This window comes from Bactrocera tryoni, chromosome 1, assembly GCF_016617805.1.
Source record: "Bactrocera tryoni isolate S06 chromosome 1, CSIRO_BtryS06_freeze2, whole genome shotgun sequence".
NCBI classification, from domain to species: Eukaryota; Metazoa; Arthropoda; class Insecta; order Diptera; family Tephritidae; genus Bactrocera; species Bactrocera tryoni.
The window spans coordinates 70,744,611-70,816,699 of NC_052499.1; the positions used below are offsets into that span (position 1 = coordinate 70,744,611).

The following is a 72,089-nucleotide window of genomic DNA, read 5'->3' on the forward strand; positions in this document are numbered from 1 at the left end:
ATTGTGAGAGGGGTCTTCTTTTTAATGGGCATACCTAGTGTGAAAAAAAGTATACATATGTATATATAATTTTTTAATTTCGATATGTTATACTATTTTTAAAAAACCTACTAAAATGTTAGCTCGATATCTCAAATAGCTTGTAAGTTATAGGCTTCTAAAGTGTGACCATTCATCAGTTAACCTTTAAACGATTTTTTCTCGAAACTTCATTTTTCGAATATGCTGAGTTTCAGACTAATGTTCGCATCACTATTAAACAGTTTCTGAATGTATAGTTCTCCTTACAATGGCCTGACACTCTTTTAATATGATCAATAATTGAATTTTGTCCGGCCAGAAACGACCCCAACTTTGGTTGAATTTGAACTTATTTCTTAAAAAGGCCGCCATTATGTCAGTTTTTGGTTTTTTTACCGTGGGTCACTTTACGGATAATATCTTCTTGTGGTGGATTTTTTTTTAGCTTTTATCTACGTAGAAGACCGGAATTACTGCACCAGTAGAGGATCGTTTTTTGCGCCATTGGTGATCGCATTTAACTCGAATAATAATATTTTTTTCCTCAAAAATTTGTCTATATATTCTTAAATTATATAATTACCATATACTTTATAGGATTCATACTGTATTTTTTTAAATTCCAAAATAGCCGTTTTGTGGGCTGTCATACTAGGTATGACCCATTTCCGCTATATCTTAAGAAAGAAAATAATTATTTGCACAAGATGAACCTAAACCTAAAGCAAATTACTCCGAGCACCGACATTATTAAACAAAGCTCTCGACGTTAGTACTCAATTTAGGTAGTTGAGTGGAAAAGCGCCACATTCGTTTTTCTTGGTTTTTTAAGTTTTCTTCCATATCGGCGAAATACGCGTATGTACTAGCTTGTCAAGTTCAATATATTTCGAATTTCCTAATTTTTAGTTCAAAATCTTGCTCTTGTGGTAGTAAGGGGCTATAAAATGTGCTTTTGACTACATTATCTTCATGTCAGTTATTTCTGTGGTCTTAGTCTAACTCTGACCTGTGGCTCCACTACATACGAAACCGCCAAAAACAACTAAACTTTTTATATTAATTTCAGATCAGTTTTAGAAATGGCTAACAAAGTTGCTAAAGCGCTTGGAACTACTCCATTTGTATGAGAATACTAAATTTTATAGGAGCACTTATGTATGTATGTACATACGTACTTCTAATACAAGTAATACGAAAGACCATAAATATGCATGACCGTTAGCCGCTTTAATAATAGCCCGCTTATTAAATCACATATAGTATGTACTTATGTATGTACATTATTACATACATAGTTAGGTCTATACACTAACTTTAATGCATAATTCAGCGTGTCTTTGAAGTGAATTCTCATTCTGAGTGACTCCGCGCACAGCTTAAATATTCAAGACCACTAAAGTTCCAAAGTCAAGCTGGTCAAGCAACCACCGCTATTAAGTACCGATGTGTATTCCAAGTACATTTCATATGGAAGTATGTATGTGTGTGTGTTTGTAAGTTCTTTTAGACGATAATTTGCATGTTGCATACTAAATATTTATTTCAGCTAATTTTTTATGCTGATGATGTTTCCGTAGTTTGATACACAAAATTTAAAATACTCTTTGCTTGCACGTATGCATATATGTTTGTATGTATGGACTTGCGTAGATATTTTTGCATATGAATACACGGTTTTTGGAACTTTTGTTACTGTTATTTATTGCCTCTGTAATTTTTATAGCTTATTTAATGTATCGCAGTGTTATGAATGTTTCAACAAATTCTAAATATAATGTTTTTTCCCAAAGGTGTTGTAAATATATTTGCATACATCACATATGCATATGTACATATATGCAAATATACATACATCACATCATACACTTTTTTCCTCAAAATGCATATACATTATTATAACATATTCACATACTACAAGGTGCGTTCCAAAGTAAACAGGACTTTTTGAATCGAGTGCCCCCTGGTAGCGCCATCTATGTATATGTCGACTGGTGCGTTAGAACCTGCTATCTTTATCGATTGTCCAGTGAGAATTTCATGACATTTTGATTGGAAGTGAAGTTATTGCGTTTTAAGTGTCAGTATGTTTGTGTTATCGGTGCAAAAATGAGCTTCGAACAAAGAGCCAACATTAAATTTTGTTTTAAAATTGCTAAAACTTTTACCGAAACGTTTCAATTGATAAAATCAGTTTATAGCGATGATTGCCTCCTCTGCTACGGGAGTGCACGTGTGGTTTCAACGTTTTCAAAGTGGCCGTAAGGACATAAATGACGATCAATATCTGGGCCAATCAAAATCCGTGATCACCGGAAATTCCATCGAAACTATGAATGGATGAATATGAATTCATCAAAAATCTGCCGACATCATCATTGAAATTCATGGAAATGGAATTGAACACCTCCAAAACATCGATTTATCGCATTTTCACCGAACATTTGGGCTTACGAAAGGTGTGTGCACGGTTTGTTCCGTACAAATTGACTGACGACCACAAATTGCTCAGAATCCAACATTCGATTCGACGCTTGTGACCGATTATTTGACCAAAAATCACATTTTAACCATTAACCACTCCCCGTATTCACCTGATATGGCACCGTGCGACTCTTCCTTTTCGGAAAAATGCAATTTGCCCATGAAAGCTAAGCGTTATGAAGACGTAGAGGCTATTCAAAAGGTTTGCACCGGCATACTGGCGGCCATACCGGTCAACGAGCTAAAACACTCGTTCGATATGCTTTTGGACCGTTTAAAAAGCTGTTTTGAAGCAGAAGGAGACTATTTTGACCATTTTGTTTTTGTTTTTAAAAGTCCTGTTTTTTTTTTTGGAACGCACCTTGTATATATCCCTTCGTACAAATAAAAACTTAACAGCTTTAACAACTGGAGGATTATTCAACAAATTTTAAGATTTTTGGGCGAGCGGTATATGAATATTCTTTGGTACAGGTATGGTATATCTGTTAGAACTTTACTTTTATCGACCAATCTATTAATTTTTGATTGTTTTTTATTATCAGTTACTTAAGTTAAGTTATGAACATATTCTTATATAACATTAGAAAATTATTAAAATTATAAAATAATAAAAATACAAGCAAACAAATAGTGAACTTAGCTAAAAAACAGAATTTAGGGTGAGAATGAAGAAGCTCTAGCGTGAAAAAATCAAGTAGAATTTTCTCAGTAAAATGGGGTAATAGATCTGAGGCAACCCTGAGGAATATTGAAATTAAGTTTTCCTAACCTATAACGACAGTCAATACCTTCATTAAAATCATCGAAATTAAATGAAAGGCAGAGAACGGTACGTCGATTTTCAAGTAATTTATGGTGTAATATTTAGCAGTAAACGTGATTCATAAGACGGTATGGGGCCAACAAACTTTAAGGAGCGGAGGGCAAATTTAAGAAAAATCGTTTGAATGCGTCTTCAGATGAGCACAGCATACTACAAAATAGAATGAACAAACGATGTAATCTTAACGTATAGGAATGGGAAAATTTGGAAGCATTTCGACAGACAAAGCCAAGGACAGAAAACGATTTCGAAGTGATATAATTGATGCGTTTAGTCTATTGTCAAAGATTAACCTAAGACCTTTGATTTCGGTTAAACATTTTATGACACCCTATTGACAATAACACATCTATTGTGCAAATACGACTTGATCCACCGCAAGAAGACAGAGTGAAAGCCTAAAGAGAATATCTTTAGTCTTACTAAAAGTATTTATTTGGAGAGGAACAGCTGATCTCCTGGAGCTCTTCTAAAAAAAAACGTTTTGCGGTGACCACTATATTTCTGAACTGAATCCTCTCAAATAAAATTAAAAAAACAAACGATTTCGCTAGAGTAATATTAAAGTAAACTACATTTTTATGACAAAATGGCGGTTTCTAAAAAATTCCATTTTTGACCTAAATTTCTGACTGAAATTGTTTAAAAAAAAATTATTGATTAAAATCTTGTTTTTATATTAATTACTAAAAAATATATTTAAAAAGCTCGTGTTAAGATTTGAGACGCCACTTTTGAAAACGCCATTTTGAGAAAAATGCGTTTAAAGTTTGGAATGCACTTCCACGCCTTTTAAAATTTGCGTGTAACCTCGGAAATATTCATCAAAATTAAAAAAGAAAATCGATTTTTTGAACGTTCTAACTTGTATATAACCCGTTAACAAAATGTGTATAACGGTAAGTAAGCCTTTTTTGCTTTAAATTATTTCAAACCCAAAATAAAACAAAAATATTTATTATAACAAAAGATGAATACAATTAATGATCGAAGATATAGTCAAAGTTTTGATTTTTGACAAAATGAAGGTTTCCCAAAAAAGTGGGTTTTTGTGAAAAAATTTATACTTTAGGAGTGGAAATTATATTGCCTGATTGTGAAAGTTGCAGGTCGATCGGTCCAGCCGTTTCAGAGAAATTTTCCTCAAGGACTCTGTAAAAAGCATTCGCAGAAAAACTGGTTTAACATTTTATTGGGATTTGGCAACCCTAGTGTTGTAATCTGGCTACGCACAACTTTATCGAAAATTTTAATTTTTTTTATTTTATACATACTCAGAACATTTTGTCGTAGGAACGCTATTTGTGTTGTTAACAGTAGCTTAAAATATTCATCTCGTTCAAAAAATGGAATTAAATCGCGAAGATTTTCACGATGAAATCAATCGAGGGCCTAGAACACTCCAGGACCAAATTCGTGAAAGTCTTCTAAAATTAGTTCTTGTTGCATTGACGCTGTGCGTAAACTTTTATTGCAAGATCGACATGTGACCTATAGATTGCGACAACTATAGGGATTAGTGCGACCAGCATACATTCAATATTGCATGAACATTTGACTAAAAAAATTTTTTGCTTACTAATTCCAAAGTATCAAAGGCAACCCTAGTATTGCTTAATATGTTTGTTTTGATATTTTCTGAAATTATGAACTATTTTCTTTCTGAGTTGTTAGATCAGACCTTACCAGCTGCACGGTTTTTATCTCTAATGCAATTATCTTTATTTTTATATCAAATTGTGCAAGTGTAGTACTATAATGGCGTAATATTTGTGTATACATTTTTAAAATTCCATCTTATCGTACAAATCCGAGCTAATATTACCACATAGATAAACAATTTGTATATAATGAAGCTTTATTTGGCTATACATACGCACACAGATAAGAGAAACTACAATTAAATTAAGCTCACTTAATACTTTTATCACATAATAAATATACATTTATACATATGTACATATGTATGTGGATAGTTATTACATGAGTAATGAACAATTGCAGCATTGTGGGCGCCAAAGCGTGTTGACAAAACCCCATTTAGCTGTGCTGACCCTTTTGGAGTGCAATGCCTTCAATATTTACATTGTGCGTTGATACAAAAATCAACACCACACTTTAATATTGTGCTGAAGTCTACCTATTGTTTTAATTATAAACGCAACACCACGTTTGCGCCCAACATGTGCGACGATTTTAAAAATACCCCACTAGTCGTAGTAGTCGTACAAACAAAGCATTAAATAACAACAAGAAAGCTGTGCGTGTGCGAGCCAACGATGAGACACAGAGCGGCCTGCGTATTTGAATGAAAAAACAACAGAAAAAACCTTATCATTTAGTGTCGACTAATGTTGTTGTTTACCTTTTGCTGCACTTTGCATGCAGCGGGCCCTTTCATTGCATTAATACGAGCCGAAGCAACACGATCACAATTGTAGTCGCACCAGCATATGCATGCATTCGTGTACGTGTTGGCTTTGGCCAACCAATCAGCCAGCCACCACACGCCAACTAGTCAACGAACCGGCCAAATATCAGGCAGACATTCCTTCGACGCCTGCCACTTTATACCTTTCGACAATTATAAATTCAAATGCCGGCTCATACCCGCACTAGCACCAACTACCACCCCCACAGTTTTCCTCTCAGTGTGTCGACGATCGGCAGTTGGTGAGTAAAATGCATCGTTTTTTACTCAGCAGTCCGCTCGATACTGTTGCAGTTGCATTGTTGTAGCTAAATATGCGTTTATATGAGAGATGTGTCTGCAACATTTGCAGTGGCGTAGTTGAAGGGGAGTGAAAAGATCTTACAAGAGCGCGAGGCTGTTTTATACTTTTCATTGGGGTTGTTGTATTTTACGTGGCGGGTCCCAAACCCAGGTCACAACCCTGGGGAGGGAGGTTTCACCTTCTCACTTTAGCTCGTCATCAAACGAATGTTTTTTCGGCTACGACAGGAAGTCGTGGGCTGCTTATGTCATATGTAAAAGAATGTTTCTGACCACTCCCAAGTGAATGCCGCTCAGAATACTTTCCTCATTTGCGTGAACTTCTACACATGACTCCATCCTTCTAGATTTTATGGATAGAACTATACTTCATCCAACAGAAAACGTATTTCTAGTTCTAGTTCTAGTCATATTTTTTGATATAAACATGTTTATGAAAATTTACTTGACTTTGATCGGTCAATTTGTACAGCAGAACAAAATGTTTGAACAAAAATCTATGCCAAATTTGGTTAGAATACCTAGAATACTATTTCGATCGATTGATATGAGAACTACATCTAGCCTATTGTGGACCAATATCAACGGTTTCGACAATCGATATCTCAAAAACTTTGGGATTAATTCGCATATATACAAGTACAGATAAAGGGCATGACTAAATCGATTCCCCTCGTCACGCTGATGAAGCATGAATATTATATAAGGTCTCCGACTTAGCCATCAACTATTGAATGATATATTTTAAGTACTATATTTTGTCACTAAGTTTTTGTTATAATATCTCTTGTAATCTGGAAATCTTCTCAAACTAAACTCGATCTAACAATGCAATCAATGATTATGCCTTAGTGCATATGTACCGACCGACCACTCGCATGTTTAAGAGCACCTGTTGGCAACATGTTTCCAGACTCAGTACTGCTTTGGCTCAGTTAAAGCACATGGCTTTTTGCCCGAGGCCATTGGGTTTTTGTGTTGCTGTGCTGCGCTCAGTAATGCAGTGAAGCTCGTGTCGATCGGTTGTGTTTGGTTATTGTCGCGCGTCTGCTACATATTAGCAAATACACATTCATAACAAAGTGCAGAGTAAAGTGAGTGGCTCAGCAGTGAAGAAGTATGAATGTAATAATATGGAGTGATTGTTTTTTCTCGCCTTTTTGAATAACTTTACGGCAAATTACCGCTTGAAATGTGTGTTCTAATAGTAATTTACGACTTGTGAAGTGTGAATTACTCGTTAGTATTCACTGAACGCAATCATTCTGAAATTTTGGATTAATTATCAGCAACGGTGTTGAAACTCAATAATTTGGTGCTAATAAATTGTTGTTTATTTTCATTTTTGCACATAGTAAGATGGTACATATGTAAATGAAAATGTTTGTGTGAAAACGTGACTAAAACAGAAGTCTAACTTGAAAGATGGGTTACTAGTTGGTAGTGGAAGTTTTCTGTTAAGCCGGTGGGGTTCATCATGCCACTCTAGCAAGCGATCAACGAATTGTCACTACAACTAACTGCGAGCTGGTGTGACAACTTGTAAACCACAAACAATTTGGTTTCGGTGAAGTCAGCGGCGCTAGATGCCGAATCAACTGGTTGGCGCCGCCAGCGAGAATTATGACATACAAGTATTGTAGCAGTTAATTGTTCTAAATATAAAGTTGGCGAGCTCACATGATGAGTTATCTAGGTTTATGACAATATTATGTATATTTTTTTAATAAATAATATAAATACATATGCTTAAGCACATATGTGTCTGTAAACGGAAGTTGGACACATGAGGAGTGCTACAAGTGATACACATCACTGTTTTAAATGTGCGGCCGAGCGTATAATTACAATGACCGTAAACGCGAAATTAAAATATTGAATTTCGAGCACCAACAGCAAAGTTCATATCAACAAATTAGATCTGCAGCGCTCAGCGTTATAGCATTTTTATACCCTGAACAGTGTTTTTTGAGTTTACCACGAGTTACACCCAGAACGAAACCTCGGAGACTCTGTGAAGTATATGCGAGTATGTGATGAGTGTCTTTCTGTCATATGTACGCAAACTAGACCCTTAGTTTTTGAGATATTTGCTTTTCTCCCTAAAAAGCTGCTCATTTTTTTTGGAGTCGCCGATATTTGAACACTATCAAATAGCTGACATACAAACTGATCGGTCAAAACCAAGCGCTTTTGTGGACAGCTTTTTTTTAAATTTTTTCAAGATATTGCCACGAAATTCGGCATGAAGTATTTTCCAAAGCAATGCTACAATCTGCAAACATATTGTTCAGATCGGACTACTGTAGCATATAGCTGTCATACTAACTGACCTATCAAAAGCAAGATAAAGATCTCCTAACACTTTTTTGCTATAAGAAATGCAGCTGTGAAGGGTATTATAACTTCTGTGTGCAGCCGGAGCCAACATGTTTTCTTGTTTAGGGAAACACTTGTGCATGTCAATACGAGTATACATATGCTTGTAGGTAAATGTCGTATGTATGTATGTGTAAAATATATATTTCATTTTAATTTGTTGGAAGCACTTGAGGATCGGTGCCCATATATGTATGTACATAGGTATTTGAGCGAACATGACCTTTTGACTTTTATGTTATTATGTATGTTTTGATGCTAAAAAAACATTATTCTCTTTGTTCTTGTCATTGTTATTGGTTAGCGCTGATGTAGCAAAGTATAAACTGTGCGCCTTTCAGTTTAATTGTGCTTGCTTCGCTGCCTCCACGACATTCACACAAGCAACAATATGAACAGCATGCAGTGGCTATGTACAAGTATGTTGATTGGTTTTGTTGCCGATATTGATGTTGTTGTTCGAACAAAAAAATAAATCGTGATAAGGCAAACCAGTTGGTGTGTTGGGATCTCTATGGCACGCTGTAAATGTGCCCTGTAGGAATGTCATTCGTCAACAGTTAGTTGTTCTCAAATACAAGCTTGATTCTCTGACTGACTAATTTTGTATAGCCCTAATCATTGTTTGTAAATTTGCGGTTTCTCAACTTCTCTTTGAGCATACAAAAAGTGCAAAATGTAAATATGAAGTGGTATTTGTGAACTAGTTCATTTAAAACATGAAAATAACGTGGTAAAAGTACATTACAAAACATAAGCCGATAATCGTGTTTAATAGATAATAAATGATTATTTTGTTGGCGTTTCAAAATTGTATAAAAAAATTAAATTTACTATAAATTTAATTTGAAGTAAGTTTTCTGTTTCCAATTGGAGTCTGTGTGAATGGACAATCATCTTTTGTGGAATTGTTGGATTATTAAGAAGATGCCTTCATGTGCATCACTTATCGTAATTCAAGTTACGTAATTATTGCTATAACATTTCTGTCATGTCATTGACAGACCGGTGTTTACCCTCGCTTGCCTATGCCTAGATTTATTTGACACCAATCATCAATGGTTAATGCAATTATGATGAATCATTCTTCAGTAATCTAAAAATAAATGATCTCAGAATTACTGAACCGCAATTGTGGTCATATTAAATTATACATACATATTTACAATCATATATACATACATACAACTAGACATACATACATAGGTAGGCATAATCTAAGAGCCGTTTTTATGCCATTTAGACAGTAGCTATATAGTACATACATATGTATGTATGTATGATTGACAATACACTATATAGTAAAACTAGAAAAAAGCGCTAACTTTGACTGCACCGAAGTATAATACCCTTTACAGGTGCATTTCTTATAGCAACTATATGTTTGTATAACTAAATTTCGTTAGATATCTATGTAGTATATCATACAAGAAAAAAGCTTTCTATACAAGAACTTGAATTTGATCGATCGGTTTGATCCTACGGCCGTCCGATATCGCCAGTCCCAAAAATGAGCAGCTTCTTGATGAGAAAAAAACATGCAAAATTTCAGATGCATAGCTCAAAAACTGACAGACAGACGGTCATGGATAAATCGTAATTTGTACTTAAAAAGTCTCCACGTTTCTTTCTGCATGATTCAGATTTCTTGGGGTATAAATATATTCTGGGTATAAATATATAGTTTACTTGAAATGACTATATGTATGTACATATATATAACAGTATACTTATGTACATACATTATACAAGGTATTCGATTTCCAATGGGGCATCAGTTGATGCGTTTAATATTACAGTCTAAGAAATGTAGTAGCTAAAGTAGCGAACTTTGTTCATTGATAATGTTTTTAACATGAGCTCTGTATGAACATAAAAATAAATGAATGTTCATCAAAATATATTTATAATTCAGTAGCGCTTTATAAAAATAGCATTTAAAGAATTTAGAAAATAAATGTTATGACACCATTCTCAATTTTATGTTTATGTTTTTTGATAACACTTGCTGCGTAACCCTCAATTAAGATGAGTTAAAATGATTTTTTCTATGATTTTACTGTAATAGATTTGTTATTGATGTATTTATGTACCTAAAATAGTACGCATTGTTATAAAAATGGTATAAAAAATTAGCGTCAAGGAAAATTTAGTTTTGAATTTCTAGCTTGAAGGAGAATTGATGAGAACCACTAGTATCCTTCAAGCTAGAAATTAGAATAATTTGTTACCATATAGTAAGAGGCTTAAACACTGCTATATATTTACATAAGTTATTATAGGGTGGAAAATGGAGAATAACCTTGTCCTGCACACTAACGTAGGGCAAATATAGAATTGGACGAATTTTTGTAAAACTTGTAGTGTTGAAAACATAGCAAATCCATAGATTCTAAAAACCTTTTACAGCGATCAAGCTTGAATATAAAATAATGATGTGAAATGTGAAGATCACTCTCATTCATTCTAATCATACTTGGAGCATTGCGCAGTGTAATGACATCTCAAAGAAGCCTAATAATATTTTATTACAATAATATATGTACATATTTTTTTCGAATATTCAAAAATGAAAATAACAAGAAGGAAAATTATGAACAACAGTTTTTCATGAGCAAAAATACCCAGCTTTTTTCAGTTGCCAACACAACTGTTCTGATGAAACTTACGATGAACCACGTGCCGTTGCTGCAATTAACGCGATTCTTATTGATTCAATATTGTACATACATACATACTTCGGTTTATAAGTTCGATATTAGATGTTGTAGTTACTGAACATAAAGAAAAGTTCTGAGTTGTAAAATTTTTTGGAACTATAGCCATACCCGTCAACACATAAATACATAAATATATATAGAATGATTTTAAATGGCCCACCTAGTGGAAAAATAATATATTTTTTTTCATATTTCGATAGCCTATACCTCTAAAAATAACATAATAAAATTTTAAATCGACATATCGACGAAATTTATTTTTAAGTCGTATGTCTCTAAAATGTAATCGCTTGATTCAATCAGCTCTGTCAGTTTATCATGAAACTCGTTTTTCTCGAAGAAGCATTTTTCGAATTTACTGCGAGGATTACTCGTAGACATTGATCTGGTACCTATTTAATGTTTTCTGCTTTACATTTCTCCGAACAATGACGTCACAGTTTTTTCATCCGATCAAACATTTAATTATGCCGGTCAAAACAACCAAACTTTTAGGTAAAATTTAAGTTATTTTTAAAAACGCCGCCATTTTGTTATTCTTTGATTTTATTTTCGACCATTGGTCATTGTACGACAATGTCTTGAAGTAGATATTTATTTTAGATTTCATCTACGAAAATATTTAATTTTTTCTTTTAAATTTACTGTGTACGTAGGTTGCCTATTATACTTCGGTATTTGGCAACCCTAAAGTAAAGATCAGTCGACTGCTTTGGTGTTCCAAGATGAGTCTGATCCAACAAAAGTTGTTCCTACGCAAATGGTTGCCTGTTCTTTTGAAGCAACTGGATATATCTCAACCAATCCGCTCTAACAACGCAGAACAGTAAATTCTGAGGGATATAGAACCAGTTGTCTTTCAAGAAAGCAAGGAAACCAACAGCCCAAGACAACTCAAGACTCTTCATCATGCTAACGTGAACTCTCACACATCGACTGAATCCACTGCATTTTTAAGTACTCAAAGCATCGATTTTATGAGACATTAACTAAATAGTTCTGGCTTGGCACCTAATGATTTCTTTTAATACCTGTTCCAAAAAAAAAATTAACTGAGAGTTTATTAGTTTAGTGTCTTTCGACACTTTAAGAGGCAGTCGATGCGTTCAAAAGACATGTATGGGAGATACCTCAATGAGAGTGTCAAAAGTGCTTCGACAATTGGAAGAATTCTTAAAAAAATGCATCGATTTTCTGAGGCCAAAATTTGTTTTTGTTCGCCAATCCCAAAATATAAAAGGACACCTAAGTATACTTAAAATATATATAAATACACCCCTGAATTTTTAAAACAATCGTTGGTTTTTTTTCTGTCGTACTACACACTAGTGACTCTTAATAAGCTCACTGCGCTTACATTTTACGAAATTTTGCTGAGAATGCCAATATTCACATTAGAATGCAAATTTTTGCAAAAAGTCAAAAGTCTAACAAAAAATTCATATCAGCAAAAGGCACTTTTGGTTTCAATTGATTTCGCTTACGAATGACTGTTCTTCGGCTGCCTCATTATATTAGCTTTGCATGCGCATATTTCGATTAGACTTCTTTGAAGTTAGAAATACAGCTCGTTTACAAGTCAAAGCTTGCGCAACATTGCTTTACATCTACCTAAGTATATTTAACATATACATATGTAAGTACATATTTGTTATCGATACATATACCATTTATATGTATGTATGTACGTCCAAGTCGCATTGTTGCCTCTCTGCGGCGGCGAATATTGGTCGATCTTTTCAATCGTGGCGTAAAATTTTTATTTGGATTCACATTTGCACAAGGTTACTCACTCATTCGTGCGCGTCTTCTCTTCGCCAAATGCTTATGCGGTAGCGTCTTCTTCGCTGTTTGCGTTCATTTATTATGCATGAGAGCTCGGAAGGGCGCAAGCCTAAACGCGATGACGACGCTGGTGCATGCGCAAAGAAGATTGTCGCAATGACGGCAAATTGCTAATCAACGCCCGAACAGTGCGAAACGTCGCTGGTGTTACTCAAAGCGTCAGTTAGTTGTACACAACATATTACGAGTCTATATGAATGTATGTATGTAGCTACTGGTTTGTTTTTATGCTTGAGTCGCTGAAAGACGACGCCAACTGTTTTTGTGTCCACGTGAGTTGCGTTCGGTATGGTCACAGTGTTTGCTCAAGGCTTTGAATTGCAAGCCGAAAAGCTCGGATGCAAATGCGCAAACTCATTGCGCCCCAACAGCAAAGGTTTTCTTTTCGTTTTTTGGAAGTGATGACAATAACGCTGTCCATTCAGAAGCATTGGTGCGCTTATAACAAGCAATCGTTTTCCGTAATCACCAATGTTGATTAGTACATTATATAAATGCATTTGCGTACATTTGTATTTATTTGCCCGTAATAGAGCATCTACTCGGCAAGTGAGCGGAAAAATAGTTTTTGCTGCGCCTGCATTAGTTCATGGCCAATGTGGGCACGGCTCGGCGAAAATAGTTATAATAAAAGTCACATAATTATTTCACTAAAATTCATCTTTGAAAATAAAAAAAAGGTAAAAGAGACTAGTGCAGAAGCCTTTGAAAATTATAAAAAGGAAAGAACTTCATAGTCGGTTGTAACCAACCGGAAACGAAATAAAAAATAGAAAACAGTACGGAAAAAATAATTTGCGGGCAATCTAAGGCCGGGAAAATGAAGGGGTGGGGTGGACTGAATTTTTAAGGGGTAAAAACGGTTTTCCTCGATTTCCGACAAAACTACGAGTTCTATAGATATGTATGTAGGCAATGAAAGGATTTATAACTTTTGCATACAGACATTTTTCATTTTACTACAAATTTAAGATAAAAATTCCATGACCCAATTTTTCGGTTTTTTATTTTTATCTTGTACAAATTTTTTTATTATAATTATATAAATGATCAGGATGACGTTAAGATATAAAACTCCAATTTGGCACATGGGATCCCATTATAATGGACTTTTGAAAAAGTGGGCGTATCCCGTTCTCTAAAAAGATTAATGTACATATCTCCCAAAAACTAAATTCGCGCAGCGCAAATATTAAAAGAACTTTACTTTCGAGATGGTATGAGAGGGCTATCTGAGAGCCGTTGTAAAAATTGATCGATGAGCGATTTACACAGCGAAAATGGGCGAAATTCGATTACAACCACGCCTACTGTCCATATAACTCAATTCTAATCCCATTTTATTTTTTTACTTTCCAGTACATAAATCTAGAAGTAATTAATATAACGGTGTAAAATTCTGCACTAATAGTTCCTTTAAAGTATGCCACCTTATGACGAAAAATGGCCAAATCCAACCGAAACTGTTCAAGCCCGTAGGTACCGAATATGTAGACTTAGAAGACTGTACAATTGAAATTCAGAGGCAATCCTGTCCTGACAATAGTACCTCTGTGTATCAAAAATGGTTTGAATACTTCTCTGAGCCCCCATATACCTAGTATAAATATTTTTAAACTTCCTGATGACTTTATGTTACATATGTCAGCCAATGTTTGAGTTATCTTTGTGCATAAAATAGATAAAATTGGTCGAAAACTTAACCTACCACATATAATTTCAGGATTTTCGAACAACCGGATGGCTTTACTCTTAACCTACGCTTCAATGAAACATATTGTTAAAATTTGGCATGTTAATAGTTTGTGTTACTCGCAAAAATTTATAAAATTGGGTCAATACTACCTCCAACTCCCATATTTTCCTGAAGAAATTTATATTGGTAGTCGAAAAAGTCTTTTCGTATTTAACTTCAATTTATTTATTTTTTATATTTATAGCGAATTTCTTCGTTATTTTAACTCTTTTTTGAACAGCTGTAACTTTTTTTTAACTTCCCCGAATTTAATTGGTTAAATGAAGCTTAAAATCTCACCTTCCCAACACTATATGGTATGACACAATGTGATTGATAGCACTGGAGATATACGACAGCAACGACATCTATTGACCAAATACGAAAATACTTTTTCGACTACCCAATATATACAATTATAATTCAGAGAAATCCTCTCCTGATAATCGTATCTTTCTATATCAAAAATGGGTTGTATCGGGTCAATACTTCCTTAGCCACCATTTACCTATTATAAAGATTTTCCAACTTCTGGGTGACTTTATATTCGATATGGCGGCCAATTATTGAATTATCTCAATGAAAATTACAGAAACGGTTTTACTCATAAGAGAATATCTGTCCTAACTCTCATATTTTCCTGAAGGAATTTCGCGGACTTCGTTTTTTGCAAGTTGCAGACGAATAAAATGTTCGGTTACATCCGAACTTAGCCTTTCTTACTTGTTTTGTATCAGTCTATAGTCACTGAGTATTGATTCAATTGATTCAAATTCAATATTCAAGTAAGAGTGAATCTAAACCTAATTAGGTTTGGGTCATAAAAAATAATAGCTCTTCAATATTTTTTAATAGTTTAATGACAGGCTAAAAGTTGTACATCCAATTCATTATATAAAAGTCTTTTTGAATTGTCGCTCTTCAATATCCTGTATGCAATGACGCACAACTTTTTGATTTGTCACTTAAAAAAACTGCGTCAACTGCCTTTTGTAGATTTAAATCCCTTACAAGCAAATAATGGGCATAATATCGATTGCTGTGCGTACTTTGTCTTTTGTGTGCAATAAGCACACGACCTCAATTCGAAAACGAATCATTTACCTGCAAAGAAAAGCTTGTTAAATAACATTACAAATAATTATATTATTTTACATTTAACAAATATTTGCTACAAATAATTCACCGGCATAGCAATCTGGCAACGTGTTATTGTAAATATTCAGCCATATACTTTCATAAGTGTTCATTGCTTTAAAACACAAAACAATAACAGAAACATCGGCTGTAACTGTAACTAGTAATTATGATGTCGAATTGTGTGCGGCGCCAAGATCTAAGCTGCCGCGCAAGCTTTCCGTCCTCCTTGGGTGTTTGTACATACTTATTACAAGCCACTGCCTGCTAATAATATTTACTGCGTATTTGTTATCGCAATTGTGTTCATACGACCACTTACTTATGTATTTCTAATTATTTGCATTTATGTATGTGAAGAAATCGAATTCCAAACCTAAATATGTATGTATGTGTTTGCGTATGAATTCCTGCTTTGTTATGTGTACAATTTGATAACGATTATACATGTACTTACATATAGTACATACATGAGCATTTTATTGAAATCTTGGGTGATGAAATTCAATACATAATTTATACTAAAATTCCTCAGAATTGTTCATTATTCACCATGCATTCCTCATCGCACACTTAATAAATAGTAAATGTTTATAAAAAAGCTCCTTTTCTAACGAATGTTGTTAGTAATTTTCGTTAAATGACCGACTTAATTATTTAATTACTGTAGATGTGAAAACTCATTCAAACTTAAAGCTATAATACCCTTCACAAATACAAAAAATTCTTTACAAGAACTTTGATCGGTCAGTTTGTATGACAGCTAACGAGTTATCCAAGTAAATGTACTTTTTCCAATAGCCTTTTTTTTGTCAGATCACGCATGAGTAGTGTCAAGTTGTCATGTTATTTTTGTTCTACATATATTGTTTGACATTCCATTATCGGAAGACTTACGCCTGAACAACGTTTACAAATCGTTCAATTTTCTTTTAAAAATTCATGTTCTGTAAAGAATATGTTTCTCGCGCTTCGCTCAACTTACGGTCAACATAATCAGCCTATTCGCAACACCATCACTCATCTTGAGACCCTGCATTCATTATTAGATAGTATTCGATCGAAAAGACCACGTTCAGCAAGCAACGAAGCAGTCATAGCTGAGACTGTACCAGAAGACCGTGCAGCAGCTCGGACTGACGTATGAAACGACTTGACGCATTTTACGTCGAGATCGAGATTTTAAATTGAAAGTGTACAAAATAGAGCTTGTGCAAGAATTGAAGTCGCTCGACCTTTCCAAGCGACATCGCTTTGCTCTATGAGCTCTTAAAAAGTTCCAAATAGCTCCGACGTTTTCGTGCCAAAATTTTTTTCAGCAATGAGGCTTTTCTTACAAGCAGTTGATGCTGTTTGTCGCTTTTCATTGGGATGGGCTTTTTACGTGGCGGGTCCCAAACCCAGCGCACAACTATAATCGCGTAAGCGGTGTCTACGCCAATTAAGAAGAAGAAGAAGAAGAAGTTGATGCTATATGCTATAGTATCCAATATCGATTATAATGAGGAACAGAGAGACGCTCAACTACGATCTTAAAGTGATGGAAGAAAGGGATCAATGTTGATGGGGTCGTCATGTGATGGAGAATTACTGATAAAAAAATTTTGACGACACAAAAATTAGGAAAGAAAAGCTCATAAAAGACGCGAGATTTTTCTAACTGTTTACTTCAATGCTCCCCTATTAAAAAAAAAAAAACTGGCATTATAAATATGGACATATATCTCATTTTTTGCTTCTTGTTTTCTGACTTCTCCAATGTAAAATAAAAATAAATATTTAAAAATGAACGTGAGAAATCCTTAGAAAACCATTCTGTGTGCTAAAATAAATCCAAAATCCACCTCATATCTAGGACAATAAAAGCACTGTAGACCACTGTTATTAAGAAAAATTGATTTTTCGAGATTGAAAATGTCTAATTGTGGAGCTTAGTATGTTGCAATTCTTACTATTTTTTCTGTATATTATTGGTTTACCACTTTATTTATGAAATACGATTTGATTGCTGGAATGAACCGTTTCCAAGAACTTGGTTATAGTTAATAGCTCAATCAGAGCGTCACGCTCAATATTCACAAATACGGCTTACATATGTAAATACAAAATATGGAGTTAATGTGATGTAAGCCCTCTTGTTTAATCCCAAAGGCACTTAAGTCAACCTTCGGGCACGTATTTGTAGTTCATCGCATCATTAGAATGTTCATCGCTTAACATATGCTTTTTCCAGGAACATTTTCAAAAATAAGTATATCGATCAACCCTTGCCATGGCATATGCAATATGCAACATTTACTGTTAATTTCTTTTATGGAAATGCAATACTGAACTTTTGTAAAGATTTCTGACAAAAAGAGGAATGATATAATAACACTATACATCGAATCGTGCTTCGTGCTGGTACATTTGTCTTTGCAATACCATTATGCCAAAGATTGAATAATTTTATTTTAAAGAGTATTCACTTGAAAGCTACCAACAACAACATGCAGCGCCGGCTACAAGTACACACACTTTGCATTACTCTTTGTTTAAGCTCATATTGGATGACCAACAACTTAAGCAGCAGCACATTGTTGTTATGTATATTCTCATTCGCACACACACACACACATACTTACCGCTGTAATTTTTTGCATGTGCCTGTAAAATATACCGATATTGAAATCGGAAACCAGAAAACTTCTGAAATTTTTGCGATTCCACACACACACACACACCGTTGTCACATCGACATTTTTTCTGCACTTTATTTGCTTGTCGCAAGCTTCGCGCCTGCGTTTCCTGGCTGTGCTTTGTTATGCTGAGGAGTAAATTACACACACACACCCATGTTTATTTACAATAATATATCTGTATGTTTGCATGCATGTATCAGGTATCGTAAGTGATACGAGCAGGAATCCGCCTGGCGTTGCAACCGGTTTGTGCAAGTAAGTGCAGTTTATTTGCGCTCGAATTTGCAGTTTTTCCCCGAGCGCTTTGTTTTATTTTGGGTTTTTAGTTTTAGTTTTGCTTTTACATCAAATTTACATTACAATTCATGTGACTGCTTTTTATGATTATGACTTGGCAAGTGTTAAGTGATTTTGTTGTTTTTCTCTCAACTCATTAGGAAGCAATTTAGATGCTAATAGCGCTCGTACTCCTTTGTTTTCGTCTGCCCTGCATTCCGCGAACTTACAACTAATCGATTGCTAAACTTTCTGTACTTTTGCGTCACATAATTTGCTAAATGCATCGTGTAAAAACATAAAAAGTAAATAAAAAGCAAATATATCCTTTTTTTGCAAACATTCACAGCAATATTCCCTAAGGAACTAATTATGTCATATCTACTAAAATTTGGTCAAAGGAGACTGAATTAATTGTACAATTTAAACAACCATAGCGATCGCGAGCAAAATTTAAATTTATAGATTTTTTTGGTCATTCTCCTTCTAGACTCCCTTCATAAAGTGTACTATATAAGCCGTTTGGAAAAGGCTTATTGTGTAAGCTATTACTGCTGCTTTCAATGCACATTCCTGATCAAGGACTGAAGTGACTGTTTGCTGATACACCACACGGCTGACAACTCAGCAGAGCAAGCTCACAACACCCTTTCCTTCTAACCAGCGGAGGCATCGCTATCGAGACTTCCTGGTACTCCTAGTGCGCCGCGGTGTGTACCGGTCAGGTTGTTAATCAGCCGCATCTAACATGGTGGACAGACGCAGACTAGGAAGCCGTCCATTATTGGTACGTCGCGCCTGGGTTTTTTATTTTTGTTCATCATGCATCATGAAATGGGACACTTATTTCTTTGAGGCGGTGTCGATTCGCCACAGTCACAGAAGCGGATCTGCCAGCTTTTATACCGCATCTTCCACACCTGCCACTCATCGTCAGGGTATTGCTTATTCGTTTTAACTTATTTCGTAACTGACCGTTCTGCTATCCGTGACCCGCCGTCCGTGAGTCTGAACTTATCAGAGGATATGACTCCTCAGCAGCAAGCAGTCGATTAAAGCGAAGTCGCGGGGGCACAACCCACAACTCTAACCAAATGATTGGAATAGGTTACTTAAATGCTCGACAGATGGAGCAATGTCCCCGAAACGCTCCTGAGTCACCGATATAGCGCTGCACGAATCGATCCATGGATTATAAGTTCGCTGCTATGACAGTTGGTCTGCACAGGAATCGCAGTTCCCAACACTACAATAGATACCATACCTTTTGGGCACTCCTATCAAGGGGGCACTCTCATCATGTGACCTACCCTTCAAAATTTGTAGGACTCTCGGTTTATTGCACTACGTCTATAAAACGTGCAAATTTCAGCAAATGTGATCGTCCTACGCTATATGCTGTTACAAAGATAATAATTCTTACTAGAAAAAAACTTCTCAAACAGTTTTGAGATTGCTTGTCTTTTACAAGTGTAACAGTCAATTACGCGTAATTTCGGTTTCGCCAATTCTGTGCCGAAACTTTTGTCAAAAACGCACCTCGTTCTACAAGGCCAATTGTCGAAAAAATCGATAAAATAGTGCAAATTGTCGAGTTCAACGATCATGTAAGACTCCTTTCCCACACCGGACCGGGTTTTTGAAGGCGAAGGAACAACGATTAAAGGCGCTCGAGTTCGGTTGGCACGCATCGTGTTCTTGTTCGGAACAGTTCGTTACGCAATTCAGCATTCCTTTTCATTGTGGAATTCTTTCTATGGTAGCGATTGATCGGCACTTACAATTGGACTCTGCCTTTAATGTGAATGCAATGTGCGCAATGAGAAGGAGAAGTTTCCGATAATGAACGACAAAAGAGAGCTGCGCGTGTGAACGCAGTCTAAGTACTATCTCTATTGCCCGTTAACTAAACTAAATAAAAACATTCAATTTAATGCAAAAATTATGTTTTTTTATTAGACATTGTTACAAAAAAACACGCGGAAGTTGTTATTGAATTCCCTGGGTATATGGTATTTCAAAAAAAAAAATGTATTGCGCTAAATTGGTAGGACTGTTCTTAATTACTATGTGAAATATGAACGCGATCTGTCAACCAGTTTGTTTACAGCAGCTTCTTAAGTCGGTACACCACAGTAGTGCGTTGCGATTTTTAAAATGGATAAAAATTTCGAACAAAAAATTTGGTATTTATAACCAAATTTCGTTTGCGGAATCGTTGCGAATGTTAGAAAAGGCTTACGGTGATTCGGTTTTATAAAAACACAAACATACAAGTGGTACAAAGCCTTCAAATATTGTCGCGAGTTCTAAATACTTGCATTGTTCTGGATGATCTTCGACCTCTTTAACTGATGAAAATATTAAAAAAGTGAGAGATATGGGGCTTGAAAATCGTTAGAAAAGTATTAGGGAACTTTCGCGAATTCACTCGAATTATTTTGTTGGATATTTTGGGTATAAAACACGTTCTTGCTCGACGCGTCCCGATAAAGCTGAATTTTCTTCAAAAAAAGTGTCGTAAACAGATCTATTGGACGTGCTTGATCGTCCGAATTCCGATTCCACATTCATGTAGAGCATTATAACTTCTATGGGTTTATGAGATTGAGATAAAGTCAACAATTATGGGAATAGAGGGCAAAAAACGAGCCCGATCTAAAAACCACGCCAAAGTCGCTCAAAAATCAAGGTGATGTTCTATGTTTTGGTTCGATATTCGGGGTTTGGTGCATCATGAATTTGTTCTGGAGGGACAGGCGGTTCATAAGGAGTTCTATTTGGTCGTTTTGAGACGTTCGGAATTGTGGAAGAACAATTCATGGATTTTACACGATAATATTGCACCATCGCATCGAGCCGTTTTCAGTCAATGGAAGAAATAAAATTCGCTGGAGCTGAAGGCCATCCCAAAAAACGCGTATGAAAAGTCTTTCGAGGACTAGAAAAATCGTTGGCATAAGTGTATTACGTCTTTTGGTTATTACTTTGAAGACTATGAAATAAAAATGATTATTAATTAAATATTTTGCGCTTTACTTACAATTCCCGGGTACTTTTTTGTCACAATGTAAATGGCATAAGCTTTAATTAATTATATGTTCCTTTTCAATGATATACCAATAATATTTTTAACTGTAAAGGGAGAAAAGAAGGCAACTTTTATATCGGCACTCATATTCTTTATAATATTTTTTACAATCAAGCCGGAAAATTTCAAGTTGTATTTTTCAAAAGCATATTCATATAATTACTAACAGTTAATCACACAATTTGTAAATAAATTGTCTTTTGCATGTTATACTTTGTTGTCTAAGCTTGTTATGTAAATGACCAAGGAAGTCAATTAAACAGAGGTCCATTGAGCATGGTAATATTATGCATATACAGGCCTCGCCTTCATTTTTATACCAATAACAATGTTATGATGAAATTACATTTTATCGAGAATAAATTGATATTATTGTAAATTTTATTCAAGGCGTTAAGAATCTTAAGATTGAAATAACTCTTAATTAGACAACTAACAAAAGAAAACAAAAAAAAATGCCATCAAAACTCTTTTAATTACTTCTCGCAGTTAAAATTTTCGATGGTCATCAGCACTCTTCTTCATCTTCTTCCGTTAATTGACGGAATTCTATAAAAAGCTCGAAAAAATGCAAATCTCTTCCGCTTTGTTCAAAAGCGAAGCGAATGTGCATAACCGCGCATTATTTTGCTACTTCTTTTATCTCAGGCGTTGATTTCGAACATAAATGATTTTTAATTACAGTTTTCCATCATTTTAGCATATACATACATACATGCGTACTATATATGTTTAAATAGTGTGTGGGTTTGTGCTTGGCATTTGACTAATTTTGGTCGCGCGTTGTTTATATGTAATTCACATCGTTATTGTTGTTGCTAGCGTGTTGTCACCAGTGTAAGCCATTTTTAGCCTTTATTTTGTTGCTTTTATCATATTCAGCGTTTTAATTGTGCTTTTGAGAAGTTTACGACGACGATCATTAACTTTGGCGGTGATGGTGAGTGCCGATGTCGATGTCAATGGTTCATCCGATGTCAAGTTTACCACGATTCACGGTCAATTTGGGTCTCATATGTTGGCTCATATTCATTTCAAATGTATGTATGTGAGTATACATATACACACGTATGTGCGCAAGTTCAAGTTTGATATATTGTTAGTAAGCGCGAGAAATATTAGTAGCATTATCTCTTCTTTAAGATATCTGATTACAAGCGATTATATGCAAGAACATAGCTAACCATTTAGAAAAACAAGACAATTCGCTGTCGCAAATCACTTCTCAAAAAGTTGATGGCTTTAGGTGATTAGAAGCTTGATGTACAGAAGTTATCTGACTAATGTTTTAAGATTTTTCAAAGCATTTTGTTTTTAAATACACAATTTACATAGACTTAGGTTACAATATTTCTATACATATACTTGTATATCTACATACATACATACACTATGTGTATATTAAACCTAATTTTTTTAAGAAAAAATACAGAAGCTTCAAATTTAATGAGTAATTTTTATTATCATTGGAAAGAAAATTCTTTGGTTTTTATTTTTTGCAGATTATCTCTTTCCAAAAGTCTCAGTTGGTCCATCCGCTGAGTCCAATTTTCGATAACTCGTTCGAGCATTTCGACTGCTAACTGGCAAATGACATGTGATATTTTGCTCCAAAGCCTGAATTGTAGCGAGATTGTCCACTTAGACTTTAGACTTTACATATCCCCACTGGAAAAAGTCTAACGGTGTTATATCATACAATCTTGGTGGCCAATCAAGTGACCGCAAACGTGAAATTATCTGCTCACTGAAGTGTATTCTCCATAAATCCATTGTTTGATGCGATGTGTGGGAAATGGCTCCGTCTTGTTGAAACCAAATGTCGCCAAGATCACGAGCTTCAATTTCAGGTCTAGTCGACTAACATGGCGCGATAACGGTCGCCATTGGCCGCATCATTGTTGAAACACCGGTTACCGATTCACAAACCGCATCAATAGGTTGCTTTTTCTGGATAAAATGGCAGCTCTTGAATTTCTTGAGGTTTGTTGTTTGTCTCAAATGCGGCAATTTGCTTGTTTACATTAAGCCATAAATGGGTTTCATCGCTGAACAAAATTTTACTCGAAATCGTCGGTTCTCTTTGGAACTTTTCAAGAGCCCATAGAGAATAGCGATGTTGCGTGGAAAGGTTGGGCGGCTTCAATTCTTGCACAAGATATATTTCAATTTTAGATATTGACGTAAAATGAGCCAGGACGTTTCACACGTCAGTCTGAGTTGCTGCGAATCGCCTCTCCACAGTCTTCGTGTTACTCTCAGCTACGGCTGCTATATTTTCTTCACTGCGTGCTGGACGTGGTCTATTCGGTCGAATATTAACAATAATGAATGCTGGGGTTCAAGATGGGTGGTGGTGTTGCGAATAGTATGCTCAGTAGGCTAATTACGTTGAACATAAACAAATTCTTTACAGCACGTGAATTTTCGTAATAGTTAAACGATGAAATACCAAAAAATGCTGAACAAAAATAACATTATAGCTTGACACGACTGACATGTGATATAACCTATTGAAAAAAGTACCTCTACTTGAATCACCCGTCAAATAAATAAAATATATTATACATATATTATTTAGAGTATCAAGCGAAATAATTTTCTCGTTTTTTTACCCACCCTAACACGCATATAATATATACTGTATTTAAAACAATTCCACATTTCCGCATGCACGAAGCATTTTGCTTCATAATATAATAAGTAAAAAATATGTGGGAGTAGAAATTCAATATTGGCAACAGCTTAATTTTTTTTTACGACTAAAAATTATTGCAATTATGCCATTACTTTCGTTGCCTAAGCAAATGGATTACTTTTTCATATTGAATATTGATTGAAACCAATCTTGCTGTCATGTAAAAGACGACAAAAGCTAGACTTTTATCGAAAGTTTGGTAAAAGATTAAAATTACATCACCAAAAGCACATGTCAATGTATATATATACTATACATATGTATGTATGATCATATGTATGTATAATATAAACATTAAAAATTATCTAATTTGGATCATTTGAGGCAAAGCGTAGGCTCGTACAAGTTTCTGCGTTTTTGTGACCTTGAAAATACACCATCATTCGATCCACATACAAATGGTTTTCACAGCAAATTTAATAGGTGTGTGTGTGCATGTTTGCATTCATTTATTTTATTTGTGCAAAAATTATTTTTCATCAAAAATTGCAACATATGTACATAATTGAATATATTTTTAATGTTTACAGTTACTTCGTTTGTACAGCACATACATTTGAGACGTTTCTATGTAAACGTTACGCCGCATGAGCGATGAACCTGGGTAATGGTCTGTTCTGGCTGGTGGCACTTATTTTCGTAGCCTGCAATCTGTCCTTCGGCGGTACTCGTGAGTCTCAACTGCGCATCGGTAAGGCCATCAATATCTTCGTGCGCTATGGCTATTTGGGAATATCGATGCGTGTCATACCATACAACGACAGCTACGAGACGGACAAATGGCTATTCAAGGAGCCGACAAAGTCAATTTATAAGGTATGTCATACATATGTAAATTCATTATTTGCTATAATTAGTTAAAGTACATACATACTACATATTTACATACATTGGAGTGACTTTAACGAGTTTAAGGTTTCTTAAATCAGTTATATCATTCGATATCATCTTAGAGCTATTGTAATGGAAATTAAAAGAAAAAAAATTATAAGCAATTTTGAAGTTGAAAAACGACAATTTTTTAAATTTATTTTGTTGATTTTTTTGGTTTGATATTTTTTTTGTTTTTATTTTTTTTGTTTTGATTTTTTTTTGTTTTGATTTTTTTTTTGTTTTGATATTTTTTTTTTTGTTTAGCAAGTAATTACTAAATATTAATTTACATATAATTCTGGCTTATCAGTAAATCATGTTTACTCAACTTCATTTATATTACCCACAGCTTAATAAGCATATTTTCCATGGAATTGTTTTTGCGGTTTATCGGTATATATTTTGTTGCCTTCAAAGTAAACCCCACCAGATGTAATACACTTATGCCAACAATTTTTCCAGCACTTTTCGTAAGCCCTTTTTATGATGGCCTTCAGCTCCTTCAGTGAATTATGTTTTATCTTTTCGATCGACTGAAAAGGGTTCCATAGAGCGTCAATTTCAGTTTGGGGAACAAGAAAAAAATCACATGGATCCAAATCTGGTGAATACGGTGATTGATCAATGGCATTCGTTGCGTTTTTGGCTTTAAATTCGGCCACAATCGTGGCTCGATGCGATGGTGCAGTCATCGTGTAAAATCTATGAATTGTTCTTTCACAATTCCGGCCGGATGTTCTTACACAAACGCCTCAATACGGCCAAATAGAACTCCTTATTGACCGTCTGTCCCTCCGGAACAATTTCATTATGTACCAAACCATGAATATCGAAAAAACAATGACCATCACCTTGATTTTTGAGCGACTTTTGCGTGTTTTTTTTTGGTTTCGGCTCGTTTTTTCCCTCCATTCCCTTGATTGTTGACTTTTTTGAATGTCAAACTCATGAACCCATTTCTCATCGGCAGTTACAATGCTCTATATGAATGTGGGATCGAAATTCACACGATCAAGCATGTCCAAAGAGACCTGCTTACGATACTCTTTTTGAACAAAAATTCAGCTTTATCGGGACAAGTCGAATAAGAACGTGTTTCATACCCAAAATAACCACTAAAATCATTCGAATGGACTCGCGAGAGATGTCGACTTCTCTTGCCACCTCTCTAACATTTTCCTGACGATTTTCAAGCCCCTAGTTCTTCACTTTTTTAATTTTTCCAGAACGAGACATGTCTTACTACTACTACTACTTTTTTTCTAACCCTCCTGGTTTGTCACCTAATATCCTAAATGAAATAATTGTTTCTGAACCTTGCTTTCGAAATAAAATTCCATCATCAATGTTGTATTTGCCTACGGTAATGCGAAATCCGATTTTGTCGAGGAGTGAATAAAGAATTTGTAAGAAATACTAAGGGAATGGAGTGCTTTTGCCAGGAACACACTGCCTTCATAAATTTTAGGTCGTTCACCAAGTAATTTTTTAACTTCACACTTAGACGCTTTTCAGTTATACATTTGAAACGCTGATTTAGTAAGGCTTGTTTGTAAAAAATGTTTTTAAATTTTTTGAAATAGTTTTTGTTTGGTGGCCTGTCGAAGATGGAATATCGAAAACAACATTTTCGGTAAATTTGACTGTTTTACTGTCAAAAGGGTAAAAATTAAGTTCAAACAACTCGAAAATTATGTGATTTATAGTATATGGAGAAGATGTATTGACCGAACGCCAATGTCTAAAGAGGTGTGTACCAATTCGTTCCGGTTATTCCCATTCTTTCGTTCAGAATATTGTGTACCTTGATAATCTATCATAATTGACTCTATTACGAAGACGAACCGCATTTTTTGTACGAAGTGTGTTCAGAAAATAACGTGAATTTTTAAATTCGTCAGGTTTGGAGAGTCCAATTTTCCAAACTTTTTTATAAAAAAAATGTCAAATTTTATTTTATTAACTGAAATACGATAAAATTTTACCAGATACATACTTACATATATGAAAATCGCTGAAAGAGCAAAGGCTATCCCAAAAATTGAGTTTTGAGAACTGTTTCGACCATTGGCAGAAGCGCTGCCATAATAGCGAAGGGAACTATTTGGAAGGCATCGGTGTGTATGAAGACAAATAAATTTTTTTATATAAAAAAATTCCCGTTACTTTTTGAGCACACTTCGTATGTGGCCGGACCCTTGTCTGTCTGTTTCAATCAATGTTTTATTCATTTGTCATCTGTCTACCAACAGTTCATGAAGAAAGAAACATTTTATTGGAAATTAGAGACGATTTTGATTCAAAGATCTGTTAAATCGTGTTTTTCTACAGCGCCTCAGTTACAAAACATTAACATTAGATACATATAGTATGTGTATATTTCTAGTAAAAACTTCTGATAACTGAATATCAGGCAGTTTTCCTCTCATAAGATATATCACCGACCCTTTTTTTACCTATTTAAAAATAAATAATAAGAGAAAATACACTTTTTTCGAATATCCGACTTTTATTCCATATCCACAATTGAAATTATAGGAAACGAATAAGAAGAAGAATATGGGACTTCTTTGCTAAGTAACTTCGTAAATACCGTAATTAATCATGATTTTTTCAAAAACTCGTTTTTGAAATTCGAAGGCAAATATTTCTTACATCGAAAAAGAAAGAAACTTATTTTTTACTTATCATCCAATCTCTCGAAAAACTGGTTTGGTCTAACACAAAAAAAAACTAGATTTTGTCTCACAGAGTTCTCAATTAGTTGACACCTTTAATTCTATATTTATTAAACCTGTACAAAATCTTTTCTTCGCAGGATTTAAATGCGTTGAGTGAAAGTCGTGAGGAGAATGCGCCGGGCATCTTTCATGGTGACTTTCATATGGAATTTTGCGATAATCGACGACAGCTCTATCAGGCTTACTTCAGAGACTTTACGGTCGAGCGGCTGGATAAACCGTGGGAGGCTTTCACCGGTGGCTGGTTCGCCGAGAATGCCGCCAAGAAGCTGGGCATCAACACGTCTTACATAATGGGCGAATATTCGTATGTGTTGGTCCGCGTTGTGCGTTTCCGCGAAGTGGGCAAGTTCAAAGGCGACATACCGCTCAATCAGACGCTGGAAAATGACGTGCATGAGCGTATCGGTGGCATAACGGCGGGTAATGTGACCGGCGCCATCGAGTTTATGGAATCGTACGGCACACACTACATCAACTCCTACACGACGGGCAATTCGTTGTACCAGGTAAGACTAAATCTATTACTTACTATATTTGTTATTTATTTTCTCTGTTTTTGTAGGTGTTTGTCTACTCGCGGAAAAACTACCAGCTGATCAGGGATCGCATTAAAACGAAAGGCCTGAACAGCCTTTCGAAGAAGGACCTGTACGATTTCTTTGCGCCATGGCACGCCGTGCACCTGGGCCAAATACGCTCAGCGAGCGCCAATGCGACGGTGGAGCGCTGGGCGCGACGCAAACTGCAATACGAGTACTATGTGGTGAAGTATGTGACATTGCTCAAGTTGCACGGCAATGCGACGCTACTCAAGGCATTGGATAGCCTCTTGGGCAACGATGCCATACTTCAACTAGATCTGAAATCATTGAACGTCATATTTAGGGATGAGCCCGAGAAGCAAAACTGGTTCAACGAAGTGCTCGACAATCAGATGAAACTGTGGGAAGTCAACATGCCCATGAACTGATCCAACAGTAAATAAGCAGGAGTTATATACGTAAGAATGACTGGTTGGACGGTTTATATGGGTCGTTAATGTTCCTAAGTCGCTAGCGACTATTCGCGTTGTTGCCATGACTTTGCGCAGCCTTAAGCCACACATGTATATAAAAATGTATGTATATCTATGTATATGTACATACGTGTATATGTGTTGAATTCAATGTAGAAGTGCCTAGGTCACGTTGTATTTAAACAAAAATATGAAACGTTGTTGTTGTTGTCCTCGGAGGCTGCAATGATGCTTTTTCGATGCCTGTGATAGTTTTAGTTGATTTTATTGTTGTAAATTAAGTTAGTGCTAATTTAAGTCATAACAAACAGAAGTACATATTTTCATGTACATATGTATATAGTAAATGGATACTTATGTATGTATGTACAAAGAGTTAGGGTTGGATATGATAAGGGAAATATGTTGTATAAAGGTAGTAAAGCAGCCGGACTTAAGATAGTTGGGGAATACATCATATAAGAAATCGAATAACGGAATAAGTAGCGTAAGCAATATTATTAAGATAAAAATTGATGTAAATAAATTAATCGATGGTTTAAAAGATGAAAAAAAAACTAAATGAAATGTTGTGTGTACTTATTACGTGTGCTCAGTTAAATAAATGGACGATTTAATGGAGCAAAAGTTAAGCAAAACTGCTTTCAACCCTGCTAACAAATATTAATTAATATTTTTCGTATGTTAAAAATAATTAAAAACATGAACGTTAACTTTGGTTACACCGAAGCTATAAATACGCTTCATAGCTGCATTTTTTATAGCATAAAGCAGTAGAAAAAGTTCTTGTCTTGTTTTCGATCGATCAGTTTATATGGCAGCTATATGCTATAGTTATCCGATCTGAACGATTTCTTCGGAGATTGCATCATTGCTTTAGTCTATAATTATAAGTGAAATAAAAAAGTTTTCCATACAAGCACTTGTTTCCGACCATTCAGTTTGTATGGCAGCTTTATGCTATAGTGGTCCGATATTGAAGATTCCGATATATTAACAGCTTCTTGTGGAGAAAAGGATGTGTAAGGAATTACAGATCGATATTTCAGAAACTGAGGAACTAATTCGCACATACATATACAGAAAGATATGGCTAAACCAACAAAGATTGTCACGCTGTCATTTGAATACAGTTGAACTTCCATAGCTCGAATTTCTATAACTCGAACTTTTGAATTGGCAATGGAAGTCACATTTTATAAAAATTTCCGCCATAACTCGTAGTCTCTCTCTGGATTATTATGGTGATTCGCGTTAGGGAAGTTCATCTGTTTATTTTTACATTTTGTATTTGTGCCCCCAACGTTACCTTCTGGTTCTTACAAACGTCGTGGCAAACTAGCTATACGTATGTATGTAACCTCCTGTTCCGGTTTTAAACCGACCATTCAACACTGCCAACAATGTTTAATCAAAATTCAAATAAAAATTCGCAGCGAAAAATATTAAAAATAATAATTTTTAGTAAGAATTATTTAAAAAAATGTTTGTATTATAAAAAACTTATTTTTTTAACTTTAAACCCATGTTGCTTGCTTTTACAACAACCAACTTTCTAACAACTAAAGCATAAAAATTTCATGCATGCTACAAAAATTAAATGTCGCAGCGAACGAAAAAATTTTCGTATTCATGTTCAGAGTGAATTTACACCAGGCGCTCAAAATGCAGGAGTTAGTGAAAAATTGTAATTGTGTAAGAGCCACTGTCTTAGATGCACATATTGTGTTGCGGAAGTGTTTAGCAGAGCGCAGCACCTTAGATTCGATTTTAGTTGAGACACATATTTTCACGCCAGACGGCGCCCTTAAGCGATATTGCAGTGCTGAAATGATTTTTGGGTAGATAATGCAGTTCCAAAATATCACAATTTAGCTGCCATTGGCGTTACTGAAGTTTGAAAGGATTTGGCAACAGTGTGGTTACAAACCTATTCGTGCCAACAGAGAGAACGTAAAAGAAGACAAACAGTTTGAAAATTTGCTAAATAGATGTTCATTATTAATTACACCGGTCAACACGATTTTTGGGTCTGACATCTACATGTTAAATTTTACTTTCTCCTATGACAAAACTAAGGAAAATTTTTTGTTCCGGTTAAAGTTTGCTTTCGTAGAAATTAGAGCAATTTTTCGAGGATTTTAATATTTTTTCTACAATTTCACTATAGATTATAATTAGAAAACTTTTTTTTTAGATACAAGAGTCGTTTTTATTCAACATGTGTGATAGAAAATAATATATCAATGTAAAATAACAAGAAATTACTGTCTAAAAGTGAATATTTTTTGTATTTCTTTTATGCTCATACATATGAGCTTTCTCGTATTAAACCCCAAATATAATACTTATCGATGTAGATCAGCCCAAAGCAAACTTAAAGAACTAATGATTAATATTTAAGTGTTTTTCAATGTCTAGAATCAGAATTCAAGCATGAGAACTGAAACGCCAAAAAAAATATTTTTTTGTTGAACGAAGTTATTTATTTTATTGCATGTTACCGATATACATATGTATGTAAGTACATACGTGATGCTTATATTTGTCATTTTGGACCATGACGGTAGGCTTTTAGTAATGCAGTGAGATGCTACACCCATTGGGAGTGACTTATTTCTTTGAAAGCTGATTTCAACCGCAGCCAAAAGAAAATCTGAGACGAACGCATATTGTAGTTTAAAAAATGTAAGTACGTCTGAAAATATGTATAAAATTCGAAATGTCTTATTCTATGCATTAAAAGTTGCATGGATTTGAGAAAGTCATTTTAAAATGAGCTGTGTGTCGATCATGGGCAACAATGGATACAAGTTCTAAGATTGTTAAGTTATAGTTTGAATTGAATCCACAATAGAACGGAGTGCATTTAAAGAGCACGCATATACATACATATGTATATATGTAAAAACGGTAAATTTTCCATCACTTCATATGATGGATGTTCTCAAAATATTTTCCGAATGGATTCAACTCTTAATGGCTAATGTTTTGGGTATGGCTATGGTATAACTCAAATATTAATTGAGGACTTCACGAGGAGGCTAAAATCGAAAAAAGAAGTTTGAAGGCAAAACTGCTAAGCAATACTCATTATTGACTTGCGGCGACAAGTGTGTTTCTGAACATCCGTCTTTTATCTAATGAGCTGCATACAAAATATATAAATAAAATAAAATATGTAAATAAAATATTACTAGTTTATTTGGATAATCGAAAGACCATTAAAAATTTTGTTTTTTGAAACAGCGTCTTCCTAACAAAAAAAAAATAAAATTTTACATTTTAGAGCGCCTTAAAAAAATCAAAATTATTATCAAAAATTATATTCCAGCGTTGCCTGATATATACATTTATTAAAGAAGGGCGTGTGAAAATTTTTACTCGGTCGGTCAGACGCTTTGGAGATCCTTTCTTTAGCGACAGTCTTCGAGAAAAAACGCGTTTGAAGTTTTGAGAACCGATTACACTAAGCTAAAAAAATCCTTCAAATACGTTGACATCTCCAGAACTATTTACCAGATAAATTTAAAATGTTTGGATAACATTCTTAAATAACGGGTGGTCCGAGTAGAATAATCCTTTTCAACAGCATTTCTTTACAGTTAAGTATTGTCAAGGTGTCATGTTATTTTAGTTCAGTATTGTGTGGCATTTCATCATGGAAAGACTTAATCCTGCCAACCTTAACAAATCGTTTAACTTTATTATCGAAAATTCACGTTCTGTAAGGATTTTGTTTCGAGCGCTTCGGATCAACATAATCGGCCTTCTGAGCGTACTATTCGCAACACCATCAACCATCTTGAGACCCAGCATTCATTATTGTTAATATTCGACCGAATAGAAATGCAGCCGCAGCTGAGAGTGTACACAAAGACCGTGGAGCGTAGATTCCGCGCCGTTCGCAACAACTCGGATTGACGTATGGAACGACTTGGCGCATTTTATGTCGAGATCTTAAATTGAAAGCCTACAAAATTTAGTTTGCGCAAGGACTGAAGCTGCTCGACCTTCCCAAGTTACATCGCTTCGCTCTATGGGCTCTTGAAAAGTGCCAATAATATTCACCGATTTCGAGCTAAATACTTTTTTATCTATGAGGCCCATTTCTGTTTCAAGACGTATGTATGTAAACAAGCAAAGTTGTCACATTTGGGACGAAGAGCAGCCTAAAGATATTCAAGAGAAATGACAGCTCTCCAGAAAAAACAGCAGTTTCATGTGGTTTGAGGCCGGTGGAATCATCGGTCCATATTTCTTGAAAAATTATCCTGGTGAGAATGTAACCGTCAATGGTGACCATTAGCGCGCCATGGTAATCGATTATTTTATGATTGAAATTGAAGCTCGTGATCTCGACGACATTTGGACGGCGCCATTTCCCACAAATCGCAACAATCAATGGATTTATTAAGAAAACACTTCGGTGAGCAGATAATTTCACATTTTATGCCGGTCGATTGCCCACCAAGATCGTTTGATATCACATCGTTACACTTTTTCCTGAGGGAATGTGTAAAGTCTAAAGTCTATGCCGGCCAATCGATTCAGGCCTTGGAGCTAAACATCACGCTTGTCATTCGCCAGTTACCAGTCGAAATGGTCGAGCGAGTCATGGAACATTGGACTCAATGGATGGACCGACCATCTAAGACGTAGCTGCAGCCAACATTTGAAAGAGAGAATCTTAAAAGAATGTCAAAAAGTGTTCTTTCGAATGATAATAAACGTTCCCCATTAAATTTGAATTTCTGTGTAGAAAAGTAGGGAACCGCGAAATGGATCGCCCCCTGTATTATAGAGTTAAATATGACAATGAAAAATCGAGTTTTGTTCATGTAACTTTTTAATCTTCTACCGATTTTCGAAGCAAATTTAATATTTATATTAAAAGATATGGCACCACCGAAAAGTGGCTGTCATTTTATATTCTTCATCAACTTCTTATACTTATATAATTTCATTATCAAACAGGTAAGAGACACGTGTGTGCGTGTGTGTGTATGAGTGATCAATTTAAATGCGAGCTCAAGAAAATTTTGAGATAATTTTAAGATATATCGAAATAAATCAGTTTGATTGCTTCTTACTGCTGCCGCACTCTGGCATGAAATTATCTAAAGGACATGAACAAAGCAATACACACACACATATACATATATGTATATGTAAACCACATATGTATACATGTATATGATTGTAAGCAAGTACTACCGCTTGTTAGATAATAACATAGGACGTTACTTTACGCTGGCGAAATGCGCCTGCAACAAAGCGGGTGCGCAGTGATGGCAATTGCAGCTTAAATGTGCCAATAAATGCTGCTCATGTGCACATACTTAACTAAATATGAATGCAAACAGCCACATTAACATATATATACTAGATGATTATATATATGTATATATATATATATATATATGTATATATATATTTGTATATGGTATGTGTATATGTATAAGTAAGTGAGTGAGTATGTTGGAAGGTACATTGTACTTGCGCGAAGTATAAACAAAAGTTTGCGAGTCTGTGTGAAACTATGAGTAGGTACGTTTATGATAAACTCATCCATCTTCAATCCACTTACGAGTGCAAATATTTGCACAATTTATGGGAAACGGCGGTGTGAGCAAACTATAATATTTCCTTCCCTTCTCGACATGCTGCAGCTCAACACTGCTGCTATATACAAATGTACATACACTGCTTGCGCTATGTTTCCAGCATTCTTGCCAAAAATTAAACACACACACACACACATACTCGCATGGCACATAAATACATAATTGTTTCAATATTCGGGATCGTCCGAAGAAAGCTAGAATCCATATGTAGAGTGAGAATTGCCAAAATTGAGTTCTCGCCTGGAACTCATATTGGCGGCATATCCACTTTTTTCCGGCGAAACTTTATGAGCAACTCAATGAGCAAATCAATTGTGTACATAGAGTGAGATTAGCTGAAGTGCGGGATGGAAATTCGATTGCCTTAAAGGCGTGCCAACAACATGTACATACATATACATATATGCATGTAGCAGCATGTGTATGTGTGTGAGTGTGTTGAGCGTGGAGCGCAATCAGAAAGCCGCATTGTCGGCCGCATTCGATCCGAACATTCATCACTCATAGAAATATCAATAAAAAATACGCATCAATACAAGCACATACGCACACACACAAATGTCTTACACACACACACACAAACAAACATGACCGCCACTCAACGAAATTAGATACTTGCCATGGGTGCTGGACATGCCCGGTTTGGGCCAATTGTTGAAATCGGAAACCAACTAACCGCCAGCCAACTAATGCCTCTGCTGTGCGAGGGAGCAGGCAGGCGGGGCGCAGCAGCTGTGGGAGTGCTGCCGAATGGCAAAATTAAACTAAGAAGATTGGCGGTTGGTGGGTGGGCGACGGATATATATGTGTGTGTGTGTGTGCACATCAATAATTTCATAAATGGACTTTGCCCGAAATGTAGACTGATTGAGCTCTTAATTGCACAGCGCATGGGCCGGGCATGGTTGGCTGGCGTGGCATGGCGGGCGCGCGCCAGGCGCAGAGCGTTGAAGGCATAAGCGTATGTGCGTTATTAATCCGAAATATGTCCACAGGCTAGCGATTGAATTGTATATTGGCAATTCCAGCGGTTATCATGTGCTGTTGGCCCCACTGCCGAATTTCTAAAACTATTGACTGACACTGACCATTTCATATACAAACACATACGTACGTGTGCACCACGTTCTAGTGATGTTGACTGTGTAGTCCATTTAAGCTATTGGATCCAATTTTGTTTGCTCAAAAATCTGCAGACCAATTCATTAGTGTAGCTAATAATCGGAGTGCACATCTTCCTGCTCCCCACGTGCTCGTCCCAATTGCGCGTAATGTGGTTCTCAAAATGTTGCAAAAAAAATTGTGACGACAAATATTAATTTCAAGCATTGCCAAAATTAAGGATCAATAAATGCTGCTCTAAATAACATATGAGCGAAGACACATTTAGGACTTACATTAGGGTTGTGCTTATTATACCCTGAACAGGGTATATTAAGTTTGCCACGAAGTTTGTAACACACAGAAGGAAGCGTCGGAGGCCCTATAAAGTGTATATATAAATGATCAATATGTTGAGCTGAATCGATTTAGCCATATCCGTCTGTCTGTCTGTTCGTCTGTATATACATATACGATCTAGTCCCTCAGTTTATAAGGTATCGTTTTGAAATTTTGCAAACGTTATTTTATCTTTAAGAAGCTGCTCATTTGTCGGAACTGCCGATATAGGCCCACTATAACATATAGCTGCCATACAAACCGAACGATCGGAATCAAGTTCTTGTATGGAAAACTTTCACATTTGACGTGATATCTTCATGAAATTCGACATGAGTTACTGCTTAAGTTAATAATATAATGTCCGAAAAAATTGTTCTGATCGGATTACTATAGCATATAGCTTCCATACAAACTGAACACATATTTACTAAAAGAAATGCACCTGGGAAGGGTTTTTAACCTCGTTTATTTTTAGAAAGCCTCCGTTTGTATGTGTATACATATGTATTGTATGATCGATTTGTGAGCTTATTTAAATTAATTTTTCTCGAAACACTGCTGTCAGAGTCGGTGAGTAAAATTTCTTGGAAACTGCTGAACCGATCTGCTTGAAATTTTCACATGAGCTTCTTAGATATATTTGCCGGTTTAAAAAAAAAAAAACTTTGTTTTGATAGGCCGTAATTTTTCTTAGTAAAAATTTTGGCTTACCATTATAAGAATAAAGAATTTTTTTGATTTTTAGATTTCATATAATTTTATGCAGAAAAATCTTCTGCACTGCCAGACAACTTTTTGGAAGTCCTCACGGCTTCAAGGCAAAGAAAAGTTATTCAAAATAAACCACCGATTACACTAGTTTACAGTCATTTTAAGACTGTGATGTTAGAGGCTGTTCCTGGCTCATTTTGGATTGCTAAAACAGAAAATGAACCGGAAAATTTAATAACACGTATGATTTTTTGTAAAGTAGCCAAGGGGTATAAGGGTCAGACCACCACCATTTACTAAAATGAAAAAAATAGCTGTACGTGATGGAAACTTTTTGAGCTCAAATTCCTAATCAGGACACTCCACAGAACTCTTAGCACATCAGTGGCAAATTTTTCTTTCAGATTTCTTGAGTAGTGTTTTAAAGGAAATAAAATTCTGTAAGTGTCATTTTTTTATTTTTTTATTTAATCTCCTCCTGAAAAAGAAAATTCAGTAAAATCTAATTTTTTCTGACTTTCAAGTGGATATAACCGATTTATGCTAAAAACATACTTTGTTTACTAGCAAATCTTGCAAATCTTATATAGTTTAAATGCAGTTTTTTTAATAGCACGAGTTCCCAGAATAATCGGTCTTCTTGAGAAAATATGTATCTAAGATTGGTCCAGAGCCGCCATTTTGTATCAACATGATAACATAAACTTTTTCCATGCACTGAAATACGTGTTTAATAGTACCTGAGAGACAGAAATATAATTCCTTCTTTTTTACACACAGTATAAATTGCCAAAAATAAGACATTTTGAGGGTCTAACCCTTTATGTTTCATTTACATAATTAATGAAGCTAACAGAACGACAGATATTTTGGCTCCAATTATTTTTATTATTCACTATTTCTTACTTATAAGTTCAATACCAAATTTTTAGAGTGAATCGCTGTTATTTGAATTAGTTCAATACACTCTCGATCTGTAGGAAGAAACGTGTTTTGGCGCTTACTACAGTCAAAAATATGCCTGGGGCGAATGAATTACTATTTTTTTTTTTGGAAAATATAGTATATGGATTATTTCGTTTCTGAAGATCCTATCTTTACAACATTGTTCAACATTTTGGCCATGAGCAGAGTTTTAAATTTTTAATTCGAAAATGTTGGAATAAATATTAAATTTTAATTTTTTAATCCAAGATGTTTGGGGATTAAAAATTGGGAATATTATTATTTTTTCATTTGAATAAAGTATGCAAACGCGAAAAAATGTTAATTTTTAAACAATTTTTTTCTTGAAACAAAAATTTTCCTTTTTTATTTTGTAATCCCAAAAACAGGATGTAAAATGTAATTCAAATGTTAATTCAATTACTTTTTAATGCAATATTTGCAAGACACTAGGTTCTTGGTCTGATGAAGAGATACATATGTATTTTTCTGCCCCTAACGCAACCGCCCTTATTTTTTTCTATTTTCACTGGTATCTGGCAACTAACACGCGCGATGTTTTTCTCCAAGGCCAGAAGCGTACCGGGATTGTCCGCATATACTTTAGACCTTACATATCCCACAGGAAATAGTCTATCGATGTGATATCACTCTTGATCGTGCTGGCCAATCGACCGCCCCAAAATGTGAAATTATCTGCTCACCGAAGTGTTCTAAATCCGTTGATTGAAGCGATCTGTGGGAAATGGCTCCGTCTTGTTGAAATCAAATGTCGCCACGATCATTAACATCAATTTCAGGCATTAAATAGTCTCTTATCACGGCGCGATAACGGTCGCCGATCACGGTTACATTCTTACCGGCATCATTTTTGAAGAAATATGGACCGATGACTCCATCGGCCCACAAACCACTCCAAATCGTTGTTTTTCTGGATGAAATGACAGCTCTTGAATTTCTTCAGGTTGCTCCATCGCTGAACAAAATTTAGCTCGAAAGCGTCAGATCTATGTGGAACTTTTCAATGTCGCTTGAGATGATCGAATGGCTTCATTTCTTGCACAAGCTATATTTTGTACGCTATATCTATATCTGTATATAGATATAATATAGCACGACCATTTATCTTTGACTTCACAAAATTTCATCGATATACATATCTCTAGTAGTTTATGAGAAAATAATTATACAGTTTCATCAAAAAAAAAAAGAATTTTCACGAAATATTAATATCATGGGGTATGCGCCTGGTCCTCTTCCTAATGAACTGCTAATTTTCAAAATCGGTGATTTTTCGAATTTTTCGTGGACCACTTGACGTGGTTTGACCCTCGAATTAGTATAAATATTCTTCTAGCTTCAATATTATAAAGATACAGATACTTATTACCATTAGTCCAGCTGAATTTAAAACAGACACATATTCGGATATTAAGTAAATTATGTTAGTGGGCAATATCTTGTAGCACATGTAAGATTTGAGCTTAATTGATGACAGTTAAAATTGGTTCCCAATATTGCTTTTTAACAAGTATCCACAGCTCCTAACAGTTTGATAAAATTGTTAGGTTTTTATTTACATTTATTATATTCAAAAGCTTTTACTGCCCAATTCGAAGGATTTTGGGTACCTGTTAAGATCTGAGATTCATCAAAAGTGCCTTAGAGTAATCAACAATTTTACAGCGCACGGTGAAATTCTCCAAGGGACCCTTGAAGTGAAAACGTGTTAGTTGCGTGCGTCACGATTAAAAAACTTAAAAGGAGAAGATGGCTTCACTTGGTAGATTGGCGGTTTTCGGCTAACTTAATATGTTTTTCCTATGCTCTTATATACATATATTTTAATTAAGTTCGCTCCCACGTCGGCGTTCGTTGTCTGCTCTATTTCGCTTGCGAAGTGTGTCGTTTCGTCCTCTCACTTGCTCAGGCCGTTTGTCAAATTTATTTTCCTTCCCTGATTGATGGCCACATTATACAATTTAGGCGCAAAAGAATTTCGCCACGACGTAAAGGGGTGGCTAGCTTAGTCGTTTACTATATATTATTAATGTATGTTTATATGTATGTATGTAAAAAACCGAGCGTACGCAGCTTGGCGTAGCGTCTGTGTTGGCCCAACAAGGTGTGTCGCTGCTCGCGTATATAAAATTGTATAAGCGGTTGTTGTTATTAATATCGGGACTAGGCAGTTTTTACTACCTCGTTTTTTACATTTAGGAAAGCTCACGCACATACATACAAACATATACGGAAGCGCACTTAAATGTAGATTACTGGTGTTGCTCGATTTCGCCGGGGTATTGATGGGGTGGAGTGAGTGACGTGTGCCCTGCGGCCAGTCCACGTTATTAGAAAACAATTTAATTAAATATTCACTTGAGTAGAAATAAAAATAGACAACGGCACAAGGCCGATAAAAAATGTGCGACTGATTCGTGATACAACATGGGAATCTTAATGTAATTGTACTCACGATGTGGGAAAATTGAACTTCCTCTTATCAACTTGGCCTGTGACGGCAATGCTAACATGGCTAGTAAATAAATGCGAAATGAAATATTTTAATAAAAGGAAACTTCCTGCAATTTTCGCTGAAAAAGTGAATTGGGTTCTTCAGTAGTGTCTTCGTGGGTTATTGGTTCTAATGCCGGCTGGGGAAACATAAAAAATTGCATGAGATGAAAGTGACGCTGAGAAATTCATGTAAAATTATTTATATACAATATATATGGGTATCTCTGCATCAGAGTGATCAGCATGGTGTTGACTGTCTATCAGACGCCTGAGCAGAGTAAAAATTACTGTTTCTTAATTAGATTTGCCATGCGATTCTGTACTGTGATACTGTCTCAAGTCTCTAAATTTGAGACAATTTTTGAGACTTGAGACGATTTTGCTATTCTGTAAGTGACAGTCACAAAATCTATTACCATTCATTATTCAGAGATGTTTTTAAACTTGAATGAAAATAAATATGTCGATAACAAATATTAAATTTTCTATAACATAGTCAAAAAACATAATTATCAATAAAAGTAAAAATATATGTTGACTTTGTTTCATAATATTTACGAAATTTATGTAAAATTGATTTATTTTTAACCTTTTCGTGTTTGCGTTGCTTACAAAATAGGAAATAACTACAATAGATTAATATCTGTGATGATCTCTATTCAGTATATTCAAAATGGCAGACAAGAGTTCTTTTTGGTTTTGTGACCTGCTAATTACCAGGTCTCAAGTTTGAGTCAATATTTTGAGACTAACGCTAGAGACTGTTTAGTGAATAGTAACTAGTCACAAATTGAGATTTTACCTCAAAATGTCTCAAATAGAGACTAGAGACTGGTTACAGAATCCCGCTATTGGTCTACGAAGTTAGGATTGCTGGATTGAACGGTATTCCACAAACTTTCTATGAAAACCAAAGGATATAAACGCGATCTGACCCCGAATTCAGTCGGACTATAATTCGTTCGGAGGCATATTAAAACTTTTAGCTTCCTCTATTAGTCAATTAGCATTAAGAGGCACATACATACATCCACTTGTAAGCCACAAAAACGGCTTTTTTATTAATTTTATACTCTTGCAACCTGTTGCTACAGAGTATAATAGGTTTGTTCACCTAACGGTTGTAAGTATCACCTAAAACTAAGCGAGATATATGTATATAGTTATATATACTTGTATATATGTATGTATATATGATCAGGATCAAAAAAATTACGAGTTCGTAGATGGGCGTAATCGGGTCACTGCCACGCCCACAAACTGCCAATAACCGAAAACCTATATAGTGCCATAATTAAGATATAAAACTGTAATTTGGCATAATGGATCACAGTAGCAATGGGCATCTGTGCGCAAAAACTTTAATAAAGTGGGCGTGGTCCCGCTCTCTAATAAGTTTAATGTACGTTCTAAGCCACTACATAAAGTTATAACAACCAAATTTGCTCAGCGCAAATATTATAAAAACTTTTATCGACAATGTGAAAATGGATGAAATCGGAAAATAGCGCCGCCCATTCCCCATATAACGGTACGGTTAAAAATTACTAATAGCGCAATAAATCAATAAGTAACTACGCCAGAGGCATTAAATTTTACTACAAGATGGTATGAGGGGACTCTATGGGACCCGGTGCGAAAATTGGACCATGGACATGGCACCGCCCCATTTTTGGTGAAATCCCATATCTCGGGAGCCAACCAAACCGATTACGATAAAATTTAGTGCATGGAAAATGGATGAAATCGGATGACAACCACGCTTACTTCCGATAAAGCACAATTATAAATTCCACTTGATACGTTTAGTTTCCAGTACACAAATCAAGAAGCAATTAATATAACGGGATTAGACTTTGCACGAATATTGCTCTTAGTGTATGCCACCTTATGACCCAAAATTGTTTAAGTCCAACAAAAACTGTCAAGCGCCTAGGTGCCGAATATTTGGTCCCCAGTACCTATAGTTGAATTTTCCTTATGAAATTCAAGGATAATCCTTCTCTGACAAGATGATGTCTGTATGTCAAATATGGGTTAAATTGGACCAATTCTTCCCTTAGCCCATATTTACCCTACTATAAAGATTTTCGAACTTCCTGCTGACTTTGTAACGCATATAACGGCGAATATGTGAATTATCTCAATGAAAACGGGAGAGCATGTTTTACTCATAACGGTGTATTATTTGTGCCTAAAATAGATAAATTTGAGCGAAAACTTGACTCAACAATCAATATAACTCATATCAGGATTTTCGAAATTCAAGCTGACTTTACTTAAATGATTTTTGTTTTAATATGCCGTATTGGGAATAATAGATAAAACTGGGTCGATCCATATACTACATAAAATGTTTTTTTTATCAAACCTTATGTGTCTGTCAGTGAATTAGTTATATATATTTAGCATACATATATTATATTTAAAATTGCTTGGATTTCTTTCCTCTGGTTGAGTTGCAAGAATATGAAATGTTCGGTTGAGCCCAAATTTAGCCTTTCCTTACTTCGGTCACAATCGTTGCTCAATGCGATGGTGTACTCGTATTATCATCGTGTAAAATCCATGATTAAGCACATTTAAAGAGGTCTGTTTATGACACTCTTTTTAAAAAACATTCAGCTTTATCAAGTCGAGCAAGAAAGCGTTTCATACCCAAAATATCCCCCAAAATCATTCGAACGGACTGGCAGAAGATCATCGTCATCTTTCTAATACTTGCCTAACGATTTTCAAGCACCATATGGCATATTTAACTTTATTATATTTTCATCAGTTGAAGAGGTGGAAGGTCGTCCCGAACGAGGCATGTCTTCAACGATTTCTCGACCGTCCTTGAAGCCTTTGTACCACTCGTAGACTTGAGTTTTTTATAAAGCTAAATCATCGTAAGCCTTTTCTAACATTTGCAACGATTCCATACATGAAATTTGGTTTGAAATACATAATTTGAGACAAATTGTTTGTTCGATAATTTTATCCATTATAAAAATCGCAGCGAACTACGGAGTTATCCGACTTAAGCAGCTGCTGCAAGCAAACTGACAAGACTGACAGTTCGCGGTCCACTTTGGTATAGTATTTAAGGACAATCCTAAATTAGCAAAATACATCTTTTTGAAATTTCTTTTACTTGGGGAATTCAATTACAATTTCCGGGTGCTTTTTTGTAACAATATATCATAAGTAAGAGAAGAAAAAGTTTAGAAATTTAGAAAGTAAGGTCCGGAAACAGGACCAATTTGTAAACTACACTTATTATATAATTGCTTACTATTAGTGAGAATGTGTAAGACTTGGTTTCGCCTAAACTAAGTTCTATATATACATATGTTTGAACTTAAAAGGTTAGAGCAATCTAGGATTTAAAAAATTCGAATTTTTTACGTGAAATTACACTTAAGAGTCTTAAAAGTATTATTCAATTGTTACAACAGTGAAGACAGATTTTTTCCTCGTCCAATCCACTGTAGTGTCAAAGCAGTCGGAACAGCTATCTTAAATTTTAAAGGCGGTATTTTCGAAACTCTATTTTTTAAATCGGGTGGCCATGGTACCTTAAAAATCAATTCTGTTAAACCTAAGAAACATTTAAAATAAGTTCTGAAAGAAGAATTTTTCCTCATACCTAGAATAAATAATCGAAGTTATAATTATCCTTTATATTTATAATGTATATTATATTATAATTTCCTGAGAGATCAATATAGGTCGAACCCCTTAGTCGGCTGCTAAAATTATCCGATTAAAAGTAACGATTTCCGAACAATCAGTGAGTATCAACATCACATATCAGGTCAATGCGTAAAAGATACAATAAAAAAGTCATTGCCATAAGGATAATGATAATGAGAAATAAAAGAGCATATTGCTTTACCGACTTTCCCAGCGTTAAACGCACACAAATATACAATGAATGGCAGTAACAATAAAAGTAACAACAACAGGATAGTATATAAAAGTATTCCACCTACCCAAATGATGAGTGTTGACTAATTGCAACAGCGGTTGGCGGCAGTGACTGGCAAAGATGCCCGCTTGGTGGCTTTGATGAACGGATGGATGAGCGCACGCGCCCGGAAGCAATTCACCTGCAATTAAAGTGTCACATTATGCACGAAACTACTTACAACAAATACAACAAAAACAATTACCAAAACACGCACAACAATTTAGTGCAGCACAAAAGGGTCACGTGGCAGACGAGCACGATTTGTTGCTGGCTACAAGGGCAGCAGCGCGGACTTGCCAACCACCACCACCACCACCCAACGCGGAAGCGGAACGCAGCTGCGGGGAATTGTGGCCGAGAAAGTTTTGTAGTTGAGAAATGCTTAGTGTTTCGAATTAGCAGCGACGAATAACTTGCTCCTGGTGCACTAGCTTTTCATTGTTGTTCTTGTTGTTGCTGCTGCTGCTGATGATGATGACGATTACATGTGCGAATGTGTTGAGTGCATAATATGGAACAAATCTGCAGCGCTTTGCTTTTGTTGTGATTGGTTTGATGTTTACTTTTCGGTTTAAAGACATTCGTGCCACAAGTTGGCACAAGTAACTGTGTGGCAAGAATACATGCCCTGTCAAACTTGCCAACCCTTGTAAGTTGCCGCTGATTTTTAAGCTGCTGCCGGTTTGGCTGCAAAGAAGCTTCATTTGTTATTCTTTAGCCGCGGCAAACCTTCATTTTGCAGCCCGATTGGCGTGGACCGAGGGTGGGTGGTGTTGGCGGAGTCGCAATACCGAACGGGCCGGCTAATGAAGGCAAATCTCGGTATTAATTTCAAACGAATTTATTTTGATCCCCAGATAAGCCGGTCTTTCAACGGCTTTTCACAGCAATCACAACAATGGTGATGGTGACGTCGTTGGCGTTAGTGGCGACTCAATGATTGAATTTGGTGCAGCAGCTCGAGAGCGTCGACAGGTCACGCTGCGTTCCGACCGGGCCACCACCACTAGCACACGAGCGTGTGCACATGTTTTCGCAAAGTGGCGCGGCAGTGTGCGCTACTTCACTCCACTTCAGTGAGCTTTGGCTTCTCAGGCTTCGCAGTGTGCATTGTGCACTTTTTATTGAATACCAAACCCCGAAGTGGCGCGACTTACCAGTTTGAAAGAGTCGAAGCAAGCAAGCGGCTGCTTATTGGGGTGGAAAAGCGTTTGGCGTTTGGCGTTTGTCATTTACCGTTTGTGTTATTTTGATTTTAAGATTTGAAAGACTTTGAGAGTCTGCAGGCGCCCAAGTGCGCTGGTTTCTGTAAACTGCCACCCATCAGAAGGAATTTTGAGTTTTGTATGCGTGACAAATTTTGAAATTCATGCTTGATGATTGCAGTGGTGATAAAAGGTTACTGTTAATGTGTAGCACAATGCGAGGACGTTGAAGTTAAATTATTTCGACAGTTGTGGTTATTTACAACATGTTTTGCATTTGGCAAATGTTGTACCTTCGTGAGGTTTAGTGTCGGAAGATTTGTCAAGCATTTAGCTGTCGGAGTTTATTAGAGAAGATTGAGCCTACCTCACTTTAACACTTCCTATTTTTGGGGTCATCAACTTTTGATAAATTCGCACTGGAGTGGTTTATTTTCACTTCGAGAAAAATGGATAAAGTTCTTTTTTTCTTTCTGGAGGGTACAACCTTTTAGGGTTTAAGAAAATTATAAACCTACATCGAGACGAATCGCGACTCCTTGTCGGGCCCTTTACACGGCACTGCAGGCTCAGGAAGAACTTGCCTAACATGGGCACAGTCTCTTGTGCAAACTGTCGGTTTTGCGACATGAAACAGAAATCTTCAGAACACCTGCTTCTGGATTGTGCAGCATTTTTAATCAAGGCCCTGCGTTCCATCTACGTGGGCAGGGGTCAATAGAACATACTTTTTGCACTTGTTTATTATTAGCGGGGCTAAACTACATTTAGGGACCCCACAGTACAAGACGCTTGAAGAGGCAACGATAATCAGACCGCAGAACCTATTGCAATGCGAGTCAAGCGCTGGCTTTCTATGGATGACTACTCCTTATGTATTACATAACTTCACTCTATATGACATCGCTAACGAGCGAAACTGGTCTATGTGTGGCTTATCAGCCTGCCAGAGTAACCTAACCTTAAAAAAATCACAAAAACCGGAAATAACATCAACCAGCTGAACGTTATCCTTAACAACCAACCCAAACCCAGCGCACAACCCTGTGGAAGAAATGTTTCACTTTAGCTCACCATCAAACGGATGTTCTTTGGCTACCCAGAGGATACTTGGTCTAAGACCGGAAGTCGCGAGCTGCTTGAGTGTGTAGCCACTCCCAAGTGAATGATGATCAGAGAACTTTTCTCACTTGCGTGAACTTCTACACATGGCTCCATCACCGTAGATATTTCCGCCAATCTTGGAACCAGTCAACACCAACAAGAAGGGCCAAACTCTATAAGTCACGCATTATTCCCATTCTGCTATATGGTTCAGAGGCATAGATGAACCGACGATACGAGTTGGCCCTCGTCGATGGAACGATAAGCTGTACGAGTTGTACGTGCGTCTAAGCTGGATAGATCATGTCGTCCAAATGGATGAAAACGTTTCAGCTTTGAAAGTATTCGACACTGTACCCGCTGGGAGAAACCGAAGAAGAGGAAGACCCCCACTCCGTTGGAAAGATCAGGTGGAGAAGGATCTGGAGCCAAACTGTGAAAAGGAAGGACAGACTGGCGCATTGGTGTTAACTCGCCTATATATACGTAAGCGGTGCCTACGCCAATAAAGAAGGGATGAAGATTTTGTCTCCTTAAGCTTACTATCCATTTGAGTGATACTTTAGCCAGTAATGAAACCGCATAAGTTTCCAGATAAGTTTTTCTTATGTAATTTCATGTAGGCAGAAAGGAAATTTTATATGAAAGATGGTATGTCTGCTACAGAGAGGAAGAGCACCCTCAGCATCACTCACACAAAGAAACAATTCACAAAAAATGCCTTGCGTAAAGCTGCCTGGTCCTTCTTTGAACTCATTATTTATGACGAAGAGTGGGTTCATTAAAATTACGTTGGAACTACGCAATAATCTAGCGAATTAGATCTCCGCTTCCGATTCAACTGATCTGAAACTTTGAAAATAACTCCTCTACACCTTTATCTATGTAAAATTACTAATATTGTTCTTCAAAATCATTGCTTTTGTCAACAAATTTAGTTATTGATATCATAATAAAACATATTCTAAATAAAATTGAAAATTAAAAAAAAGAAATATATATATTTTTTAAATTCACTATGCGGCATGCTTTGTATTGGAAAAAGCTGTTGTGCGAACTTGACATTGCGAAATGCATTGAACACTGATACTACAGTGCTTAAGTTCGCATTATTTTACAATCAAATTGAATAAAGAAATGCTGTAAAGAATGAAGTGATTTATTTATAAAGAAGTAAACAAATAATATTCTCTTTTGTATTCTTAAAGATATTTACTCACTGTTTTTTATTCAAACTCCCACGCGGCTTTTACGCAAATAAACTTGAATGAACCATTGATGTACTCCAAAACGCAATGAAATTGTATTATGCACCACATTCATTCATAAACACATTCGCGCATACATATTTATGTATGTATGTGTTCAGAGCTTGCGATTCAGATCATTGATGATTGTAATGATTGCGATGATTTGTGCGCAGGTGGCGCGTGTGAGCCACGCGGCGTAACAAGTGCATTTAGCCAACCACAGCCGACACACGCCCATCCCGCATGCCAAAAAAAAAATTCGTTTGAGGCGCAAGTTGTGCACTTTTAGTTCTTCAAATTTTTTATAAGTTTCCCATATCGTCATTAAGTGGCACTTGTCAGTTGTAATTATCTATAAGTACTTCAAATCTCATTTAAAGCGGTTATATTATCCTTTGAACGTGATTGTCAACACGCAATTCAATCATTTCCGTTGCAACAACAAGCGTCTTCTTTATCTTGAATTAAATATTGAATGCCTTAGGCTATATACTTAGAACGATGACATAATGCCGGTAATGTCATTTTCGACATGACGCATGATACCAAGCTCTAAATAATAAAAGAGTTTAGTGGAGTTTCCATCCGATCGTTTTGTGCGTACTTAGAGATATCGCTGAACGTTTTATTTTCTTTTGAACGGATTTGAAAAAAAAAATTGTCAAAGTGTGTCGTCACAATTAACACTTACAGGGCTAACATACATACACTTTTAGGACTTACAAGCCTAACTTTCATATCAGTGTTCGTGCTAGGTTTTTATGGGACATCTAGATGAGACGATTTAGTGACTCAACGAATGCATGACAAAGATGGTTGATATCTGTTGATAGCTTCAGTTTTAACATCTTTAAGATCACGTTCTTCCAAATAAAACCCAAAATGCTTGTCAGGTAATATTAAATCAGGTTATTCCCGATTAAGAGAGAAGTAGATGAACTATGCTTTCCACTTCGAATATAGCTGTGTACATATACATATATTGGTCCAGCATATCCAACGGCTTGCGATTGTCCTAGCATGTGGCACTAACATTTTCGAAACTATAATACAGAAATTCATCTGAAACAGCAATCCGAATGTATTATTTGTGGGAATCCCCGCATTTCCTTTACAACAATGTGTAGGTTACTACTGACGTATGGAACGACTTGAATTGAAAACGTACAAAATACAGCTTGTGCACGAACTGAAGTCACTCGACCTTTCCCGCCGACATCTCTTCGCTCTATGGGCTCTTCAAAAGTTCCAGGAAGATCCGACGTTTTCGAGCCAAATTTTGTTCAGCGATGAGGGCCGTTTCTGGCTCAATGGGTATGTAAACAAGCAAACTTGCCGCATTTTGGTCGAAGAGCAACTTGAATTGATTCAAGAACTGCCATTCCATCCAGAAAAAACAAGGGTTTGGGGCGGTTTGTGGGCCGATGAAATCAGCGGTTCATGTTTCTTCATAAATGATGCCGGCGAGAACATAGCCGTCAATGTCGACCGTTATCGCAAAATGTTAACTGATAAATGCTAAAGAATGTTCTTTCGAATGATAATAAATATTTCCCATTAAATTTAAAATTTCTGTGTTTCAAAGTAATCGCAATACAAGTGTAAGTTATAGAATATTTGGGAAACGGCCCATCAGGCTAGACCGGTCGGCTGCTTCAATCTTTGATTGTGTTTTTCTTAAAATGAAAATTATTGTGTTCTCTCGTTTTCAAAGTCGGTGGGCTCGATTTATCAGAAATTAGTGAGCGATCTTATTGGAACTTTTTCACAAATGGTTGGATGACCTCGTGAATGATTAAAGTATTTTCCTTCGATTACAACTAAATTCTTCAAGTCAATTTGTCATAAAAATTAAGCTGAAAATAATACTGCTTAATAATACTATGTTTTTTCAAATTCTTGATTATTCATGACCTTTACCCATTTAGGAATGAGGGTGGAGTCATGTGCAGAAGTTCACGCAAGTGAGGAAATCTTTCGGAGCATCATTCATTTGGGAGTGGCCAGAAACGATTCTTTTACAGATAGCTCAAGCGGATCACGACTTCTGGTCTTAAAGCCCTGTCTCCTCTGGGTAGGGAAGGCGAACTAAAGTGAGAAGACAAGCCATACCTCTCCAGGGTTGTGCGCTGGGTTTGGGACCCGCCATGTAAAAAGCACCCTCAATGAAAAACAGAAGACAACATCGGATGAGAGACCTCCTTTTTGGCTCTTGTAGGCTCTGCTATAACCGCGTAAGAGATGTCTACGCCAGTGAAGAAGAATATACTCATCTACTAACCCATGAACCAGATGGCTGAATTTCCAAAAATTTTGTAAGAAAAATTAATTAAATTGTTTTTGAAAAAAAAAATTGGTGAAAATAGAAAATTTCCGGCCGCCAGGTAACTTCTTATTGTTTTTCTACACATATTTATTAGCAATAATATTATCTGTTTTATACTTAAATAATTTGCGTCATCGAATTTTTCAACAACAGTACGTGCCCATTTAACGATATGTGTACGCGTTTCTCATCATATAAAATTGCATTGCATGTCAGCAACCCACGCAGGCATTCAAATGGGATATTAAAAGCAAAATAAATTTTGCAGCTTCATAATACTAAAACAGAGGAACACTTCATTTCAATGCATTATACACTTCAATCCCCTTTCGATGAAGTTATTTTGCGAGCCAGCCGGTGCATTGTTAGGCTGATATAACCCAATACAACACAGCCTGTCGCAAAACAATGCCGTGTTCCACTCGAATGTCATCAATATTCAAAATATTCATATTCACAGCTTGTGAAGTGGACACTTATTTTTTATTCACTGCGGCTGGACACTCAACTAAATGGAGGTTCTGTATGCACATGTACACATACATATGTATGTACATGTATGTATGTATGCGTGGACGTCAAATGCGCTTGACACAATCGTCAAGCGTGTCACGGCGTTGTCCATCTTTAGAAGTCAAGTGACTTCGGTTTTTTATTAATTGCAATACTTTTAAAGTTGTTTTTGTTGTTATATAATAGTTGATAAAGCGGAATATGTGATCTTATATATAAAAAAAGTACTTGGAGCACTTGTAGCTTGCATAAAAGTATCCAAACGGGCATATCCATTATTCTTAATAATTGTATCGATATGGCTAAGGTGACATTCTTCAAGCAGCGAATATTAATTTCGTGGCATTAATAATTCAGTGTCACTTCAAGTGATAACTGTTGAAAATGGATGAAGTATATAAAGTAAAAATTGGTAGAGAAAAGTACAATAAATTTATCAAAAACCCGAAACAAGAGAGGGTCAATAGTCAATTGATGCAGCTATCAAAAATCAGCTGAAACACTTCAATCCCAACCATTGTTAGCAGCTTATATAATACTTTGAATTATTAGCTGAAATTAATAATGACACAAAACAGTTGTCAAATTGACAAACGTGCTGAAATATTCGATATCAACGTGTACACTTTCAATTTTCGTTAGCTAGAAAGTGCTATTCGCCGATGACCTTCTGTGTGGCAGTCACGTTGTCCGCCACGATCGGTGTCGGCATTCGTTTCGAAATTCAAACAAAACACACACATTATTCTTTCATCACTTGGCTACCTGCATTCGCCAACACAAGCGTCAAGAACGCAGAGCCTCCCCTCTCTCACATGTGTGGTAGAGACAGTTACGAGTGTCTTCATTTGCGCATGTGCGGATAGACGCAAGTGGATGGATTTCTTTGTTGGTCATTGACAGTTGTAAATGTGATTTAAAGGTGCTAATAGACCGGCAGCAACATCGAAATTACTGGCTCCCGTGGCAGGGAGCGTAGACAGTATCGTAAAATGTTGTGTATATAAAATCGGTAGTATGAAGAATCGCCGTTGTAATTACCAATACCATACATACACACAAGTATGTATATGTGTCTGTTAGAGAATAAGATTGTAAGAGTATGCATATGTTTCTAGATATGTATATGTATGTATGTGAATTTTGCATACGCATTTACCGCAATTAAAGAACGGAAATATTGAGTGGCATTCTTGGCTTTACGAGGTTTTATTACAAGCCACCACCAGCACAATGGGCAGAGCGGTGCCAAAAGCTTACAAAAGTTCAAAGAAATCTATGATAATATTTGATGCATTTCATTATGTTATATTCCCTCAATGTAATACATTAATGATTCTTCGAAATAATAATGACATTCTAAGTAAATATAAGATACTTCGAAATATTTTATCTAAAAAAATGGTTTTTTCGAAACCATAAACTTCTAGGCCTGTATTACTAGGTACAAGACACACTCTTCACAATGTAGTCCTTGTTGCCAAATATGTTCAATACTTGATTTTCATACGGTTCGTCCCAAACTCTGTTGAGCAATATCAGCCTAGATCTAAAATTATCCATTTCCACGACTATATAGACTTCGTAACCGAAACGGATTCGTATTTTTTGCAAGCCAAGAACCACGAAGTCAGATTGCTAAACTATTGCGAAGAGGAACTGCTCAGAGTGGTGTAATATCGCCTCTACAGTGATCACTTGAGGCAAATGACTTTCTGGGAAATTTTGAAGGAAGAGCACCCAAACTGATAACCTGACAGGTAAGTTCCTAGACACAATTCGTAGCGTGATGAATAGCGCTCCTAAAGTCATTCACCATTGGGCATTAAAGGCTAATCTAGAGGTACCGAGGAGTCATAGAAGTACCTGGGAGTAATTTTGGATAGCAAACTGACTTGGAATGCCCAATGTGGAGGAGGGAGCAGGTGCTGCTCTCTACGCATGTCAGAAGATTCTAGGGTTACCATTCGACCCATCACTTGTCCTTATGCATTCGTGTTACACAGCGGTAATCAAGCCAATCTTATTTTACGAGGTTTTAGTGTGGTGAACCGCTGTCAGTAAAATATCATACGAGTACAATACAAGAATGGTTGCTCAATCCACGATGCACAACGAAATTTGCGAAAGCGCTAACAAATGGATCAGAGTGAGATGGAATGACTGAGGGGGATCGCTAAGATCCTGTGCCCCTTACGAAAGGAAAACACACAAGCTTTCAATGACATGATTTTAAGAAGATTGCAGAATGATTGTTGGCGTAGCCAACGGTCCCAACTTACTGGCATCACATGCGAGCCGTATGGATCTTCTTAACGATGGCACATGTAGAAAGCGTAGAGAAGTAGACATGTGAGAGACGCTGGAACACTTCCTGTACTTATGTTCGGCCTTATCGAGAATTTGGCTTAGATATCTAAGAGTTTCACAGTTCAAGTGATTGGAGGAAGTGTCGGAGAGAGTGTGGAGAAATGTTAGATAACAAGTCTCTACAAAACTTCACAAAAAGCCTTGTCATTCGGCATGATGTAAAATTCAGTTCGTATTAATTAACCTCTATCTGTCATTACTAAGGACCTGTAGATCTAAGTATGTATGGTGTGACAGCCAGCCAGTGTAACCAAATCTAACATAAGTCAAAGACTGTCAACTCAAAAACTGTAGAAAAACAATGATATTTTTTTGACAGATATTAGCGAAACCTAGAGAAAGAAATATGCTTAAGAATCGTTGGTCCCTTTCTTGTAGCAAACGCGGTTAAGCTTTAACTAGTGATGTCTAAAAAAAAATATTTTAACAATAAAATTCTTTTTCCGAGGTCTACGAAGTTCGACTTCCAGGGTATTTCTCCATATGGTACACTAATAACAAAAAGGTGGATCATATATGTAGCAGCTGAGATATTACTAATAATTCTAAATTATTCCAAGAAATTTTTCGAAGTTGAGCATTTTTTATTCTCCCGCCTGCAAAAAAGCTAGGCCAGACTAGACTGCCTAAAATTAGAATTATCGATAAATATAAGTCCTTCGGATCAAAGTTGTTTCACTAAAAAGTACATATATCAAATGTAGAAACTGACCACATTTGTCTCATTGTCCACTGCAGCGGGTTGTGAAGTGGCAACTTTGATTTGTCGTTGCAATTTGAATACTTCTGCCGACAATGAATGTCTACAAGAGACCATCCAATCACCAACTAATTCTTTATTACTGTTATTTCGTCGTTGTTTTCGTACCCAGTAGCTAATGCGGGTACAAAGTAATTGAGAATTGTGCGCCGGTGTTGCCATCAAAAGTCCATAGTTAGCCAAAGCGTTGATTGTGCAGTTTCACTGCTTCGCGCTTGCCGTTCAATAAAATAATTCTGGTGTCGCTGTTAATCATACAAAAATGGTGAGAACCCGCTATATGGCCGAGACTTTGCGCCTGCGTACTGAAGTCGCATGGGAATAAATTTTAATTATCTGCTGTGGGGTTAGGTGTGAAACTATCTTTTAATTTTTTATGACTGCACTTCATTAAGCATAGTAATCCAGTGTTACACACACACACACCGCAATCCACTTAGCTATTTTGACGTTGGCATAGCAAAATGTTTTTTGTACTAAGCATATATGCACATACATATGTGCATATGTACGTATGCATGTGTGTAGAGAGGTATGTTTATGCTGTTGTCGACTATCCTTTGTCCTGGCTGGCTGAGCGGCAGACATGCATGCATTCTAATGGCGTCCGCAGCATTTGCTGTTTATGCAATTCTTTTATTTTCATAAGCATATATTTTGTTGTAGTGTCTAGTGTTTTTGTTTTTGTAGGTGTTGACAGCGTCTGTGACTTTTAAATGTTAATTCTATTTTCATTTCGATTTAGTCACGTGTGACCACCACCAACTACCTCGCCTTGCCGCCAGCCAACATACTTATGTATGAGTGTGTTAGTTAACCAAATATCAATTGTCACTGCCACAGACCTGTCCGTATGTACATATGTATGTATACTCATACGCATACTGACCATGTGCAATACTTATCATTATCATTTTCGTATTCATATTTCATAAGTTACCAAAATATTGCCTTTAACTGCAATTTTACCTTTACCTTTGTGGTTTCCCCAATTACAATATAAACACAAAGTGAAAATTTGCCAAGTCACGGCAGCAGCACCGTGCAAAGCGTTAAATACGCAGGATTTTTCAGTTCTTTTTGCCTCATATACGCATTTATGCCTGTATGTATGCATGTGTGTAATTGGTGTTTTTGGTGGCGTTGAATTTCCGTTAAACGTTGACAAGGATGTGCCATGATTGCTTGAAATTTGTATTTAACAAGGGTTTTTATGCACTCACAGCAAAATAATACACTCATATGCTTACATACCTAAATATATACTTATATGCATGTTTATGGGTATGTTTATGTTTATATAGGTGGCACATTGCCGTTGTGGCGACTCGCCGTCAGTCAATTGAGCGCAATGACTTGACAACTTGCATGACACTCGTCGCGTCATTGAGTCGCACTTCAGCCAAAATACCGAAAATATTACTGAAATTGCTGCTTTTCTTTTCATTTCACTGCCAATAGAATTTATGTTGGAGGCAGACGAGGTTTTCAGATTATTCGTAATACAAAATTCAGTTTATTTCAATATTTAGTTGAAATTGCATTTTTCGAATTAAGCTATGAGTCGAATTAAGCTATGAGGCTAATTCATTCACAAGTAATAAAAACAGTTTTTTTGTGATTTTTTTTGAAGATACATTTTTAATAATACAAATATAAAAATAATGCACTTTTACGGAATTTAGTGTACTTTAATGATCTGTGATTCATTATATTAAATTTTTAATTATTACTATATACATATGTTTACAACTTCTGTGTTGTTAGTCAAAATCCCATCTTGTTTGTAGTCATAATTTCTATTTTTGCAAAATTTTAGTTAAAAAAATTTCAATTCAGATTGGCTCAAAAAGTCGAAATTGTTTTTAGAAATCTTAATCTTTCTATCTTTATCAGGAAAATATTTTTGAGAAGGTCAGGTGAAAATTTCAAGTAGTACACTGAAAACGTATTGAGCGTCAGATTACTCTCAGTTAAAAAATTCCTAAAAATACTATACGCTCATAACACCGAAATTATAGACTGATTCATTTCCCTAATTTTTTAAAGAAAAAACTCAGAAACTTCAAATTTAATGAGGAATGTTTATTATGATTCGAAAGAACGTTCTTTGGCATTTATTTTTTAAAGGTTATCTCTTTCAAATGTTGGACGCGGCTACGTCTCGCGTGGTCCATCCGTTGAGTCCAATTTTCGAAGACACGTTCGAGCATTTCGACTTTTAATCAAATCTCGCCGAGATCGCGAGCTTCAATGTCAGGTATTAAATAGTCAATTATCATGGCGCAATAACGGTCGCCTTGACGGTTACGTTCTCAACAGGATGACTTTTTAAGAAACGTTTACCAATTGTTCCATTTGACCACAAACCACACCAAACCGTTGTCTTTTCTGGATGAAATGGCAGTTTTTGAACATATTTACATACTCATCGAGCCAGAAATAGGCCTTATCGTTGAAAAAAGTTTGGCTCGAGAACATCGGATCTGCTGGGACTTTTCAAGAGCCCATAGAGTGAAGCGATGTCATTTGGGAAGGTCGAGTGCTTTATATTGATTGCACAAGCTGTATTTTGTACGCTTTCAATTTAAGATCTCGACGTAAAATGCGCCATGTCGTTCAATCAGTCCGAGTTGCTGCGAACGGCAACGAATGTGCTGGACGGGTGTTATCCAATAATAAATGCTGTCTCAAGATGGGTGTTGTGTAAGCTCACTAGGCCGATTATGTTGACCATAATTTGAGCGAAGCGCTCAAACACATTCTTTACAGAACGTGAATTTTCATAATAAAGTTCAACGATTTGTTCTTCAAGGATAAGTATTTCCATGATGGAATGCCAAACAATGCTGAACCAAAATAACTCGACTCTCGGTTGATCTGTAAGAAAAGGCTATTGAAAACAGTATATCTACTGAGATCATTTAAAAATTTTTAGAAAATATTTTTAAACTCTCGCAACATGTTTCAAGAGTTTTATTGATCTAAATACTATACGAGTATTAGCAACTACTTGATCAATTTCAACAAAATTTGGTGTGTACTATGTTCCATATAAAAAACTGTTATACGGATTAAACAAATATGATGTTATCAGAATAAAACTTTGCACAAATAACGCCCTAAAAATTATTCAACTTACGTCCAAAAATTGTCGAAAACGGAATATGTATAGGTTTTCAAGGACCCATATATCCAATATGTGGAGCACAGTGCATATGGTTAATTTTTTACCAACATATGTATCTGTCAATCTGTGAGGTCTAGTATTGATTATTCGGATAGTAAGTTTGTGTGATAACAGCATGCCCTTGTGCCAAAAATGGATGAAATCGGTTCCTTTTCATATACTTAATATACATATTGACAAACTTCCAATTGACTTTATATCAGTCAATGAAATTCAAAAATAACCTCTTTCCAATAACAATTTATCCTCTTGCCTAAAATAAATAAAATCTAGTCAATACCTCCCTTAATTTATTATAACGCCTTAGAACAAGGTGAAGGTATTTCTCCGAAAAAGAACAATTTCTCGCAGTAAAATCACATGTCTGCAGATATGCATATGTAAGAGTAAAATAAATATTTCAGCATCGAAATACCGATAATTTTATGAAAATCAAAGAAAACTACAAAGCTTACCATATCCAGCTTTTTAGGCGTGCCTTAAATGTAATGCTGTCAACAGAACCTACGAAAATAAAAATAGCCTTCCTTAATGCGACTTAATATTATGTAATAATTAATTTAAAATAAACTCACATTCAGTTAATGAATTTATCAGATTTTATTAGCGAAACTTAAAGACAATACGATGAATGAAGAACTATTGAAGCAAAAAAGTCGGCCTTTGTAATCGGCGCCTTTGAACTCTTTGATTCTTCTGTAAATGCCGCAATTTATCTACTCGTGTAAACTATACTCATGTATGTATGTATGTTTATGTTCACATGTAGTGTATATAATTTACACTGCATAAAAATCACACCTAGCTATCATAAACCGTTATGACCGCCGCCTACGCTCAGTTAAGGAAATACATACATACATGTGACATTAACTAAAAAATATATTGAAAGACGTAGGTTCTTATATGTATATGTGTATATACATATATGTGTATATACATATATTACATATATTTATAAGGGTTTGCGTATATGTACATATGTATGAATGTTCAAGTATAAAATAATAGTTTATGAAGTTTAAAACCTTATTAATCGATTAGGTGCCTTGGTATGTAGGTTTGTATGTATAGTATGTATGAAGATATGGAAAATTTTCTTAGAAAAACTTGTCTGACTATTTTTATTATAGTAAACTCGCAATAGACAGTTTACAACTTAAATTATTATATACATACATACACACGTATATTTAACAATTGACTGTTTCAGATCATTTTAGAACTTTTAGTATTTATTTTTATTTTAATGATTTCATGATTATAGCCGAGTTTACAACAACGCTTCAGTCGTTCTTCCTTTTCCAATTGAATATTCCAAGTGCAGCCAGGTCCTTCTCCATCTGATCTTCCAACTCCTCTGTTTCTCCCGGTGGATACTGCGTGGAATACTCTTAGAGCTAGAGTGTTCTCATCTATTCGGACGAAATGACTTAGCCAGCGTGGAGGATGCAGTTCACGCACGTGAGAAAGATTCTCTGAGCGCCATTCACTTGGGAGTGGACAGAAACGAAGAAGACAACCTCGGTTGAGAGACCTGCGTAAAAATCTGGTACTTTCTTCTCAATTTTCGTACTTCTGCAAGTTGGAGAATAGCGACGGATAAATTGCAGAATCTGATATTAGCCATCTTAACGAATTTTTGGGAGGCTCAAAGCGTTTTGTCAATTTAGAAGGATCTTTATGATCAATGTATAGTAGTTTTAGGTATCATAACTGACCGGAGTTCTAAGCTGCCTAAGTGAGATTCCAATTGGTAACTCCAAACATATGAAACTTGATTCAATATCTATGTATCTTCAGTTCGAAACTATGAAAGCTTCGTGTTTAGCCACCAAAAAGTTTTCCATGATATTCGAATGCTCTCAAGGCTAGCTAGGCTAAGTGCGCCGTCTATTTTCTCGAAACTGTGATTTTGAAGTCGGTTGGCAAGATTTCTCGAGAACTACTCAACCGCTCTTCATGAAATTTTCACAGGTCCTTGAGATACAATTTTTAAAGACTTGGACGAAGGACTGTTTTTTTTTGATTACAACTATTTAAAAAGAAAAAACGTCGCGAAATTTGCACTAAAATTTTTACTTTTTGGTAAAAATTCCGCCAAAACAAAAAATCTAATTTCCAGTTTTTTTCATTCGTCCAAGTTCCAGGTTAAGGTTTAACTAAAACACGTATTTTTTCACTTTAGATGACCTTGAAAGGAGTTATGCTGCCAAGGCGGGCGCATCTTTTTTCCGAGGGGTCACCAGATATGGCATCACAATGGCCGAGTTTAAATTTTTTTTTTAAATTTCAGAATTTCTTTGTTAATAGTATAAGTTTGTGACTTGTAGTTGTTACTTGTAGTTAAAAAAAGGCTGTACTTACCATTGGAAACCCATTAGGTGACAATTTATTATATAATAATTTAGTATATAATATTACAGTGTAATATACAATTTACTTTCAAAATATTTCAATATTTGTAAATAGTTGTCATACTAACACTTTTTTTTGCTTTTCTTGAAGCACCAGCAATTTACCATATTGGCTTACTTTTTCGGGTTTTCCTTACGATTTTCACAACTATCCTCTAAAACAACATTATGGGGACCACACACATTGCTTGGATGGCAAGAAAAATAAAGCGGTATCACTTTGTTAAAGGACCATATATTTTTGTTGTCAGAAAAAAACAACAATTTTTGTGCTCATGATTCAAAAATTTGATTTTTTTCTTTTTTTCACCTCTTGCCCACTTAGCGCACTCTGCACCAATCGCTCATTCTTTTTACTAAGGATTTTTGAATACTTGAAAACATTTATTCTATACCTCAATATATTTACACGTACATCTGTAGGAATGTGCATAAACTCACAGCTATTAAATGTTGGTAAGAAAACGGTGTTGGTTCAAAACGATCTTCCGCAACCAAATTTCGAACATTAGTCGCATATGTAAGCGCGGATACAGGTGTGGGCTAACTGGTGCTGAATCAAAGCTGCAAATTCAAATAGTATTTGTAGTTGTACTTGTAGTTGTAATAAGAACACAACCAAACATATCGATGTAAATATCTTTAATAAGCAGATTCATTGGGATCCATGAAGCAAGTTGTTGTTGTTTGTACATATGTACGCATATGTGTGTGTGGGGATTTGTTGCTAACACCATTGCTGTTGCTGGCGCTTTGACTGTCGCTCTTGCGATAGTTTTTTTCTACCGCCGTTGCTGCTGCTGCTTTTGCTGATGAGATTGTTGATGTTGATGTGCAGTGTCGAGTTGGTGATGCCGTCGAGTGGCGTTGAATTATATCGAATCGGTTGAGAAGCACCACTAAGCGCCACTTATGTCGCTCTCGGTTTGATGTAGTTGGCATGTAGCCACTCATATCTGCTACACTAACATTTTGTTTCTACTCAATCTCAATGGAAGACCCCATCGCCGCTTGCACGTAGGATTGTGTCCAACTTTTGACTCTGTTGTGTTGCCACCTCTGTAGTTTCGATTTTTTTGTGTGTGTTCCTTTTGGTTTGATTTTTTATGGATTTTGAAAAGTAGACGACCAGGCCAGACTAACAATACATTTATATATTCGTATTTGTGCCTTAGCGTTTTACCCAATCAACAACTAAAATAGTTCTTTAACCATTGTTAATCTGTGAAGAAAGCGCCAATATAATTGATGAAAAATGTTTAAGTCTGAGGAACACAAGAAAGAAGGCTTATCGCAATATTTCTTGTTCACATTGTAGACTAGTAAATTGATATTGACTTTTATATATATGTACAAGTATGTAAGAAAACGGCAGACCAAAATTTACTTGTTTTTCGTACGACGAGAGAGTTTTTTATTTCTCAAAAATAAAAACACTTTTTTATTTGACAATATATAAAGGGCGATCCAATTCAAGGTTCCCTACTTTAAAAAAAATACACAGAAACACAGAGAGATCCGGACAGGAAAAAGTCTAATGGTGATACCACACAACCTTGGTGGTCAATCGACCAGCCCTTAAACGTGAAATTATCTGCTTACCAAAGTGTTCTCTCAATAAATCCATTGATTGATGCGATGTGTCTGAAGTGCCGCTGTTTTGTTGAAACTAAATATTGACGAGATCACAACCTTCAATTTCAGGAATGAAATAATCGGTTATCACGCGATAACGGCCGCCATTGACGGTTACGTTCTCACAGGGATTATTTTTGAAGAAATATGGACCGATGGTTACACCGCCTCACAAGCCACAACACATCGTTGTTTTTTCTTGTTGAAATGGCATTTCTTGAATTTATTCCGGTTGCTCTTCGTCCCAAATGCGTAATTTTCTTTATTTTTAAACAGGGTTTGTTCGGAAAGTAATAGGACTGATATTCTTTCGCCGCGACTGTACTCGGGACCGTGCTGGCACCGACTGGATTCTGTAGAGGGCGTTCCCAGTTAACAAACGAGCGGCTGGTCAGTTGTCTCCGAGCACCTGGAGAGTCAGGACAACTATTTTCGCCCGACGTGTTTCTGTGAATGGTGCAAGCCGAAAATACAGCTTTCGGTAGAGTAGAGGTACGCGATTAAATTCTGTGTGAAACTCGATAAATCTGCGACAGAGACGTTTGATATGATCAAGCAGGCTTACCCAGATGATGCTTTAGCAAGAAGTGGTGTGGTTTGGTGGTAGCAAGCCTTTTTGGCGGGCCGGGAAGAGGTCGCTGCTGAATGAGAAAATCCAAAGTGAAAACGACGCTCATTGTCTTTTTTGACATCAAAGGCATTGTCCACCATGAATTTGTTCCTCCTGGACAAACCGTCAACGCCACGTTTTTCGTGGAAGACCTCGAGAGACTCATACGAAAGGTCAATCGGGTCCGACAAGACATCGCAGCCGATTGGAAGTTGCATCACGACAACGCCCCGGCTTACACCGCCTTTTTTGTGAACAGCTACCTAACCAAGACCGGTATCCCAACGCTTCCGCAGCCGCCCTACAGCCGCCCTGCAGCCCAGATGTGGACTTATTTTTGTTGCCTTGCCAATGAAAGGGGATTCAAGCAGCATGTACCTCAGCTCTCAAGGCTATTACGGAGAAGTGACGCCTTTAAAACATTGAGGACGGCGCAGTTTTTAGTAGTCAGTTTCATCTGGCGGTAAGAGGGTATTTTCATCTCCTTCAGAAGAGGAAAGTGACCGTTAAGATTAGGAAAAAAGTGATGATGACACAGAATGGTTTTGATACCAAATTATGTTTTATTTTATTAAAAAAAAATAGATCTGAATCAAAGACAGCGTGACCCACCGGTGGGTCCGTCCTGAACGTGTTAATGCTTGCAAATCGCGGGGGCAGCGCTACATCGACGCAAAAGAAGCCAATTTTGAAAGTTTTTAAAGAATTCTAATGATTGGTTCAATAATTTTTTTTAACAAAACTTGGCTCGAAAACGTTGGATCTTCTTGGAACTTTTCAAGAGCCCATAGAGCGAAGCGATGTCGCTTGGAAAGGTCTACTTAAGAAAGGTTTTTGTCCATTTGGGTTTTACTAAATGCAATTTTTCCATACTTATTTCTATTTTTTTTTAATTCTTGTCAGCTAAAGTTCTATTTAATATAAAAGTCTTGTCTAACCATATTGTGTAGTAATTGCTTGCTGGACAAACAAGCACATATAAGCTTCGCTCATACTGCCATGTTAGAATAACAGTTTCGCCCTGCCACTCCGCGTAGTTGTAGCCAATGATTTGTAAGATTTTTATACTCGCACAGTGCTTTTACGAATTCATAAGTCTGCACTGCATCGCTTACGTTTTTAACGCATTTCAAATGCAGTAAACACGGATTAATGGGATTAACACAAGTGGGGGCCAGCAGCAACACATCTGAAGACCGTCAAATCACGACACAATCAAAAGCAGCATACACACTTTAGTGACCGAATGTAACCAGGAAAAATAAAACGCAAGTAATAATAGTGAAAAAAAAAATGTGCTTGAATATCTACAATTGTACGAGTGCATGAGCGCACTCAGCGCTGAAGAACGTCTGCGCCTGCGCGCGTACTCTACGTGCACGTTTGCCAACGACTCGAGAGCTAATTTGCTTCCATTTAAAGCGCGCTCGACACGGCAACTACAGCACCCATTGATGGTAGCCACTCAAAAAACACGCTGGCTGAGCTGATTTCTTTCCAAATTGCTTACACATATAATCTATTTCAGTGAGTATATGTGTATGCATGTATGTATGTGTGTGTATATGTGTGTGTGTCAGTGTAAATGAGACTTCCATAAAGAAATCAAAAGTAATCATAGAACAAATAAGATTTGCATATTTACATACTTTAAATTAAATACACACACACGCACACACATACACATGCTATGCCTGTGATTGGGCATATCAACAAGTGCCAGTTGGTTATTTAGCGAAATTTTGTATTTACATATTTATTTTTATTATTTATTATTGCATATTTTATTTAATATAATAGTAGCACAACTCCTTGAGCGCAATGAAGTTGTTCAACAACTGAAAATGTTTGCGGATATCTAAATAAAAATAATAATAATAATGAAAATAACAATGGGCAGGTGATATCGTATTTATTTATGTTGGCATAAGAAATAAAATAAACATCTTTCCCCAACACTACAACAATAACAATTAACAAATGTTGCAGCACAGGTTGTAGAGGTAGGTCGGCAAGCACTATTTACGAGCGTTTGTATTTGCTGTGTAATCGGCCTAATCAACGAAGAAATATTTGACAATCATTTAAGAGATTTTTATTGTGTTTGGCCAGTTACTCATCGCTGGCGCGCAATACAAACTTTTACTATGCCGCCAAGTGTGTATCTTATAGATACTAAATAAACACAATCTAACGCGCAGCCAGTGGCAGCGCTTATCGTTTCAAATACACACTTCAAAATTGTTTATTTCTTGCCAATAAAGCGAGCGCCTCGACACATCAAAGCTTTACACTCAGCCAACGGCAGCGCGCGCGCGACGATCAATCGAAAATCGACGTTTAAGGCAAAGTCACGTGAACTAGTCCAGTTAAATTGCGCCCATCGTGATAAGCGCGATCGCATATACCGCTTTACCACCCCCACCGCCACTTGGCACACACAATTAAAACTAATTAAATCACAATTAACTAAATGCAAACACACATAGCTGAAGCGCTTGATTGTTGACACGCCAATTGGACATGCCGAAAAAGTCATAAAAATGTATGCGCGTTGTTGTTGTGCGGCGCGCTAGCGAGCGGTACTTGACGTCGCCATATCGGCCATATGCTTGTACGCAGCGCTTAGGCGCGCACAGCCACACACGAACACAGACGAACGCGCACGAAAGCTCACTTGAAATGACAAAGTATACGCGCGCTATTTAGTTAGTGATAACGCAAATACTAGTAGCCCGCTACGGTAATTCGTCCACTCAGCGCGGCCGAGCCGCTCATAAATCAGACTATCAATAATTACCGAAATTCAAATTATGATTTGTTGATCACCGAAAGCGCTAAACAAGCAAAGGCGGAGCGCGCGTTGTGATACAAGAAAATTAATTGAATTGTTTTATCGCGCTGATACGAGAGCGCTGGGCGGCGTAAGGGCGGTCGGACGCATCATAACTGGCATATCAGTCATACATGCTTGCCTACATACAATACATTAATATACAAATATACACATATGTATGTATGTTTGTATGTTTGTGGCGTATTGAACACCCTTTCATTGGCGCAGCGTTACGGTAGTCGCTTTTGTTTAACACGAATGCAAAATCATGTTTATTTATTGATTGGTACGCTCATTGTTTTCATTGTTGTTGTTATTATTGTTGTTATAGGCGTTATGTTTGTTGGAACGCGATAATATCTCTTTTGATTTTTCGTTACAATTTTTGTTGTCAATAAAAACGCAGAGCAGCGAATTCGTACGATATTTCATTAACGGCAGTTATGTGCAGTTAGTTTTGACAGTTTCATGTCAATTCGATTGCTTGTCATTGATTTCTTGTTTGCTGTTTTTTCGGCTTATATTGCTACTGTTGGTTGCTAATATTGCTGTTTACATGCGATAAAAATGTGATACAGAGACGCGTGCCCCCATAAGTCATATCAGGGCGGACAAGCACTTATGCAAGTATGCATGGATGTATATGTATGTATGTTTGTATGTATGTATGTGCGCTTTGGTTGCGATATTAGCCAATTTGACGCCGGTATAGTAGCTTTGTTTTGTGGCAGCTGATAGCTGATGGCTTTGAGGCTGAACTGTTCCCAGCGTGGAGTTTGGTTGCGTTGGCGTATGGCATAAGAATTAGCTTGTGGAAGGCAGCTATGATGCATAGGTGATATATGTACATATGTATGTATTATGTGTACTTGAATATGCTTAATTATATGCACATTAGTATATATCTCTAGAGGTTCTTCTTCTTCTTTATTGGCGTAGACACCGCTTACGCCGAGTTTACATCAGTGCGCGAGACTGTTTTCTTCCTTTCACTGGGGAGGGATGTTTAGTCTTCAAACGAATGTGTTTTTGTCTACCCAGAGCATACTTGGTCTGAGACCGGATTTCGTGAGCTGCTTGAGCCATATGTAAAATAATCGTTTCTGGTCATTCCCAAGCGCATGGCGCTTAGAGAACTTTCCTCGTTTGCGTGAATTTTTACAAATGACTCCATCATCTTCCACAAGTATTACGGTTGATACAATTAGATAGCTGAAGAGGCACAACTAGTGTGTTAGAATAAAAAATGAGATTTTTGAGAATTTAAAAAAAGTTTACTTTATCAATTATTGTTAATTGTATTTATAAATCTTTTGAAAATACACACTGACATTTTTGTTGCGCGTTACACGAGAAGTTTGTTGGAAAATAAGTGGTCTCCCTCTGCAGTAGTGATTGCGGTCTTCTTTGTTAATGAGATCTAAAAAAATTCTTTACTGGTAGACATGTGTAGTCTGTACAATGACTTGCGGTCGAAAAAAATACAAAATTTAAAAAAATGGCAGCGTTTTTAAAAACGTTGAACTTTGCCAAAGTTTTGAGCGTTTTTGTCCAAAAGTTTGATTTTTGTTTGGACCAAAAGTACGAACAAAACTAATACGGCTGTGTAAACTGAATTTGAGCAATACCAAAAGCTCCGTCAGGATCAGGATGGACCTCGTCGTACTCGCGATTTGGCTCCCAAGTCACTGTTGACACTCATAACTTCGAACTATCTTGGAACCATCAACAACGTCAGCCCCGAAATCTAAAGTAAAATAACTCTGGCCAACAGGTGCTACTTCTGACTGAGTAGACAATCGAGATATTAAGTTCTCTTTCAACGAACAAAGATAAAATTCTCCAAGTCACTCATCATCCTTGTTCTGCTATATGGGACAGAGGCGTTAGGAGTTTTAGAATGAAAGGTTCTGCGTAAGATTTATGGTCCTTTGCGCATTGACAACGCCGAATATCGCATTAGATGGAACAATGAGCTATATGAGATTTACGACGGCATTGACATAGTACAGCGAATCAAGAGACAGCGGTTGCGCTGGCTAGATCATGTCGTACGTATGGGCGGAAAAGACTTGCACGCTGTTGCTGTTTTAACTGTTATCAGTCTCCGTTAGGATGGTAAGGGTTATCTGTGTTGTCATCGACGTCATCTAACGGCAGGCCCAGGAAACGTGCTGTTTCGACGGGGTCGGACCAAATGGAAAGGGTGTTAGATGAGTGGGGTTGGTAGGGCATGCAAAGAGGTGGTCAGTGTCATGCGGAGACTCGTTGCATGCAGGACATACCTTGGGTATGGCAGGGTCTATTCTGGATAAGTAGGAGTTTAACCTGCTACAATGTCCAGAACGAAGTTGCGCTAAACTAACTGTAAACTCGGCTGGCTATAACCGCCAAAGCGGTGTCTACAAAGATGACATAAAATTCAAGTGTGTTATTTTGAAAGGAATAATCTATTGTATTATGAAAAAAAAAAATCTATTTTTTTATTGCTTCAGGCCCAACGAGGTTGTGTCAGAACAGTTCTTACTTTCTATGTGTATATGTACAGACAATTTTCTGAAAAATACGTATAGGTTATAATTATACTCGTTTGCAGTAATTTTGAGACTGTGAGGTTAGAAGTTGTTTCTGGCTAATTTTGTGTTGCTAAAACCGAAGATGATAGTAAAAGTTTCACGTGGGATTTTTTGTGTTGCACTTATGAGTTGAAGGGGTCAAGACACCACCATGCTTTAAAATCACAAAAATAGCTGATCATTATGGAAAATTTTGGAACTCAAATTCGTAATCAGGACACTTTGAATACCCCGCAGACCTCTTAGCACATCAGTCGCAAATTTCTCCATCAGATTTGTTGAGTAGTGTAATTGTTTATTAGCTTAATACCGTAAAGCATAACATCCATGTATTTAAGCGGATCATCTTTTTCGTACGATAAAACCATTTTTGATAAATCGTAAATGATGTGAAACGATAAATCTTTAAAATGTAAAAAACCACTTTTAAAAATTCAGTTGTGTAGGCCGCGGGTTGTAAAGACCTTACTCTCTCACTCCTGTAACTTTCCCACTACATTAATTTCGGAACATTACTTTACCAGCACATTCTATGAATACTCTAGATTGGAATTATGCACAAAAAAATCTGTTTTTTAAACCGTCACACGAGTTGACCCCTTTAAGTCTATTATTAGAGCAACATTCTTGCGCCTAACAATGCTCATCAAATCAAAAAATTCTGTTTAAGTAAAGAAACAAATTTTTACTTATATTTTAAACGCATAAACGTGAAATCCATTCATTATACATTACCCAGATTCGAAGAGAGCTTGGTAACTAACGAATTTAATTCAGTCAATGTCTGCTACTGATATTTACAACAAACATACATACATACTTACGTACAACTAGCGTGTATACGCATTTGCTGTGCTGCTAAAAAAGCGCTTAGTTAATTTATCGGGAAACGAATAAATAATTAGCGACAAGGTGCTAAGTTGCATGCGTATCGAAAATACTTTGCTGCCACCACATGGGCTGTTTTGACGGGAATCGAATTAAGTTTAAGAGAAAGAAAGAAATCTGTGTTCACATACGCGTATCATCACGATATAGATATACATGTATAGTTGTGTAGTTTTCGGTTATATTTTCATAAATTAAGTTTCGAAAAATGTATTCCTGGAAAAAATGTTAATTTTTTATTTTTAACATTTTTTAAAGAATTCCAAAGTTTTCGTAGGAAAGCGGAATTTGTATTCATTGAATTCCAAATAATAATCAAAAGCAGCCGAAATTGAGTACCGGTTAACAAACCTAGAAAAAACTTTTAAAGCCATACATATATGTATTAAAATTGACTGCGTACTTTGGCGTATTAAATTCAAATATGTTGTTGGATATATTATGTTATAACAGCTGTAAGAGTAAGTGAGTTTTCGTTTTCAAAATCTCCAAAATATTAAATCTCACTAGCAATAGTTTATACACAACTAAGAAATAAGGAATAAATGAATTAATGTATATTCTTATATTTTCGATATAAAAGATTTTTGTTTTTTTCTGTTTTGCGTAGGATGGTATATTAGAAAACAAATTTAATAATATATATATATACTCAATTTTCAGGTCGTCGGGTACAAAACCATGTCGCCAAATGATGGAATGGCCCATATGTTTGTAAATAATTTTCATTTGAAGATTTAAGATTCCTTTGTATGGAATGTGTTAAAAAAAGTCGTCGCCCTAATCGCGGCACGTGCTCACTCTTCACGTCGCTCAGTTAGCTTTAAGCGCGCTTTTCCAAAAGTTGACCACGACTCTTACAAAAAGAAAGTAAAAAGAAATTAGTTTTTTTTTTTGTTTTGGTTTCAGAGTTCTGAACTTAAAATCCAAGAACTGACTACGGTGCACCGGTTCTGGTGCATTCAAGGACACGTCAAGAGCATAGTTTTGAAAAAAATAGACTTTTTCTATATCCAAGTGTAAGAATTAATTAATAAAATGATAAAAAAATGTAAACACCATATGTAGTTTCTTGCAATCCCACGTCAAAAATAAGATTTCAGCGCGACCCACTTAATCCCGTAGAACCGAAGTTATGTGAGCAATATATCAAGCTTCAAACCAATAACCAAATAGAAAACCAGGCAGTTGATAGAGACCCGAAAACATATGTACAGGTATGTTAGGCTTTTACCGATAAAAATAACCTCAGCTGCCTCAACACCGGTGTTTGCTCATTTCATTCGTTTAGAACTCCCCTTTGGTTTCAGGAATTTCAATTTTGGGTTTTTTATTTTGGAGATTTTGTGTTTGGGATTGACCTTTTGGAATCTCGAGCCTTTTCATATTAAAATTTGAGTTATACAAAGTATAGTATATTTATTAAAAAATTAAACCTTTCCACCGCTTTGTTTTATAGTTATAGCTGTTCATTATCTCGCCATCGATTTTTATGTTATTAAAAAATATATATGTATTTATTTATACTACATTCCCCAATAAATATTTATGTTCCCTGCAAGGATTCAACTGCAAGGTTATGGTGTAATGGAGGGCATTATTGGCCGACAGTCGTTTTTATTTTTATAAATATGTACTTGGTTTTTCATTTTCTTATACTTTTAATTAAATGAGCAAAAGACATTTTGCGTTTGTTTGTACAATGATAAGAAAAAATTATATTTTTATAAGAGATAATAATTACGTTTGCTGGGGCTGGTGTTCGAGGTCTGAGTGGTATTAAAAAGTCATGTGTTGTTGCTTATTACGTGCGGTATTTTTGTCGCATTTCCACCGTATCTCTGCGGTATCAACGTGAATCCGCTAATGTGCTGCCCATAAATGCTTACAAATGCGTATGTGTGTGTGTGTGTGTGTATGAATGTGCATGCATTGTACAATATCTTTTATATCTTTATGTCCGCTGTGATATATCAAAACATGCTGACACTATCTACCTTTATGGGGCTTGAGGTGACTTGGCGGAGACTTGTTGTGGATTGCTTGGATTTTGCCAGGGTGCTTGGCGTCTTGTTGCGCAGCTCTTGGACACATTATACTAGTACTTACTAATTTTGTACGTTTATGGGTATTTAGTATGGTACACCTTTGCTCGTACATCACTTTGGGTAATATGCTGCCACATGGTGTGCTTAACGGGTGCTACAAAAACGATGTTAATAGCTAACTACAAAAGTCGCGAGTATTAAGTTTGTACCTAATGAACGAGTGCGCACTTATGTCGTCTCGAGTTGAGGGCTCATTCGGTCGACAGTTAGTACTTTTGGGTATTTTTCAGCTCTGCCAGCTTAACGCTGTGCTCTAAAATGCAACAAATGAATTGAGTGAAATTAATTTGCTACGTCTACTCGACCACATGATAAATGATTAGTTAAAATATTGATTAATCTTTATTAAGTCGTTGAAAGCTCATTTTATCGTTATGTTCGGACTATTGGCGTATTGAGCAATTGACTTTGATTGGTTATGTTTCATATCGCGATTTGATTAATTAATTAATAAACGTCAATTTGGTTACTAGAAAATAATAAAAAAGTCAACTTTGCTTGCATCGAAGCTGGAAAATAAAAATGTTTCCATACAAAATCCTGATTTCGATCAATCAGTTTGTATGACAGCTGTTTGCTATATTAGTCTGATCTTAACAATATGCTCGGAGATTTTACCGTTACTCTTGGCAATAATCCATACCGAATTTCTTGAAGTAGCCTCTTCCTGCCGCAAGCAGTCGTAACTGCTCTGGACGGTTTTGTGGAGACATCCGTCTGCATCCGCCGGATACAGTGAAATATTTAAGGTTCATCCCGGATAGGAAGCTTTCATGGAAGCCGAATAGCCGAAAAAAGCATCGACTGCCTTATACTGCTCTAGAGGAGCCACTAAGGTCCACCCCAACCATGGCCCTTAACGCCATATTGCACACAGTGCCCACAAAGATCGTCGGAAGGTGTATGGCTGCGAAAGTTGCTATCAAACTCAGAGAATCTGGGTTTCTTAAAGAACAAGTGTTTAAACAAACGGAAATCCTCAGACATTTTGACTTTATATCGGATCACTTGGATCATGGATTAAGGTAGCAGTAGGTTTGTTGCTACGTAGTGTAGCCTCTTTCAGAGGAGTGGCCATCTACTCAGATAGCAAGGCGGCGATACAGGCTATGAACTCATTAACAGTGCTTTGGTCAAGGAATGCTATCGATTGCATCGAGTCTCCCTGTGATAAGACTAGTATGGGTGCCCGGCTACAGCAGAATCGCAGAAAATTTTAATGCTAATGAGCTAGCAAGAACACGCGCCTTAGAACCGCTATCAGTAGATGGGCCACCGCTACATGTGCTGTCGCAAAAGCTTTTTGACCCATAATCGATCGCAAGAGGTCCAGTGATCTCTTTGCCTTCAGTAAGGCTTCCTTTAGTTATGGGGCTTTTAACAGATCATTGTCCTATTGGTGTCCATGCTTTAAGACTGGAAATCTTACCAGACGCCATCTACAGAAGCTGTGTGGAAGAAGATGAAGTGGAAACAAATTAACACTTTCTTCTTGACTGTTACGCGTGTGAGAGGTCCTACCGAACTGATGAGTTTATAAAAAAAAACGCCTGTGCAAATTAGTATTGGCTCTAAGCATTTTGCTAATTTATATGTTCGAACACAGGAGCTCTTCTTTTCTAGGGCTACATATAGCAGTCCAGGTCTTTCTAGATCAGCCATCTAACCTTACTACTAATACTACATTTTGATCGATTAGTTTGTATGAAAGACATATGCTATAGTGGACCGATCAAACCTATTTCTTCACATATTGTAGCATTTCTTTGGATAATAATCTATGCCAAGTTTCGTGAGATAGCTCGTCAAATTCAAAATGTTTCCATACAAAGACTGGATTTTGA

The 72,089-nt window shown here is 36.3% G+C and overlaps 1 protein-coding gene across 2 annotated transcripts; it reads left to right on the top strand.

Annotated features, from left to right (window-relative positions):
- Window positions 1-7,051: 7,051 nt before the first annotated feature.
- On the top strand, window positions 7,052-29,826 carry LOC120782826 (torso-like protein). 2 transcript variants are annotated; one of them, XM_040115345.1, is made up of 4 exons: window positions 7,052-7,159; window positions 25,158-25,443; window positions 28,319-28,750; window positions 28,807-29,826. In XM_040115345.1, exons 2-4 carry the CDS (start codon window positions 25,222-25,224, stop codon window positions 29,212-29,214), a joined length of 1,062 nt encoding a protein of 353 aa, XP_039971279.1. In that variant the 5' UTR covers window positions 7,052-7,159; window positions 25,158-25,221; the 3' UTR covers window positions 29,215-29,826. The 2 variants fall into 2 exon arrangements, with proteins under 2 accessions (XP_039971279.1, XP_039971280.1); XM_040115346.1 differs by having other exon boundaries at window positions 7,059-7,182.
- The last annotated feature ends 42,263 nt before the right edge of the window (window positions 29,827-72,089 follow it).

Excerpts from the sequence above, each read along its gene's own strand:
- LOC120782826 (XM_040115345.1), top strand. The coding sequence starts at position 25,222 with ATGAACCTGGGTAATGGTCTGTTCTGGCTGGTGGCACTTATTTTCGTA. Across the intron at positions 25,444-28,318 it reads CGACAAAGTCAATTTATAAG|GATTTAAATGCGTTGAGTGA; the intron begins GTATGTCATACA and ends TTTTCTTCGCAG. Across the intron at positions 28,751-28,806 it reads CGGGCAATTCGTTGTACCAG|GTGTTTGTCTACTCGCGGAA; the intron begins GTAAGACTAAAT and ends CTGTTTTTGTAG.